The sequence below is a fragment of the Silene latifolia genome, chromosome Y (genome assembly GCF_048544455.1).
Source record: "Silene latifolia isolate original U9 population chromosome Y, ASM4854445v1, whole genome shotgun sequence".
Classification (NCBI taxonomy): domain Eukaryota; kingdom Viridiplantae; phylum Streptophyta; class Magnoliopsida; order Caryophyllales; family Caryophyllaceae; genus Silene; species Silene latifolia.
The window spans coordinates 4,286,760-4,358,848 of NC_133538.1; the positions used below are offsets into that span (position 1 = coordinate 4,286,760).

Consider the following 72,089-nt stretch of genomic DNA (forward strand, 5'->3'; position numbering starts at 1 on the left):
ACGACCCAAACCTCTACAAAGAATGTAGTGATGGGCTCTACCGGAGATGCATCCCTCAATGGGAAGTCCAAGGAATTTTGGAAGGATGTCACTCATCACCTTACGGTGGGCACCATGGAGCAAGGAGGACCGTTGCAAAAATTCTTCAATCGGGCTTCTATTGGCCTACAATGTTTCAAGATACAATAGAATTCATCATTCATTGCGATGCTTGTCAAAGAACGGGGAATATCTCTTGGAGGAACGAAATGCCGCAAAGGGGCATTCTAGAGGTGGAGATCTTCGATGTTTGGGGAATCGACTACCAAGGTCCATTTGTGACATCCAATGGGAATAAGTACATCCTTGTGGCCGTAGACTACGTCTCAAAGTGGGTGGAGGCAATTGCCACTCCAAATGATGATGCAAAAACGGTCACCAAGCTCTTCAAGAAGATAATCTTCCCAAGATTTAGAGTTCCTAGAGCAATCATAAGTGATGGAGGAACGCATTTCCATGAGAAGAAACTTGCATCTCTTTTGACCAAATATGGTGTTCAACATAGAACCGGCTTGGGATATCATCCTCAAACAAGCGGTCAAGTTCAAATTTCAAATAGAGAGATCAAACAAATCCTTGAGAAAGTTGTGAACAAGACCCTAAAAGATTGGAGCACAAAGCTTGATGATGCTCTTTGGGCTTATAGGACGGCATATAAGACTCCCATAGGAGCCTCTCCTTACAAACTTGTTTATGGAAAAGCATGTCATTTGCCAATCGAATTGGAGTACAAAGCTTTTTGGGCAATCCGAGCACTTAATCTTGATCTCAAATTGAGTGGTCAAAAGAGGATGATTCAAATTCAAGAGTTGGAGGAATTCCGACTACAATCCTATGAGAATGTAAAGATTTACAAGGAAAGAACAAAATTACTCCATGACAAGAGAATTAGGCAAAAGGCCTTGCACAAAGGAGACAAAGTCCTTCTATTCAATTCCCGCTACCGACTTTTTTCGGGAAAGTTGAACTCTAGATGGATGGGTCCCTATGTGATAATTGAAGTTGGAAAATATGGAGATTTTAAACTCAAGGCGGAAGATGGAAGCAAGTTCAAGGTCAATGGTCAAAGATTGAAGCCATATTATGAAGGAGCGTTCATTGGAGAGGTCGAGGTCACCTACCTCGGGCCTTCTCATCCTTGAAAGAACCGTCAAAGGGAGAGTTTGGTGGAGTCCTCCCTAAACCACCACTTGTAAATATACTAACCCTCTAACTTGTATTTATTGTTTTATTGCATTTCTTTTAATAATTAGCATAAACTCTTTTCATGAGCGTAAGTGAGGGAGGGTTACTAATGAATTTTGAATGAAGGAAGGAACCAATTTTCAAGTGTGGGGAAGCATCTAGGAGAGGAAAGAAAGTCAAAGGACGAATTCACAGCTTGAACACGTGCGTGTTCCCTAGAATCCGGCCGTCTTGCTGGAATCTGGGCGTTCTGAGGAGAATCCGTCCGTCCTGCTACGCTGAGAAATTGAAGATTTTGGGACTGGAGGAGAATCCGAGCGTCTCAGAAAAGAAGCCGCCCGTCCTGAAGAATCCGGCCGTCTTTGTAGAAAGACGCCCGTCTTTCTACCTGTGCATTTCAAGAAAAATTCCTGGAGAGGAATCCGCCCGTTTTCAGAGGAATACGCCCGTCCCGATAGAAAAGAATCCGAGCGTCTCATGCTCGGGACGCGTGGCATTATATTTTTGGAAATTTAGCTGTGAAAGAATCCTGGCGTCTTACCCAGAATCCGCCCGTCCCGAGGAGCCTGAACCCGAGCGTTTTCTGCTCGAACCCGCCCGTCTTCTCACGGTGATTTGACCCGTCTTTTCTTAATTAAAATTACACCCCACCACACATTTAGTGACACATCACTCCTCCTTCCACTTGCATTATAAAACCCACCTCTTTATGATTCCCAATCACATCCAAATCACTCTTAAACCCACAAAAATCAAAAAGCCCCAATTTTCTAGGGTTTCCAAAGGCAACACTCAATCAACAAGGAGCATCTCTATTCCTTCACAAATCAAAGAATCCAGCTCTATAATCAAAGAATGGCACCAAGGAGATCCTCTTTTAGGGATAAGAGGAGACCAAGGATGAGGGGAAGTTCTTCTACCTCCCATGTCAACACATTAAGAAGGGAGCATGAAGAGATTGTAGATCTCACAAGGCTTGATGACTTCTCAAATGTGGAATTTGTCAATGATGTACAAAGATTAGTCTTCCACCGGCTTCTAAGTAAGAATATTCTTCCCACTAAGTTTTTATGTCATGATACCTTGAGGAAACTTGGGATTTATCACCAAGTGGAAGCTCTCTTTGAAGTATTTGGTCTCTCAACCCTTTTTCGCATGTATGAACAAACTTATCGATCTCTTGTGCTTGAATTTTTGAGCTTTTTTAAGATTACAACCTTGAACAAAACAATTTGCATAGAGTTTAGGTTGGAGAATGTTTCTCGGATGATGACCCTTGTAGAATTCGGAAATGTACTGGGTCTCGATGTTTCGCCTACCCGAACATCGAAGCCAAAGAAGTATAGTGTTGAAACTTTGTGGAGGGCCATGACCGGCCGGGATTTCATACACATCAAGGAATGCCTCGCTTTTCATATCCAAAATCCGATCATAAGGCTTACTTATCGATTTCTTTCGGGCACTCTACTTGCCCGCCGAGATCCGGCCATAGTGAACCAATTAGACCTTGTGTTTATGGAATCCTACCTCAATATTCAAGGAAGAAATGTGTACCACTTCAATGCACCTCTAGTATTACTAGAGAAATGGGCAAAGCTTAGGAATGGTGACGATGATGGAATGAAACACATTGTGAATGGAGGACTCATTACTAGGCTTGCGAAGCATTTCAACCCGAGATTCAATGAGAATAATGAGTATGCTCCTCTTTTGGGAAACACGAGGATAAATGAAGATCTTCTTCTCATTCATCACCATTGGATAACCCTTGAGGGGGTCGATAAGCGGATCAAGTGGTTAACAAAAGGAAGCGATCCGATATATCTACCAATGAACGACCTACCACGTATCTCCCCGAGAAGAGGACATTTGTCTCCAATTCCATGGTAGCTCATCCCTCCAAATCCAACCCAACCAAGACAAGCACCACCACCTCAAAATCCACCACCACAACAACAAGAGCAACAATCCCGAGATGACAAGATCAAAGTGCCTCCCTACCCATTTCCTTACCAACCGTACAACCATCCGAATCCCTTCATCCTTCCACGTGACGACTTTGTCACGGGAATATTACAAGATTTGCACTTCCGCCAATACGAAACCAACGTGGACATCTACTATGCACTCTATCCTTAATACCACGATGTGGTTCAAAAGGGAAAGATTAGTGAGGAAGGAGCATTTCCCTCATGGGCTCAAATGGACCTACTCTTCCCCAATTCGGAGAGAGCAAATGAAGGAGCAAACGGGAGACAAGAGGAGGGAAGCAACAATTCTTGTGGAGGAGACACGGTGGAGCTTGAAAGTGAAGAGGACGAGTTCATGGACCCAAGTTTGAGTGATGCATCAAAGGAGATATGGGATAGCGATCTAGAAGGAGATGATGCCGACCTCTAGAGGATTACTTCATAGCTAGGTGGAGCGGGCGAGAGGCACCCACCTAAGTTTAAGTGAAGTTCCCTCATCTCCTCTCTTTAATTTTAAAGTTTCATGAAAAGAAGTTTTGTGTTTTGTTAACTTGTATTTTATTAATCTTTATCATTGTTGGAGTAGTCCTAGCACCATTGAGGACTAACACCTCGGTACTTTTGAGGTGTTCTCATTTTATTGTTCCCACCTTTCAAAATCCAAAATGACAAAATTTGTTTCATGCATTGCATAGTGTGTGCATGAACTACACCCATCCTTGGACATTAGCAATAATGTCTAGTTCGGTTTGGGGAAGTTAATGCATACACAACGGGAGGTAATCTAAATTATCCTCTCCGTCATAAACAAAAAACCATGCATCATGTAGTATAGATTAGTGTAGCTTGCATTTAGTGTAGAAATCATGCATCATGTTTGCATAATTTCCCATCATTTTGGCCATTGAGGACAATGCCCATATTAGTGTGGGGATGGGGAATTCTAACTTAACTTTTATTCAAAAATTCAAAAAAATTGAAAAATTTCGAAAAATCCATAAAAATTTGAAAATTGGAAAAACCCAAAAACATGTTTATTCCTTTTGTAGTGTAGTTATATATATTGTTGTATATATTGTGTTTGTTCTATCCTTATTCACATTGAATGACTACGCCACATCCGAGACATGAGGATCATGAAGACCGCATGGTATGATCTTTCCAATCTCCTTTTTCCTCTTTATGTTAATGACTATGTGGCTTTGTTTTGATTGATGCGGTATAACAATGTGAATTTAGGACTTGCATTTAGTTTATATGTCATTTTAGTTGATAGAATCACTTGCATTAGGATGTATATATTAGTTGCATCATGGTATGTAGTTGCATTTAGATAAAACATTTTGAAAAGTGCCTAATTGAGAACTTTGACAAGAGCAACTAAGCCATTACAAATACTTTTTCAACTTAAGACTTTGTCTACTAGAATGGTTGTAAAACACCCTAGATAGTGGCATACTAGTGTCTTTTGACCCATGACCCAAAGCCTAGTCAAGGGTTTGCATGTGAGTCACCTATCCAACCCCGTGATGCGATGTGGACTTGGTTAACTTGTCTAGGTGACCTTGATTGACCTTGTGGTAAGGCAACCCAAAAATACTTTCTATCAATAAGTTTGAAGTGCTCATTTCAAAGAATTTTGTCATGTGGAAGTAATTTAATGCCAAGAAAACCTCAAATGTTATGAAATGTTGAAATGTTGAGAAATTTAGATGTTTTGATGGAGGTGTACCACTTCGATGTTCTTTGGAGAGGGATCCATTGAATTGGGCCCCCACACGATTGTGAATTCGACCGCCCAGAGACAGAGTGACTATCACCCCGAAAAGCTATTGTCTAGAGGTTAACCGGTTGCCTAATAAGCGATTGGCGAAAGCAAAGGACACTAGCCCGGAAGGGACAAACCCCATCTTAAATTTTTGAAATGTGAAAGTGAAATGAGGACAATTTTGAATACTAGTCATATCCACTCTTTGTTTATAAAGATTTGAGCATTTCATTCCCAAAAAGCCTTTTGTCAAGCCACTTTGTCGAGCTCGGGACGATCCATGACCTTTACTTTTGTAGAGAATTCGAGACTTGTCATGTCATATGCTACTAGAATCATAGGGATCATCATTCCACCACCATCCGATCGCTCTTGACGAAAGCATTTGGAAATTGAGGACGAAAGTAGTCTAGTTTAACACCATTTGGAGGTGATTTAGTGCCATCCTCTTAACCTTAGTAATTTGTTGAACTAGTATTTGTGAAGGATTATATGCTCTTAAATTTGTTCTCTCTTGGTTGCCTCCGCCACTTGATGAGGAAGTGGCTATTCCTTTTGTAGATGCATCCATTATTTGATTTTGTGTGCTTAATGTTTGGATGTGTCGCCATTTTGGCAAGACCCACCTTGCCTTGCAAGAAGGTATCCTACCTCATGGTTGTCTTGTTGTGAGTTGAAAGGGCTGAGTGAGACCCGCTAATTGTCTCATATCGGCTATGTTATTAGGTTAGTTTAAATAATGGTCCTAGTTTTTGTCACCTCTTTACTCGGGACGAGCAAAGGTTCGGTTTGGGGATATTTGATGTGACCATAATTAGCGCATATTTAGCCCCCGAATTAGCCTTGTTCCCATGCTTTTTAGTGCATATTTGGGTCATTTATTGTCTTTAGTTCTTTGTTTTGCATATTCTTTGAGATTTTGATCCCTTGGTAGGAAAGGACTGCAAATCTTGCATTTTCATGGCAAAACGAGACTAAATTGATTGAATGCAATGACCAAGCATCAAGGAGAGACAAGATTAGAAGGCCTTTGTACATATGATAGTAGATGAGCAACGTTGAGAAAGGATCCTTGCATCCCCGAGGAAATCCCCAAGGATTTTATGAAGAAAAGGGAAGAAAAGAAGAAGAAACCGTGCTGAGCTACAATCCGAGCGGATTGTCCTGAATCCGCCCGTCCTCCTCAAGCACAATCCGTGCGTCTTCCTTCAAAGACGCCCGGGTTAGCAGCCCCCCAGAATCTGCCCGGATTCCCCTGAAGACGCCCGTCTTCCCCTGCCTGAATCCGCCCGTCCCGACTCCAATACGCACGGATTCCAGTACAGCGAAATTTCGTCTTCTCCAAGCTACAAAGAAAGAAGCCCTTCCTTCGAAAAATACCGGCTTCTCCATGCTCAATCTAAAAAGTGTAATTACTAGTTTAGCCCTTAGTTAACCCTAATGCATCCACCTAATTCCCACTATAAATACCCCATTAGTCTAATTAGAAGAGCATGTTCTTCTTATCAATAATTAGAGTAGTTAATATCAATCAAATCTCTCTTTAGTATTGTAATCAACAATTAATCAAGTTCTAATACAAGTTTTATTTCCTTAATCTCTCTTTTGTTCATCCTTTATTTTGGGTAATTGAAGATTATTTGGGTTATTATTGGGAGATTGACAACTTTTCAATCAAGCATCAAGTACTTCTTTTATTCTTTGCTTTATTATTGGAATCATTAGTAGGTATAATTCTCTTAATCCCTTTTTAATTATTGTTAATTACTTTCATTTATTCATCATGTTTCCTTTTGTTGGTATGATTGACAACCTTGTTAGCATGATCAACATGATAATGAGTGAGTAGTGACCTAGTTAAGGTTAATGGGTAATTAGGGGAAACCAACATGGGGAATGATTCATGCTTAAATTAATATGCTTTCATGGTTTATTTGCTTGCTTGTTTTGATCTCAACTCATGCACATGTTATGTTTGATGAAATGTGAGCCTATGAATCCTTACATTTTTTTACCCATCACCTATCTTTTCAATGAGACTTGTAAGACATAAACCAACTCGAGTCTCATTAGACCATGCATGTTGTTGAGTAGGGAAGACTAAGTCGACTTGTAGGTGTTGTACAATCTAATCGATTCGGCTTTGGGACCCAAACTTTCCTAGGATTGTAAGATATAACCCAACTCAATCCATCACAATAATAATTACTTGCTTATAATTTGAGAACATGTTTGTATGATCAATTCCCATGATTCCCCTATGACCCCATGACACCCTAGTGCTTTTTATCAATTGTTTACAACCCTTTTAATTCATCTTGCTTATTTACTTTCATTGTTATTTAGTTAGTGACCTTCTACATCAACCCAAATTGTGACACCCCTAAGACACCACTAGTTTCAATAGAAATCTCATCTCAATTCCCGTCCCTTGGGATCCGACCTTTACTTGCCTCTTTACTAATTGTAGAGTTGTTTGTGAAGCTATAAATTGTGTTTTGATTCGGACGTGACCCAACGACAACATCTATTAATTTGTGAACACAAAACGGACCGATCAGGGATATGGCAGCAAGATTAGGACGAGGGGGAATAACAAGACAATGAATCAAAAGGATAAAGGCTAAGGAAACGAGTACGAGAATGGCATGGAGGAGGGAGAAGCATAGGGGAAGGGATACAAAAGCTAGAGGAGGACAAGAAGAAATAGTTAGACGCTTAGGTAGAGGGATAGGGAAAAGAAGAAGGAGGAGAAAAGGGGTGGATTAGGTATAAACAATGTGCAAGTGTCAGATGCATAAAAGCATCAAGCCCACATCATGGCTGTTGCAGAGGCAAATGGCGCATATCCTAATGTTGTCACTGCATTTATTGCAACGTATCTTTGTCTCGAGAAATAAACCACTCTAAGTTTCCTGAAGCAAGGTTGGATCATTAAGCTTAGTTTCGAAAAGCGTTTCATCTGCATGTTTACTTCTCAATCTGTATAGATTGAGACATGGAGAAATAAATTGTTGCCATACTTAGTTAATAGCTTATTGCGAGGCGTCAGTGTAATTGTTTCTTGTAATATAGTTGCCTGTTTGTGAGTAATTCGAACAAAAAAAGAATAATATATATGGTGGCACTACGCTTATCGAATTATCCCAGTTTTATAGAATACTAGAAAATTCTGTTCAACTCAGAAGAACCAGAGTCCTATTGAATATAGCTTAAAAAATTTGCTATATAGACACCAATTGAAAATAAGATAGCTACCTAGAAATGCAAGCGTAAAACAAAATGCACCATATAGCTTCAGAAAAACCATTATTTGGGCGGTGTATTTTGACATATACCTATATTTTGAGTGAAAATATTTAGAACTTTCTAATAAAACAGTGTTTAAGAATATATATATATATATATATATATATATATATATATATATATATATATATATATATATATATATATATATATATATGTAGTTGGACAAAGCCTTGTATATGTGTTTATGTTACTTCGCAAGGCATAACATAATACTAATGTCTTATGTATTCATATAATTGTGTTCTTTAACAATTAACCATCTAAACAAAAGGCATAGTTATATTCGGCTATTCATGCTCTCAACAAAGTTAAATACGAATTATTTATGAATAATTGTAATTTTGTTTGCAATCTGTTAATCAACTATCAAAACAATATAACAACAAGAGTTTCATTGTGATCGACACTCAACATGTAGAGACAACCAAGCCAAATAAAGATACGCTTACATGCACATGAAACGCCAACGATTAAAATATCTTGGGGGACTGTGCGCGCGATGCAACCAACTAGTATATATGAAATATATCTAAAGCCAATTAGCTTAAATGGAAGAGTATGTGCAACAATGCATATGGTGTGGGTTCGAGTCCCACATTGGCTATGAAAACACTTGTATATTGACCTTTAAGAACCAAGTATGACTCAAAATCGCAAAATGCTTGAGCCGGCTTGCCAATGACGACGATCCAAATATCCAATATATTTTTTTTCATGTTATTCCGATTATTTTAATTTGCAAACTTAAACTTTACATACCTTTCGAACTCTGAATTTTAAGTATAAGACTCAGTATTTTATCTAAACAACTCTTTGTTTTTAGTGAAAGTACAATTTAATATGAAATTTCGGGTTTAAACTTGAAAACTTATACATATATGTTGAAAACTTGAAAACATCACTAATCAAGTTAAAAACCTAAATTTTTAACTCAAGTTAAAGTTCCAAAATTTCAATATTGACGGCCTAAATTATCATCCAAGTTAAACACCAAGGTGTTTAGGTTAACAACCTATCACTTATAACATAAAAACTAATTCTTGTAAGTTCAAAACCAAATCTTATAGAGCCACTTATATAAAGGTGTTAATTCTAAGTTGAAACTAGACATTTTAACTTAAAAAATGTTAATTTTAAAATGTCATTTAATTCAATTTTAGAGTGGAAAAAAAAAATGAAAACATGCTGCCAAAAAAACTTTGCGAAGAATCCTATTCGTTAAAAGAACAACCACAGAGCCTACGTGTCGCTCTGTGGTTAAAAGTCAATAATTCAACCTTCCATTTGCTTTTCCTGAATATAACACGTTCTTTATGCAATTTAATTAGAAGATTTGCTAACATGCTTTCATGATGCTTACTCTAAATAACTCAATTATAAAACTATAGTTGCTTTACTAATAAAATTAAATTATACAAATGGACAAAATAACATATAATATAAAAATTTAATTATAAATACTAAAATTTAAATTATTTACATATACGCTATATAACATATTACAAATAAAATTATATACAACAATAAAATATCACTATTGAACAATTATCCTTTTTCAGGCTGTAAATATCACTCTTAATCTCTTATTGATAATGAGAAATAGGAAAAAAAAATGATTTAGAAATAGAGAAAATAATTAAAAACGGAAAAAATATTGCTTGAAAAAAATAAAGATAGCAGCATTTCAATTTTCAGATACCCGATTCAATTTTTCAAAATTTTAATATCCGATGTCTTCAAATATTTGAATTTAATATCCGTAATTATCGGATCGGAAATCCAAACATCCACCAAAATATCCAAAAAATAATTTTCAGAATTCAAAATTAAATGTCCCAAGATTTAAAATATTAAAAAAAAAAAGACGAAATCTCAATAACGATTTATTAATACTATGAACTATGAACTATCCTTAGCTAAACTCAAAATTTGAGATACTACATCAAAATACTCTTATTCATACTACTAGATGTAAGTTTGCCAAACAAATCTGATTCTCAATTACAAATCTCTAGCGTGTTACAAAAGGAACAAACAATACATGCTCACAACTTCAAATCCAAAATATGCCCTTCATCTTCTTATAATATAGCAAAACTCAAATCATCATCATCATCATCATCATCATCATCATCATCATCATCATCATCATCATCATCATCATCATCATCATCATCATCATCATCATCATCATCATCATCATCATTATTAAAGAAAAAGCCACTCCAATATAAAAAGCTGATGTGTTGAATTGTGGTTGATTCATCGTATTTTATACGTATATATACGCTATTAGCAAACTCCAACATACGATCGGCAGTTAAATACGTAGTACGGAGTAATAAACTACCCACTACCTCCCACTCAGCCACTCTTGCTTATCAATTGACTATTATCATCCATTCATTTCTTCCTTGAACTCAATTAATAACCCTTTGAAAGGCTGCCGCATCAATAACCACCGCAGCGATGCTTATCTGCGATGAAAATGATCAATTTCATTCTCTCGATTACAATTGTCGTCGGTAATTTCTTTTCTTTGTTTCCTTTAGAATTGTTTTAGTTGATAAGGATTGTTTTTGTAAATGTGATTTAATTTGGGGATTACTTAATAGTTTTCCTTATTGCTTTTGATGATGGCAAATTCGATTAGTGTACTACTCTTTCTTCTGGATTTGCGAAATTGATTGGCTGTGCAAATGCATCAACTTAACTAATCGAGAATTAACCTGATTAATGATGACAGGTTGGATTAGTGTCACCACCGCAACAAAACTTTTCTCTGGCGAAAATGAAGATGGCGGCATTATTTGGTATTGTTCCGATTGTTTTAAGTTTCAGATTCTAGCGTTTTGATTGATTGTGATTTAAGGTGAATGTTGGACCATTAATTTAGTTTATTTTGATATGATTGACCATCGAATAGGGATTTTGATCGAGTTTTAATCCTGAATTAAAGTATGATTGAACCTATGTTAACTGTTGTGGTCGGGTATAAATTCCACGGTTTATATGCAGAGCTTCAATTAGTATACTACCATTTCTTTTCGATTTATGAACATTTCGTGTAATTTCTCTCGATGTTATTATAAGGTTTCACTACAATTTGGGCCAATGTCAACTTTTCATGTTACGGAGTATAATTTTCTAAATTATTCTGTCAGGTAAATTCGACATAAGGGAGCAGCAACAGAGAAGCCAGTGTTTTGGGGTCGAGTCCTTTATATACGTTGCTTCTTCTTATCCATTCTATTAACTGGTATACAATCTAATTATCCATCAAGTTTCGTATATCTATTTGAAATGTTGTTAAAAATTTGTGGAACATGTTATTTCATATTCGTTTTATGACTTTTATCAAAGTAATCAACACGTCTATATATTTGATGATTATTGGTAAATGTTGAAATCTTTGATCAGAAGAAATTAGGAACTCGACATCATTCAAATGCGCCAAAATGTTTTATTAAAGCTTTTTCTCTACTGCGAATGTTTACTAATTTTTCAAATTCTAATTCAGTTATTCCAACCTTTCAATTTAAGTTCTCATGAACTCAAAATTCCTCTCTTAAATAAGGGGACTTGGATTTGAGGGGAGAGGATATAATTTCGATAAGTAAAACTGTAGTTTCTATTATTTTATTTACACTGTATATGTGATATGTTTAGTTTTAAATGAGTGTGAAAAACTAATTTCAGGTTCCTATGTTTTTTATTTTACATGTGAGTTGTTGTAAATCTAAACGCATTGGAATGTCTAACTTGTTTATTTGTTCACAACAAAGGACCTTATCCAATTTGCTTCAAAGAATGAAGCTTCTTGAAATTTATCATAATGTTAGGTAACTCAAAGGGTCAAACATGTGCATTAGGTGATGGGCATGTTTAATGAGCTCTGCTCATATTTTGAGTTCTTAAATACGGGTATCTAAATGAATTGCTTTAATATTTTGTTATCATCAATTCCATGGTCTTGGTATCATTTTTATTTTGGGCATCTAATGAAGTTATGTAATACTCCCTCCATACCGGTAACATTGACCGTTTTGCCACTATTCATGGTCGTAGGGGATTTCCGATATTATTCTTAATCTATAAGATAAGATATAGTCATGTGAGATCTTGTTTGATTTATCGTCATAAATGCTATAAAAATATCAAATTTTTATAATTTTTAATAATGTGTAACAAAATATATTTACGTTGCAAAAACGTGTCTCGATGTCAAACAAGTCGAAAAAGTCGATATTCATCGCAATGGTGTGGTATGGAGGGAGTATCGTTTAATTCTCTATTGGACCTCAATTGTGAATACAAAATGTTAAGCCAAGTACTATATCAGTTTGATGAAATAGGGTGATTAATCTTCGTCTCGATAGGTGATTGTTTTGTCAACTTAAATGCATTATTTTGTTGAAGTCTACATACGTATCTAACCCAGTTTCTTTTACACGAGATCGAGTATGTTATGGTAAGACTAAGGCATAATATGGGTTAGTGATGTTGGTTTGTACAGTGATAGGTAGTGGTGATCAGATGATTCACTATTGAATATGTTTTGCTGTAGAATTTTAATGAGATGATGATTATGTAACGATTCCGATATTTCAGAAATAACAGTAATTGGTTCAGTAAGTCTTTTTCAATGAATATGAGACCCATTTTGTTATGCTGTTGATCTCAACGAATTATGTATCCATCTCTCTTTTCTTACTAGATATTATGGTTCAATATGTCATTTTCAATTGCTAATCTTAGTCTACTCTTTAATAGGTATATTTTTGCTTGGATAGTTAGCTGTTAGCGTGTTCGCCAACTATTCAACTACTTCCTCCCACTTTTGCTGCTTTCATTCGACTTTGACGGGATGAGTCTCTGTTCTGGCCGATAATTTCTCCAGATTTAGGCGTTATAATGATGAAAACTTTGTTATCTGTGATTTTTGAAATAAAAAATCTTCATGATACCGTCGTCAGGTACCAAAAAAAAACCTAGATACACTAACAGAAGCTAGTAGCAAGTAGGGTCGATCTCCACAGGGAGATGGGAAAATGTCAGCCTTAATTAAATCCGTCTAGGTAACCAGTTCTGGGGGTTTGAATAATTTGTTCTAATCTAATGAGATCAAGAAAGAGAAAGAAAGCAAGGGAGTAGAAATTAAACAAGTAGAGAGAAAATAGCTAAGACAGTCGGTTCACCATGATTCTCTAGTCATGCAATTTAGGTCTCAGGTCAATACGGGTATGATCTATGGGGCAGTGAATATCTCCTTCCGGTCTCAATTCGCCCTAAAATACAAATAGCTTAGCTTCCGCCCTCACTAAAGTGCCCTAATGTTCGCCACGAGTCTCACCCTTTCCAATCTTCCGATCTAGGTCAAGGTTTACTGTTATTTATTAACTAATTGCGTCGACTCAATTAGACAAGAACAATTATAAGTAGCGATTAACAACATACATTAAACTAGCATCAGACCTAATGATTTGATTTACACTTCCCTTAAAATCACGGCTCCCCTATGTCTTAGCAAGAGAATTTAGCTATGCATTATCATTGAAACAGCAATACTCATACACAAGTAAGAGAGATTAAAAATGATAACAAGGCAATGAAAGATTGATAATAGCAATTGTAAGTAAAGAGAGAAAGAAATAAAAAGCAATAAATGATTATGATTAAGAGTAAAGAAAGAGTAAAGATACCGATTACAAGTTCAACATCCAAACCAAAATTCTAGAGTAAGAGAATGAGAGAGTAGTAGAGAAGAAAAATCAATCGAGGTCTAAGAGATGATGAAGAAGAGAGTATCAACGTCGTTCTTAACCTAACATATATCCTAATTACCAAGCCCATCTCGAAATAAGGTAAAAACACGCATAAATAGCAAAGTCTCTCGATCGAGTGAATTGAAACCACTCGATCGAGGACAAATCCTGAAATTCCTATCGATCGAGTAGAAAAGATGTTCGATCGAGTACTCCTTGTATCAGCCTCATCGATCGAGCATCAGAACAGCTCGATCGAGTGAATCTTCGACGGATAAAGCATTAGATCGACCAAATAATTGGCCGATCGAGCTATATTAGCACATAGGACTCTTTGGCACCTTTCGAGGTCAGCTCACGCGTCTTTAGGTGATGGATTCCAAGCTCTGATCCCTTATTCTCCAAAATGCATGCAAATGAGACAAGTTTAGGCTCGGTTTTGCTCTTTTCTGGTCCGTACCTGCAATATACACAAGACAAACCAAAGAAGACTATTCAGGGGTATTTGTAGCTAGATGCCACGTAAATAGTACAGAAATGCGTTTAAAAATGAGGTAAAATCCTTATATAAAATACTTGAGCTTCATTCAGAGTTCGGCTCGCATAGTAGATTGCATTCAAAGCTTTGTCTTTCCTTTGGCCTAGCACCGCTCCTAGTGCATAGTCACTAGCATCACACATGATCTCAAACGGCAAATCCCGATCGGGAGGGTCAGTATAATCGGCGCCGAAATCAAGGCTTGCTTTAACCTCAAAAAGCGTAAAGACACTCATCGGTGAATACAAAGGGGGCATCCTTAAGAAGCAGCTGTGTAAGTGGTTTAACAATTTTTGAAAAGTCCCTGATAAATCGGCGATAAAAGCCAGCATGACCAAGGAAACTCCTCACTCCCTTAACATTAACGGGAGGAGGTAATTGCTGAATCACTTGCACTTTTGCTTTGTCAACTTCAATACCCTTGTCAGAAACTAAGTGCCCTAAGACAACTCCCTCTTGACCATAAAGTGGCACTTCTCCCAATTAAGCACAAGGTTAACCTCGATGCAGCGCTGCAACACTTTATCAAGGTTAGACGGACAGTTAGCAAAATCACTTCCATAGAGACTGAAATCGTCCATAAAGACTTTCCATAATAGACTCAATATACTCTGAAAATATCCCCATCATGCACCTTTGAAAGGTGGCAGGGGCATTACATAAACCGAAAGGCATCCTCCGATAAGCAAAAACACACCCTGAGGACAAGTAAAAGTAGTATTTTCCTGATCATCCGGATGAATAGGGATCTGAAAGAACCCTGAGTACTCGTCCAGATAACAGAAAAACTTATGAGAAACTAACCTTTCTACCATTTGATCAATGAAAGGAAGGGGAAAGTGATCTTTCTTTGTGGCGGCGTTCAGCTGTCTGTAATCTATACACATCCGCCAGCCAGTCACTACTCTTGTAGGTATTAACTCGTTTTTGTCATTCTTGACCACAGTAGTCCCTAAGAAACTCCTTTCTTAGGAACTACCTGAACTGGATTCACCCATTTAGAATGACCGACAGAATAAATAATACTTGCATCAAGCAGCTTCATTACCTTAGCCATCACAACATCCCAACATCCTGCATCTTTTGGTTTAGCTACCCTGTCTGCAGGGCTTGTGATCTTCCTCCAGCTCAATCCTTTGCATACAAATATCGGGACTAATCCCCTTGATGTCATCCAAAGAATAATCTAATCCATAGCTTTCCTGTTTTTCTTAAGCACAGCTAACAAAGCAGTCAGCTATCATCATCAAGTTTAGCACTAATAATGACTGGATATTGCTCTGTATCATCTAAGAAAGCATATTTAATATGAGAAGGAAGAGGCTTACACTCGGGTACCTTTACCTCTATGGCGCAGAGAGTACTAATCATTTGTTCCACCCTCTCTCCTTCAGCGTAGGTGAGTTCACGCTCATCTAAAGCAACTTCAAGCAAATCCAACACAGCATCATCATTAGCATCATCATTGTTATCTGGGTTAGCTGTACACTCATCCAAAAGCATCAAAGCTTCCAACGGGTCCTTTATAAAAGAACCCGACCAGAAGGCATAGACAGACTCATCAACAATATCAACAGAATAACATGTATCATTGGCCGAGCAAGAGTACTAGGCAGACTAAAAGTGATCGCGTCATCCCCCATTTTAAGAGTCAAACGCCCTTGTTTGACATCAATAATGGCCCCAGCTGTACATAAGAACGGTCTTCCTAATATAATTGGGGTCCGGGTATCCTCAGCTATGTCTAAAACAATAAAGTCCACTGGTATAAAGAACTTGCCTACTTTCATAGGCACGTCCTCTAAGATACCCAAGGGTCGTCTTACGGATCTATTAGCCATCTGTAATGTAATGTTAGTCATTTTAAGATGACCCATATTAAGCTTTTTGCAGATAGAAAAGGGCATGACACTGACATTGGCTCCTAAATCACAAAGAGCCTTGTCGATTACTTCGTTGCCTATAGTATAGGCAATAGAGCAACTACCCGGGTCCTTCATTTTAGGCGGAGCTTTATTTAAAAGTAAGTTACTAGACTCTTCCATAAAGGCAACAGTCTCAAATTCACTAAGCTCTCTCTTACGCGTCACAATGTCTTTCATAAATTTAGCGTAAGTAGGTACCTGGGTAATAAGTTCGGTAAGAGGGACAGTTACCTGGAGGTTCTTGACCACGTCCACAAACTTACCGTACTATCGCTCAACTTTAGCGTCCTTCAGACGTCCCAGATAAGGAACTCTGGTATCAATGAGTGGGGTCGCAGGGGGAGAAGACACGGTAGCGGAATTAGATGTTGAATTTGATGTTTCGCTAGTTCTGGTGCTCGATCGAACACATTTGTCACTCGATCGAATGGTTTTTACTCGATCGAGGAGTCGATCGAGTCCCAGAATCACTCGATCGAACAACTTTGTCTGCCAAATCACTCGATCGAGAGGAATTAACTCCTCGATCGAAGTCTTCAAATTGGGCACTTCTCAATCGAGCAGGTATTGTACTCGATCGAGTAATGGGAGAAGCTAAATCACTCGATCAAGCTATATTTTCACTCGATCGAGCTGCGGGATGATATTCAGCAGGGATATCGTCTATTAGCTCCTCCAACTCGTTATCCGGGGTATCATCAGCTGTCACAACCCCGTCTTCTGGCATTTTCGGTCCATCATAAGTAAGATCGCTTCGGAGATTAATGGCGTTGATTGGGTCATATGGAGGTGGTTGATTCGCTTGGTTTTGCGCAAGTGTTAGACGCGCAACTTGCTCTCTTAGCTCTGTTATGGCGGTATTATCCTTGTCACATTTCTTCCCGAGCTGTTGCGTTAAGTTCAACACCAAGGATTTCAGCTCGGCGAACTCCCTATTTGTAGAGAGCGAATCTGGTTGCGGCATTGGAATAGAAGGGCTAGAGACACTTTTTGTTGTCAAATCCTCATAAAGTTTGGAGAATGGTACCCCTTGCTTGTATTTTAGATAGGCAATGACGCACTCTACATCCGCCATACAACCAACAGGGTCATGCCCCTCCATACCGCATCTACCACACACTATCACATGCTCAGTAATAGCACAAACTTGTTCGTGCTCACCCATAGTCTGTATAATCTCCGGACTACCTAGCCTTCCGCTAGGACTCTCCACCTCAACCACTACCAACTCGTTCACATACCTACCTCCTCGGGGATTTCCATATTCAGCAACATGAATGGCCATTTTTTCGATAAGATGCCACCCTTGATCATCCTCCACATTCTTCTGAAACCTCCCCTTGGCCGCATTATCAAGAATAGCTCTCTGGTTCGGATAGAACCCATTATAGAATTGGGTACACAAGAAAGAACCAGCGCTTGAAGCCATGATGAGGTACAGATCGGACGAGCTTCTTGAACCTGATCTAAACCCCGTTCAAGTCTTCAGTAGGTAGTTGCTCAAATGCAGTAATTTGAGCTCTCAACGCATTAGTGCGCTATGGTGGAAAGTATCGTCTGTAAAAGGCTAAGGCAAGGGAATTCCAGTCAGTTACACCGGCAGCTTCCCTGTCTAAATCTCTCAACCATTCCCGAGCATCATCAGTCAAGGAGAAAGGGAAAAGGACTCCCTTAACTCTGTCTTGTGTCACCCCAGCAGCTAGAGGAATGGTGGAGCAATACTCTGTAAATAGCTCTATATGCTTGCACGGATCTTCTCCAGATACCCCCTGAAGAGATTTCTCTCAACCAGCTCAGCTGTATATATGAGGGGTGGATTCCAAAGGTCCCCGAATTAGTAGTGGGTAACAGGAAACCTTTTGGAAGTGAATCCACCGTAGACTCTGAATGACTAGCTATATTCGGCATCCTAGCAGATAGAATTTACAACAAGGCAGGTACGACAATGTTCTCTTCTAGAACAGATATCCTGCAAAACTAATTAAGAACTAGCAAAAATATGAGATTAATCTCAAGGAATAAACTCAATAAAAGCAACAAAATTACGCCATCTCCCCGGCAACGACGCCAAAATTTGATAACGTCGTCACATACCAAAAATAAAACCTAGATACATTAACAGAAACTAGTAGCAAGTAGGGTCGATCTCCACAGGGAGATGGGAAAATGTCAGCCTTAATTAAATCCGTCTAGGTAACCAGTTATGGGGGTTTGAATAATTTGTTCTAATCTAATGAGATCAAGAAAGAGAAAGAAAGCAAGGGAGTAGAAATTAAACAAGTAGAGAGAAAATAACTAAGAGAGTCGGTTCACCATGATTCTCTAGTCATGCAATTTAGGTCCCAGGTCAATACGGGTATAATCTATGGGGCAGTGAATATCTCCTTCCGGTCTTAATTCGCCCTAAAACACAAATAGCTTCGCTTCCGCCCTCACTAAAGTGCCCTAATGTTCGCCACGAGTCTCACCCTTTCCAATCTTCCGATCTAGGTCAAGGTTTACTGTGATTTATTAACTAATTGCGTCGACTCAATTAGACAAGAACTATTATAAGTAGCGATTAACAACATAGATTAAACTAGCATCAGACCTAATGATTCGATTTACACTTCCCTTAAAATCACGGCTCCCCTATGTCTTAGCAAGAGAATTTAGCTATGCATTATCATTGAAACAGCAATACTCATACACAAGTAAGAGAGATTAAACATGATAACAAGGCAATGAAAGATTGATAATAGCAATTGTAAGTAAAGAGAGAAAGAAATAAAAAGCAATAAATGATTATGATTAAGAATAAAGAAAGAGTAAAGATACCGATTACAAGTTCAAGATCCAAACCAAAATTCTAAAGTAAGAGAATGAGAGAGTAGTAGAGAAGAAAAATCAGTCGAGGTCTAAGAGATGCTGAAGAAGAGAGTATCAACGTCGTTCTTAACCTAACATATATCCTAATTACCAAGCCCATCTCGAAATAAGGTAAAAACACGCATAAATAGCAAAGTCTCTCGATCGAGTGAATTGAAACCACTCGATCGAGGACAGCTCGATCGAGTGAATCTTCGACGGATAAAGCATTCGATCGACCAAATAATTGGCCGATGGAGCTATATTAGCACATAGGACTCTTTGGCACCTTCCGAGGTCAGCTCACGCGTCTTTAGGTGATGGATTCCAAGCTCTGATCCCTTATTCTCCAAAATGCATGCAAATGAGACAAGTTTAGGCTCGGTTTTGCTCCTTTCTGGTCCGTACCTGCAATATACACAAGACAAACCAAAGTAGACTATTCGGGGGTATTTGTAGCTAGATGCCACGTAAATAGACAGAAATGCGTGTAAAAATGAGGTAAAATCCTTATATAAAATACACGCATCACTTCATATTATCTTTTTAAAATTTAAACATTGTATATTGTTATAAAATACGGCTCACAGTCGACAACAATTGACTAAAAAGTCAAATATTGATAATATAAGTGTGTTCGAGGACATATATTTCTTAGATAATTTCGAGCTTATTATTAGGCCTGAGTTAGTCTCACATTATATCTTAATAATTTCGAAAAAGGGATGTTGCTCTTATTGATTGTGCGATAGTGGGGAAATTTCTGCCATTATAAGCTTTAGATTGGCGATTAGAGGATTGCTCATATATTGTTTTAAGTTTCGTATGTAATTGTATTTATAATCATCTTTCTTTCGTATTTAATTGTAGTTTTAAGCATCTTTAATCTATTGCAACAGGTGAATCAGGGGGAAGATGGAGGAAGCACATATCATCTTAGGATTCTTAGGTAAGTTTATCGGGCCATAGATTATCTTGCTACACCCTTCAGTGTGTGATCATTATCTGCATTTAATAGTGTTTTTCACTTGATCGTTTGTCTTATTAGTATCCGGAGTTCGATTCTCATTGTCTCAAGCATATGGACGTGCTACTTAGGAGTGTGTGTCATGCGACTTAGTGTCTCTGAGTTCTTCTGGGAGAGGTAACTCTTTTGATATTTTTGCTTTTTCTTGATTTTCTTATTAAAATGAATTATATTAGATGCATGCATATTGATCTGATCAGCTAAATACCTTGAAGATACTGATCTTTTTGCCTTTAAAATTTAAATCCTTATTTTTAAGTGACTATTAGCCTTTTAAGTGAAGGTCTTATAAGATTGAAAATCAATGGTGTAAGACAATAGGACAATAACAGTGAACTTTGTTTGATTTTGCAGAGTATAATAGTTGTCCCTGTGCACTGTACCTGGAATTACAACTCAAAGATCGTTGCGAGTATCGATAATATCAGATTAAGGCCAACGAAGAATCTCATATCAAATTATATGCCGTTTCCCATTATATGGCGATAGTGGAGGGTATTGACCGTCTTCTACATAACTATACTGAGGTAATTTAGGATGATGCTAATGTGGCCACGCCCGAGGAAAAGGAGCAGTACAGGCTGGCTTCAAATGTCCCTCTCTGATGTGTGGAAAGTAAATGTTGTTGCAGCGATATCTGGTGAGGTGGGATGCGGGCTGGGTATGGTTATCCGAGGCCATATGGGTGTGGTTGGGCATGTTGGCGTAAAGCAATTGAGACAAATATGGAATGTTGATGTTGTCGAAGCAAAGGCTGCTCACTTAGAAATGATCATGCCCAGGCTAATTGGGATACAAAAGATGATTGTAGAAAGTTAGTCAAGTATCTTGAGGCCACTAAAACAGAAGGTAGCTACTTTGGAAATATTGTTGGAGAGATTTTTTTTGTTGTTAATGACTTTGAGCATGTAGAATTAAACTTAAACTTAAACTTTGTTAGGCGGAAGGGTTTAAAGGCCACCCATTGTATGTCTCATTAATACACATTATTTTTCAACTAGAATTCGGGTGGACATATGCCCGGATTTGATTGTTGAAATTGTATCATCTGACTTTGTGACGGTTTTTCATAATTAATGAATAGATCGATCTTTTCCCTAAAAGAAAAATAGAATAAGGCTAAGGAAACTAATTGATTATGATGGAGACTGTATTATGTACTTATAATTTAGTTAATGACTTTCTTAAAATGATTACTTTTGTCAGTATTCTTTCGCGGGTGCTTAGGTAGAGATAGATCGTAGTGTGATTGCTGAGCGAGTGGTTGATAAACAGAAGCAGATTTCGATTGTTTTAGTTCACAATGAGTGGCGGTGAAGTGTTGAGGTGACTCAAATGATCAGATTTTATGTTCATGTTTCTTGAGAAACTCATTACAAAATATATTGAACTAATACTAATGATCAACTACAAAAACAGGTCCATAAGTTTAACATAATTAGTCCATCTCTCACACGTTTGACTCATAGTTGACGGGTTATCGTCAGATCACCACGGGTTATAACAACTATTAATGCCACCTTCCTGATCAGATCATCACCACTATCATTATCAACGACCACCATCACCAATGTACTCTCATCACCTCAATTTGAGCCTTACACCACCCTTCGTAATCACTTCATAAAAGATTTATATTACGACTTATAGTAAAAGTCCATTGTAAACCTATGTTGATAAACAAGTTTTTATAGTATCGCCTTATAAGCGAGGGTGTTCCAATATCTTATCCTCGGTGAGTATATGCATAAAAATTATTATAGATATTACTCCTTCATTCTAATTATTTGTTTATCTTTTTTATTCTTTGTAAGAAGTATTTTAGTCAAAGAAAAGACAAATAATTGAGAAGGAAAAACGTATATTTCCCTTTAATTGATATCAAATGTATATTATACCCGTGCATAATGCACGGGTTACACACTAGTATAGTTTAGAGTCAGCGAGTGCAGAATTTTTTTTTTTTTTTTAAATGATAGATTGGGGAGATACATATGAAATAGTTAGAAAATGAACAATTTTTTTTTTATATTAGTACTCAGTATATGTTTGATGAGGAAAAAGTGATGAAAGAGATAAAATGAGAGGGTTTGGAAATGTGATTGAATAGAGACGGCAAGCAAGAGAAATTGAGAAACTTTGAGATTTCTATTTTTATATGAAAGAAGCCCTAAAAGAGTTTCAGTCGGATAGGAGTTGGATATCCGAATATTTTATAACCCATATTCAAACAAATCCAAAATTCGAAAGCTTATCCGATCCAAACGTTTTTCGGATCATTCGATTCTCGAAGAAGATATACTGATTTTGAATCAGATTGGATAATCGAATGTTTTGCTCTGCTTTAAATGACATTACTATTAAATCATTCGACTAAATTATTTTAAATGTGCACGAGTCATAATTTCATTTTAACATGTTTCACTAACTAACAATCGGTACTAAATGAAAAACGCGTCAACATTTTCATTTTAAAATTGCACGGATAAAAATTTCATTTTAATCGTACATGAGTGACAATTCTCATTTTGTCTTGTTTCACTAATTATCAATTACTACTCAAATAAAAAACGCAACAAAATTTTCATTTTTAACGTGCACGAGTGACAGTTTTCATTTGTCCTGTTTCACTAATTAACAATCAATATTTAATGCGTCAAAATTTTCATTTAAAAAGTACACAGGTAGAAATTTCATTTTAAACGTGCACGAGTGACAATTTTCGTTTTGCCCTGTTTCACTAATTACCAATCAGTACTCAATAACAAACGCATCAAAATTATCATTTTTTAAAATACACGGTTCAAAATTTTCATTTTAAACGTGCACGGGTAACAATTTTCGTTTTGTCCTGTTTCACTAATTACCGATCAGTACTCAATAAAAAAAACGCGTCAAAATTTTTATTTTTTAAAATACACGGGTCAAAATTTTCATTTTAAACGTGCACGAGTGACAATTTTCGTTTTGTCATACTTCGCAAATTAACAGTCGGTATTAAATGAAAAACGCGTCAAAACTTTCATTTTAAATATTCACGAGTCAAAATTCTTAGCTTAAACTTGCACGACTTCTACAAATATGCATAAGTTTGACTAAACAAAAAATGAGTTTAACAACTTGCACGGGTCTGCGACTATACGAACCGATTCGTTTTTACTAAATTTGTTTAATTTTCATCCGAATAAATTGGCTTGATGTGTAAGTCGGGTTTTTTTTTATGTTAGTAACTCAAATTTAATTAACAAGAAAATACATACTACAATAACTACCTGTCCAATTAACCCTTATGCTTATTTACGTTAATTGCAAATAAGATTTATAATAAACACTAAAATATGACTTTATAACTCATCAACTATTAGATTTGTAATTTCAAGTTGTTTAACAAAAAACAGAGATTTTATTATTTTATTGTAAAATTTTATTTTTAAAGATAATAACTTTGAAAGGAGTTAATTAACTACTATAAAAATGTATCCTATATATATTAGTTTTATAATAAATAGTTTAAAAGAGCATACCCGTGCAATTTGCACGGGTTTAAAACTAGTGAGGATGAATAGCAATGGCCAATAGCCTTTTAGCATGTTTTGGGGGTGCAGTTGTCGTCTCTTCTCTCTCCATTTTCTTGTCGGTTACAATTGTTAACTGTGTGTTCTTAACTTCATATTTTAACCATTTTTTTTTAAATTATTGACCTTTTTATTAGGCTTCTCTCCTATTTGGGCCGTATAGGACGGTCTTATAAGAGAGTTGCTGAAAAAAAAAAAACCATTGTACAGTTGAAAAAGTTTTGTTTTTTTTTAAGCCCTTACAGGCGACAAGGTCACAGGAAGACAGATTTGGGCAAATTATATCCTACTCCTAGGAGTAGGGAGTAGTATACACCCATTAAAAAAAAGATAAAAAGACAAAATTAACTACCCACTAGTCGACTACATCACTGTATGTTTCTTCTTCTTCTTCTTCTTCTTCTTCTTTTCTAAATTACTCAATTTATCAAATTTTAAATTCTCTAATTCTATCAAATTCAACAATTTTTCTTCTATTTGTACTCGAATTTATCAAGTTTATACGGAGTAATTCGTAATCATTAAATTACATTACCATATTCACTAAATTTAAAGTGAATGTAATATTATCATAAGGTGAATATCAAACTACTTGTACTGTTGTACATATTCATCAAATTACATTATCATCACTGAATTAAAAGTGAATATAATAGTAGCATTTGGTCGTATCCTTTTTCGTATTGTTCCTAGCAACTTCTTCATCTCCTGCGACATCAACGGTACTATTGGATTTCGTATTCAGAGTCGGATTTTCCCTTGTTTTGCGCCGGAAATTTTTACCTCGACATTCTTCATCACTGCCATCGTTTCTAGCACCAACACTGCACTGCACCATAAATCATGAAACAAAAAGACATTTTTGCACCATTGAGTTGTTGTATTCACACGCAAATTCATCTCATATTCACACCACATAATAAGTTGACATATTAATAAACTTCAATTAACTCATGCAAAAACAACTCGATAAAGAACTATTCCGTATTACTTATTCAAACTCGCAAATGCTCTATATTCACACCATATGTGTGTCATATTCATACTAATAACTATGAGCGTCAAACAGATTGAGTACCTTGTTCACAATAGGTTTATCAACTATTCACACCGTCTAGTACTCGTATTCATGGTTATTCAATATTCACGGCATATGTATGTCAAATTCACGATAATGAATTATCATAGTCACAAAACTTGATCACCTAATTCACTATACGTCGATGACATATTCACCCATTATATCATTCATTTTCACAGTTGTGCATATTCGCAATATTATTAATCATATTCATAATAAAGAACTACCATATTCACGAAATCTGCTCTCCCAATTCACAATAGGTTGATGACATATTTACATCATCAAGATTACCGTATTCAAACTAGTTTGAGCATATATTCACATCGTTTTTCGTTCATATCTACCAGCGTTTTTATATTCACAACATATGTGTCACATAGTCACAATATTTTTAAAAAATCATTCAATTGATTGATTACCTATTAAAGCCATTTCTATAAATTGTATATTGATTACATATACACAAGTGATTGCTTATATATCCAATATTCACAATCTACAGACTGATATTCACAATTTGAAGGTATATAGGATAAATAATATAAAAAAAAACTCACCGTTTTAATCCTCCACGACTTTTCATTGAAGTGTATCCCAAAATCATCGAGTACAAATAGAAGAAAAATTGTTGAATTTGATAGAATTATAGAATTTTAAATTTGATAAATTGAGTAATTTGGAAAAGAAGAAGAAGAAGAAGAAGAAGAAGAAGAAAAAGAAGAAGAAACATACAGTGATGTAGTGGACTAGTGGGTAGTTAATTTTGTCTTTTTGTCTTTTTTTTAATGGGTGTATACTACTCCCTACTCCTAGGAGTAGGATATAATTTGCCCAAATCTGTCTTCCTGTGACCTTGTCGCATGTAAGGGCTTAAAAAAAAACAAAACTTTTTCAACTGTACAATGGGTTTTTTTTTTCAGCAACTCTCTTATAAGACCGTTCTATACGGCCCAAATAGGAGAGAAGCCTAATAAAAAGGTCAATAATTTTTAAAAAAAATGGTTAAAATATGAAGTTAAGAACGCACAGTTAACAATTGTAACCGACAAGAAAATGGAGAGAGAAGAGACGACAACTGCACCCCCAAAACATGCTAAAAGGCTATTGGCCATTGCTATTCATCCTCACTAGTTTTAAACCCGTGCAAATTGCACGGGTATGCTCTTTTAAACTATTTATTATAAAACTAATATATATAGGATACATTTTTATAGTAGTTAATTAACTCCTTTCAAAGTTATTATCTTTAAAAATAAAATTTTACAATAAAATAATAAAATCTCTGTTTTTTGTTAAACAAATTGAAATTACAAATATAATAGTTGATGAGTTATAAAGTCATATTTTAGTGTTTATTATAAATCTTATTTGCAATTAACGTAAATAAGCATAAGGGTTAATTGGACAGGTAGTTATTGTAGTATGTATTTTCTTGTTAATTAAATTTGAGTTACTAACATAAAAAAAAAAATCCGACTTACACATCAAGCCAATTTATTCGGATGAAAATTAAACAAATTTAGTAAAAACGAATCGGTTCGTATAGTCGCAGACCCGTGCAAGTTGTTAAACTCATTTTTTGTTTAGTCAAACTTGTGAATATTTGTAGAAGTCGTGCAAGTTTAAGCTAAGAATTTTGACTCGTGAATATTTAAATTGAAAATTTTGACGCGTTTTTCATTTAATACCGACTGTTAATTTGCGAAGTATGACAAAACGAAAATTGTCACTCGTGCACGTTTAAAATGAAAATTTTGACCCGTGTATTTTAAAAAATAAAAATTTTGATGCGTTTTTTTGATTGAGTACTGATCGGTAATTAGTGAAACAGGACAAAACGAAAATTGTTACCCGTGCACGTTTAAAATGAAAATTTTGACCCGTGTATTTTAAAAAATGAAAATTTTGATGCGTTTGTTATTGAGTACTGATTGGTAATTAGTGAAACAGAGCAAAACGAAAATTGTCACTCGTGCACGTTTAAAATGAAATTTCTACCTGTGTACTTTTAAAATGAAAATTTTGACGCATTAAATATTGATTGTTAATTAGTGAAACAGGACAAATGAAAACTGTCACTCGTGCACGTTAAAAATGAAAATTTTGTTGCGTTTTTTATTTGAGTAGTAATTGATAATTAGTGAAACAAGACAAAATGAGAATTGTCACTCATGTACGATTAAAATGAAATTTTTATCCGTGCAATTTTAAAATGAAAATGTTGACGCGTTTTTCATTTAGTACCGATTGTTAGTTAGTGAAACATGTTAAAATGAAATTATGACTCGTGCACATTTAAAATAATTTAGTCGAATGATTTAATAGTAATGTCATCTAATGCAGAGCAAAACATTCGATTGTCCAATCTGATTCAAAATCAGTATATCTTCTTCGAGAATCGAATGATCCGAAAACCGTTTGGATCGGATAAGCTTTCGAATTTTGGATTTGTTTGAATATGGGTTATAAAATATTCGGATATCCAACTCCTATCCAACTGAAACTCTTTTAGGGCTTCTTTCATATAAAAATAGAAATCTCAAAGTTTCTCAATTTCTCTTGCTTGCCGTCTCTATTCAATCACATTTCCAAACCCTCATTTTATCTCTTTCATCACTTTTTCCTCATCAAACATATACTGAGTACTAATATAAAAAAAAATTGTTCATTTTCTAACTATTTCATATGTATCTCCCCAATTTATCATTTAAAAAAAAAAAAAAATTTCTGCACTCGCTGACTCTAAACTATACTAGTGTGTAACCCGTGCATTATGCACGGGTATAATATACATTTGATATCAATTAAAGGGAAATATACGTTTTTCCTTCTCAATTATTTGTCTTTTCATTGACTAAAATACTTCTTACAAAGAATAAAAAAGATAAACAAATAATAAGAATGAAGGAGTAATATCTATAATAATTTTTATGCATATACTCACCGAGGATAAGATATTGGAACACCCTCGCTTATAAGGCGATACTATAAAAACTTGTTTATCAACATAGGTTTACAATGGACTTTTACTATAGGTCGTAATATAAATCTTTTATGAAGTGATTACGAAGGGTGGTGTAAGCCTCAAATTGAGGTGATGAGAGTACATTGGTGATGGTGGTCGACTGGTCGTTGATAATGATAGTGGTGATGATCTGATCAGGAAGGTGGCATTAATAGTTGTTATAACCCGTGTGGTGATCTGACGATAACCCGTCAACTATGAGTCAAACGTGTGAGAGATGGACTAATTATGTTAAACTTATGGACCTGTTTTTGTAGTTGATCATTAGTATTAGTTCAATATATTTTGTAATGAGTTTCTCAAGAAACATGAACATAAAATCTAATCATTTGAGTCACCTCAACACTTTACCGCCACTCATTGTGAACTAAAACAATCGAAATCTGCTTCTGTTTATCAACCACTCGCTCAGCAATCACACTACGATCTATCTCTACCTAAGTCTAGAAATATTCACCCGCGAAAGAATACTGACAAAAGTAATCATTTTAAGAAAGTCATTAACTAAATTATAAGTACATAATACAATCTCCATCATAATCAATTAGTTTCCTTAGCCTTATTCTATTTTTCTTTTAGGGAAAAGATTGATCTACTCATTAATTATGAAAAGCCGTCACAAAGTCAGACGATACAATTTCAACAATCAAATCCGGGCACATGTCCACCCGAATTCTAGTTGAAAAATAATGTGTATTAATGAGACATACAATGGGTGGCCTTTAAACCCTTCCGCCTAACAAAGTTTAAGTTTAAGTTTAATTCTACATGCTCAAAGTCATTAACAACAAAAAAAATCTCTCCGACAATATTTTCAAAGTAGCTACCTTCCGTTTTAGTGGCCTCAAGATACTTGACTAACTTTCTACAATCATCTTTTGTTTCCCAATTAGCCTGGGCATGATCATTCCTAAGTGAGCAGCCTTGGCTTCGACAACATCAACATTCCATATTTGTCTCAATTGCTTTACGCCAACATGCCCAACCACACCCATATGGCCTCGGATAACCATACCCAGCCCGCATCCCACCTCACCAGATATCGCTGCAACAACATTTACTTTCCACACATCAGAGAGGGACATTTGAAGCCAGCCTGTACTGCTCCTTTTCCTCGGGCGTGGCCACATTAGCATCATCCTAAATTACCTTAGTATAGTTATGTAGAAGACGGTCAGTACCCTCCACTATCGCCATATAATGGGAAACGACATATAATTTGATATGAGATTCTTCGTTGGCGTTAATCTGATATTATCGATACTCGCAACGATCTCAGAGTTGTAATTCCAGGTACACTGCACAGGGACAACTATTATACTCTGCAAAATCAAACAAAGTTCACTGTTATTGTCCTATTGTCTTACACCATTGATTTTCAATCTTATAAGACCTTCACTTAAAAGGCTAATAGTCACTTAAAAATAAGGATTTAAATTTTAAAGGCAAAAAGATCAGTATCTTCAAGGTATTTTGCTGATCAGATCAATATGCATGCATCTAATATAATTTTCATTTTAATAAGAAAATCAAGAAAATGCAAAAATATCAAAAGAGTTACCTCTCCCAGAAGAACTCAGAGACACTAAGTCGCATGACACACACTCCTAAGTAGCACGTCCATATGCTTGAGACAATGAGAATCGAACTCGTATTGACCTGAAGGAGATATTCACTGCCCCATAGATCATACCCGTATTGACCTGAGACCTAAATTGCATCACTAGAGAATCATGGTGAACCGACTCTCTTAGTTATTTTCTCTCTACTTGTTTAATTTCTACTCCCTTGCTTTCTTTCTCTTTCTTGATCTCATTAGATTAGAACAAATTATTCAAACCCCCAGAACTGGTTACCTAGACGGATTTAATTAAGGCTGACATTTTCCCATCTCCCTGCGGAGATCGACCCTACTTGCTACTAGCTTCTGTTAGTGTATCTAGGTTTTATTTTTGGTACCTGATGACGTTATCAAATTTTGGCAACGTTGCCGGGGAGATGGCGTAATTTTGTTGCTTTTATTGAGTTTATTCCTTGAGATTAATCTCATATTTTTGCTAGTTCTTAATTAGTTTTGCAGGATATCTGTTCTCGAAGAGAACATTGTCGTACCTGCCTTGCTGTAAATTCTATCTGCTAGGATGCCGAATATAGCTAGTCATTCAGAGCCTACGGTGGATTCACTTCCAAAAGGTTTCATGTTACCCACTACTAATTCGGGGACCTTAGGAATCCACCCCTCATATATACAGCTGGTTGAGAGAAATCTCTTCAGGGGGTATCTGGAGAAGATCCGTGCAAGCATATAGAGCTATTTACAGAGTATTGCTCCACCATTTCTCTAGCTGCTGGGGGTGACACAAGACAGAGTTAAGGGAGTCCTTTTCCCTTTCTCCTTGACTGATGATGCCCAGGAATGGTTGAGTTATTTAGACAGGGAAGCTGCCGGTGTAACTGACTGAAATTCCCTTGCCTTAGCCTTTTACAGACGATACTTCCCACTAATGCGTTGAGAGCTCAAATTACTGCATTTGAGCAACTACCTACTGAAGACTTGAACGGGGTTTAGATCAGGTTCAAGAAGCTCGTCCGATCTGTACCTCATCATGGCTTCAAGCGCTGGTTCTTGTGTACCCAATTCTATAATGGGTTGTATCCGGACCAGAGAGCTATTCTTGATAATGCGGCCAAGGGGAGGTTTCAGAAGAATGTGGAGGATGATCAAGGGTGGCATCTTATCGAAAAAATGGCCATTCATGTTGCTGAATATAGAAATCCCCGAGGAGGTAGGTATGTGAACGAGTTGGTAGTGGTTGAGGTGGAGAGTCCTAGCGGAAGGCTAGGTAGTCCGGAGATTATACAGACTATGGGTGAGCACGAACAAGTTTGTGCTATTACTGAGCATGTGATAGTGTGTGGTAGATGCGGTATGGAGGGGCATGACCCTGTTGGTTGTATGGCGGATGTAGAGCGCGTCATTGCCTATCTAAAATACAAGCAAGGGGTACCATTCTCCAAACTTTATGAGGATTTGACAACAAAAAGTGTCTCTAGCCCTTCTATTCCAATGCCGCAACCAGATTCGCTCTCTACAAATAGGGAGTTCGCCGAGCTGAAATCCTTGGTGTTGAACTTTACGCAACAGCTCGGGAAGAAATGTGACATGGATAATACCGCCATAACGAGTTGGATAACGAGTTGGAGGAGCTAATAGACGATATCCCTGCTGAATATTATCCCGAAGCTCGATCGAGTGAAAATATAGCTCGATCGAGTGATTTAGCTTCTCCCATTACTCGATCGAGTACAATACCTGCTCGATCGAGACGTGCCCAATTTGAAGACTTCGATCGAGGAGTTAATTCCTCTCGATCGAGTGATTTGGCAGACAAAGTTGTTCGATCGAGTGATTCTGGGACTCGATCGACTCCTCGATCGAGTAATTTTTCTGAAAAAACCATTCGATCGAGTGACAAATGTGTTCGATCGAGCACCAGAACTAGCGAAACATCAAATTCAACATCTAATTCCGCTACCGTGTCTTCTCCCTCTACTGTTTGGGTGTCACGTGCTGATAAAGGTAAAGACAAGGTCGCGGGCCCACTTATTGATACTAGAGTTCCTTATCCGGGACGTCTGAAAGACGCTAAAGTTGAGCGATAGTACGGTAAGTTTGCGGACGTGGTCAAGAACCTCCAGGTAACTGTCCCTCTTACCGAACTTATTACCCAGGTACCTACTTACGCTAAATTTATGAAAGACATTGTGACGCGTAAGAGAGAGCTTAGTGAATTTGAGACTGTTGCCTTTATGGAAGAGTCTAGTAACTTACTTTTAAATAAAGCTCCGCCTAAAATGAAGGACCCGGGTAGTTGCTCTATTACCTATACTATAGGCAACGAAGTAATCGACAAGGCTCTTTGTGATTTAGGGGCCAATGTCAGTGTCATGCCCTTTTCTATCTGCAAAAAGCTTAATATGGGTCATCTTAAAATGACTAACATTACATTACAGATGGTTGATAGATCCGTAAGACGACCCTTGGGTATCTTAGAGGACGTGCCTATTAAAGTAGGCAAGTTCTTTATACCAGTGGACTTTATTGTTTTAGACATAGTTGAGGATACCCGGACCCCAATTATATTAGGAAGACCGTTCTTATGTACAGCTGGGGCCATTATTGATGTCAAACAAGGGCGTTTGACTCTTGAAGTGGGGGATGACGCGATCACTTTTAGTCTACCTAGTACTCTTGCTCGACCAATGATAGAGGATACATGTTATTCTGTTGATATTGTTGATGAGTCTGTCTATGACTTCTGGTCGGGTTCTTTTATAAAGGACCCGCAAGAAGCTTTGATGCTTTTGGATGAGTGTGCAGCTGACCAGATAACAATGATGATGCTGTGTTGGATTTGCTTGAAGTTGCTTTAGATGAGCGTGAACTCACCTACGCTGAAGGAGAGAGGGTGGAACAAATGATTAGTACTCTCCACGCCATAGAGGTAAAGGTACCCGAGTGTATGCCTCTTCCTTCTCATCTTAAATATGCTTTCTTAGATGATACAGAGCAATATCCAATCATTGTTAGTGCTAAACTTGATGATGATAGCTGACTGCTTTGTTAGCTGTGCTTAAGAAAAACAGGAAAGCTAAGGATTAGATTATTCTTTGGATGACATCAAGGGGATTAGTCCCGATATTTGTATGCAAAGGATTGAGCTGGAGGAAGATCATAAGCCCTGCAGACAGGGTCAGCGCCGGCTGAACCAGAAGATGCAGGATGTTGGGATGTTGTGATGGCTGAGGTAATGAAGCTGTTTGATGCAAGTATTATTTATTCTGTCGGTCATTCTAAATGGGTGAGTCCGGTTCAGGTAGTTCCTAAGAAAGGAGTTTCTTAGGGACTACTGTGGTCAAGAATGACAAAAATGAGTTAATACCTACAAGAGTAGTGACTGGCTGGCGGATGTGTATAGATTACAGACAGCTAAACGCCGCCACAAAGAAAGATCACTTTCCCCTTCCTTTCATTGATCAAATGGTAGAAAGGTTAGTTTCTCATAAGTTTTTCTGTTATCTGGACGAGTACTCAGGGTTCTTTCAGATCCCTATTCATCCGGATGATCAGGAAAATACTACTTTTACTTGTCCTCAGGGTGTGTTTTTGCTTATCGGAGGATGCCTTTCGGTTTATGTAATGCCCCTGCCACCTTTCAAAGGTGCATGATGGGGATATTTTCAGAGTATATTGAGTCTATTATGGAAAGTCTTTATGGACGATTTCAGTCTCTATGGAAGTGATTTTGCTAACTGTCCGTCTAACTTTGATAAAGTGTTGCAGCGCTGTATCGAGGTTAACCTTGTGCTTAATTGGGAGAAGTGCCACTTTATGGTCAAGAGGGAGTTGTCTTAGGGCATTTAGTTTCTGACAGGGGTATTGAAGTTGACAAAGCAAAAGTGCAAGTGATTCAGCAATTACCTCCTCCCGTTAATGTTAAGGGAGTGAGGAGTTTCCTTGGTCATGCTGGCTTTTATCGTCGGTTTATCAAGGACTTTTCAAAAATTGTTAAACCACTTACACAGCTGCTTTTTAAGGATGCCCCCTTTGTATTCACTGATGAGTGTCTTTCTGCTTTTGACAGGTTAAAGCAGGCCTTGATTTCGGCGCCGATTATACAGCCTCCCGACTGGGATTTGCCGTTTGAGATCATGTGTGATGCTAGTGACTATGCACTAGGAGCGGTGCTAGGCCAAAGGAAAGACAAAGCTTTGAATGCAATCTACTATGCGAGCCGAACTCTGAATGAGGCTCAAGTATTTTATATAAGGATTTTACCTCATTTTTAAACGCATTTCTATACTATTTACGTCGCATCTAGCTACAAATACCCCTGAATAGTCTTCTTTGGTTTGTCTTGTGTATATTGCAGGTACGGAACAGAAAGGAGCAAAACCGAGCCTAAACTTGTCTCATTTGCATGCATTTTGGAGAATAAGGGATCAGAGCTTGGAATCCATCACCTAAAGACGCGTGAGCTGACCTCGGAAGGTGCCAAAGAGTCCTATGTGCTAATATAGCTCGATCGGCCAATTATTTGGTCGAGCTAATGCTTTATCCGTCGAAGATTCACTCGATCGAGCTGTTCTGATGCTCGATCGATGAGGCTGATACAAGGAGTACTCGATCGAACATCTTTTCTACTCGATCGAGAGGAATTTCAGGATTTGTCCTCGATCGAGTGGTTTCAATTCACTCGATCGAGAGACTTTGCTATTTATCCGTGTTTTTACCTTATTTCGAGATGGGCTTGGTAATTAGGATATATGTTAGGTTAAGAACGACGTTGATACTCTCTTCTTCATCATCTCTTAGACCTCGACTAATTTTTCTTCTCTACTACTCTCTCATTCTCTTACTCTAGAATTTTGGTTTGGATCTTGAACTTGTAATCGGTATCTTTACTCTTTCTTTACTCTTAATCATAATCATTTATTGCTTTTTATTTCTTTCTCTCTTTACTTACAATTGCTATTATCAATCTTTCATTGCCTTGTTATCATGTTTAATCTCTCTTACTTGTGTATGAGTATTGTTGTTTCAATGATAATGCATAGCTAAATTCCCTTGCTAAGACATAGGGGAGCCGTTATTTTAAGGGAAGTGTAAATCAAATCATTAGGTCTGATTCTAGTTTAATCTATGTTGTTAATCGCTACTTATAATTGTTCTAGTCTAATTGAGTCGACGCAATTAGTTAATAAATCACAGTAAACCTTGACCTAGATCGGAAGATTGGAAAGGGTGAGACTCGTGGCGAACATTAGGGCACTTTAGTGAGGGCGGAAGCTAAGCTATTTGTGTTTTAGGGCGAATTGAGACCGGAAGGAGATATTCACTGTGTTGGGGCTGGTGTCCTTAACAGTTAGTGCAAGGACTTATAAATCTCTAAAAGGATCAAAGGGCATACTTTTGGTATTATTATCAGTTGATCCACATTTATCAATAACGGTTGGCTTGCTAGATAAGTTTGACGTTATTGTCATACAGATGGCGGTGATCAACTGGTCCCTAAAAGTCACACCTATAGGATACGTTTGAGAGATGTGACGATATGAAAATACAGTCATGTAGATGCCAAATTTGACTAACCAGTTAGTCTGAGTTATTTGACTAATAATTAGTCAAAATGTGATGTTGAGATATTTTATTTAATACGGATTAAATAATAATGGCTAAGGCGGATTAAGCAGTTAATTCGTAAAATTAAATATAAGCGACTTATATTTGATTAATGTATATTGGATAAATTAATTATACGATATTGTCTTTGTCGGACACGTATTAATAATTCAACTAACCCGTATTATTAGTTGATGCCTTAATTTCCGATAACCGATGACAGTTTATAATGAAACCGCGTCATATACACTTAGCGAATTATGAACCGGACCACGAGTTAAAGTTAAGAGGAAGTGGAAGCCCACTTCCCCTTGATCCACTCGGTTTGGCCGAGATTAGGAGAACAAAAGAGAGCCTCTTCTCTTGCTTAACCTAATCATTTCATTTGGAGAAAATAATTAGGGTTTTGAGAAAAGTGCCTCTCAAAATTCGGATCTCTCATCCAACGAAAACTCACAAATCAATCCTCTCAATATTGCAAGGCAATTAGAGGATTCCTTCTAGCACAAGGGCATTTCTCGGACTATCTTGGGTGCATCGTTTAGGAGGAGATCTACTTTGATCTCTCATTGCCGAATTGCACTAGGACCGGAGGTTATTCCTTAATCTTTATCGTTTCATTGTTAATTTCGTTTATGACTATAAATTGCATATAAAATTTGCGTTATAATCCTATAAAGAAAGGGTTTTATACGGATATTACCCTACAAGTGGTATCAGAGCGAGGCCACGTAAATTTTTCTATGTGATTTTCATCAAACGGATTTTGAATCGGTAATTTTTTTTTGTTTAAAACCCTCACGGCACAAATTTTTTTTTTTCGGCAATTTTTTTTTTTTTTTTGCTGCGTTTTTTTTGTGTTTTGTGCCTTGGGATCCGTGTCTTGTATACACGGTGATGGTTGTCTATTGTTTTGTTTTCATTTTGATCTTTGCATATTGTTTTGTAATCGATATTCATCGCAATATGTTAAAGATCTATCAAAATGATTGCATAAAATTTCGTGTGGCACAAATTTTTGTCTCGAAAAATTCTTGAAAACCGTGTGGCCTCAAGTCACGGCCTGTTTTCTGTTTTTGCATTGATTTGCGTGCCACACATTTTGTTAGATCGTTCAATCTCTTGTTTTCAATCGTTCTTCACATGTTGTAATTTTAACCGATAATTATTGCAATATGTTGAAGATGTAACAATTGTAGTTTGATTTCTATACGGATTAGATTAAAATTGCAATTGTGTTTTATCAAACCGTTTTGTTTTGATCTCTTGTTGCTCTCGTTTTTAAGCCGATTGTTTTTTTTTTTGGCCTTTTGAGGCTCTCGGCATTTTGCCTTATAAAAAAAAAAAAAAAAAAAATTCCTTTTCTGGTACTGTTCACGTACAGCAGTACAGAAGAAAAAAAAAATTGTTTGTTTTTTTTTCTTTCGGCCAATTATGCATAAAACGGATTTATGCTCTCGCTTGATAGTGAAACGGTTCACCCACGTAAAATTAAGTTACTTTAAAACAATTTATAGTAACGGATTATCTCGGATTAAAATTAACTTGACTAAAGCGGTTTTGTCATATAATTTTAATTATCTTTGGTGGTTTGGATAAATTTAACATAATTACGGAATTATGTCACGAATAAATTTAATTTAGTTGATGTATTTTATTTATCGTTCTTGTTTAATTTGAATGCTTTTAATTACGTATTTATTTATTTTTGCAAACGGTTGTAACTTAGTGTGGCCTTAGTAGAACGTGTTACCGTAATGATGGAACACGGTCTTGGTTGTATTTTGAGATCTCGTATCTCCATTTTTATTTCTTTTAATTACAGTTTTTATTTAGAATGTAAATAGGTTTATATTTGTAAATTTTAAATTTTAATTTTTGAGAAGACCAAAGATGGAGACCGGATGCTCACTCCCGCTACATGGATCAAGATGGAACACCAAGACAAGCTTCTCGGGTCCAACGGTGGATTCCAAAGTTGTTTTATGTCCTTTTTATTAGGATAGGCCACACTAGGAATTTTTATTTACGTATTGCATTCTTTTATTTATTTTTCATAACGATAATATGCATCATATTCCGCTTAAAAACCAAACCACCTAATTATTGCATGAAAACTGACACATATAGAGGTCACGAGTTAGTTTTCTTTGACATTATCATGTCACATGTTTTTAAGCCATCACCCAAATTAATTCATTCACGCAGACGCTAGTTATTCGTTCACTTAATATGAATTATAATTTAGTTGATGGGATCTTCCTCGTATAAACAAAAATTGAGAATGGTCTTTATAGGTCAAACTCCAATGAGTCCCTTCTTCGTCGGTAGGCATAATATGACCCCTTCTACGTCGGGTAAGTTGGAACCGATTGACCTATTTTATCTCAACACTATGGTCACTCGTACGATCCTGTGATCATGGTGGACTATAGATAGGATTTACGGAAATCTATCGACCAAGAGTTCTTACGGAAGAATTAGCTAAACAGTTGGCTTATCAATTTACAGAAATTGAGTCTTGGGATCACTTGTATCATTCTTGAGGGAGATCAATTATGCAAGTGCGAGAGTCTACACGTTAAAATGAATTTTAAATAGACTTAAATCACCTCGATGAGTTGCTTATTTCGTTTTTGTTTTTCTTTCTTTTTCAAAGGAGATCACGAACTTTTAAACTGCTAATAACAAATGGTGGTTCTACGATAACCCAATGCCAAGTGCCACATTGGACCGTGAGTCCTGGCTTCGGATCTTTATGAATCGGATGAATCGGTCTACTCGATCAAGAATGATGGATCAAACTTCGCGACCGGGAGGCGGCATTACGGAATGCTGCGCCTGGCGACGGAAGCTCAAATATCTATTAGAGCCCATCCCGGCAAACCCAGGTCCCACGGCTGAGTCACGAAATCACCAAGTTTAATGATTTCTGTATGGAAGCGGGTGCGATTAAAAACGTACTCATTTTTGCAATGGAACCCAATTTGCTGAAACGCTTCATAGCCCATGGTGCGAACAAGATTTTCACCACGCTCACCAAGGAATTCTCGAAAGCACCGAGAATCGTGACCTATGAGCATACCACTCGCTTCTTTGATGCGAGACTCCGAAGGGCCAACCAGTTAGCCCACACATTCTCGAAGATGATTGAGAATGTCGAGAAGTCGAGACCTTTGATTGTAAGATCGGCGAGAACATTGTGATCGACCGCATGCTTCACTCACTCCACGATGGTTTTTCGCAATTTAGAGCGAATTACTATATGAATGATTTGAAGAAAAGTCCCCATGAACTGCACTCCCTTCTCGTATGCACCAGAAGGACATGAAGTTCAGTGGGAGCTTGAAACAGGATGTTCTCGTTGTGACAAACAAGGGGAAAGGTAAGGGCAAAGCTCAGGCAAACCTAGCGGTAGGTAAACCGAAGTTCAAGAAGTCGGGTTCAGGTAAGAGTGGGCCTGGTGAGTCGAGCACCTCATCGGGCGCGACAAAGAGCAAGAATGAAAACATGGAATGCCATCATTGCCACAAGACCGGGCATTGGAGGCGTACATGTCCTGTTTATCATGAGGACTTAAAGGCAGGTCGTGTTAAACCCGTTGGTATGTCTTCTCTCTCTTCTACTTTTATTCATATGATTGAGATTAACCACGCAAGTTACTGAACTTGGGTACTTGATCTTGGTTGTGGTTCTCATCTCGTAATCATGTGCGGGGGCTCCGAAACATCGAACCCCTCGTAAAGGGTGAGGTGGACTGCGTGTCGGGAATGGAGCAAGAGTGGCCGCCATCTCAAAGGGGACATATGTGATCCAGCTTCCTAGCGGATTTGAGTTGTCATTATATGACTTTGCTATTATGTACCCATCTTTCCAAAAACATTATTTCGGTTTACGCACTTGACAAACTTGGATTTTCATTTGTAATAGAGAATAATACTTGCATTTTCTCATTACACGATATGATTTATGGCAAGGCGGTCTCCATGAACGGAATTTATGTTTTAGATCAGACAACCGAAATATTACACGTAATGAATAAAAAGTTAAAGGGTGGTGACAAAGATCAAACGTATCTATGGCTAATAGTATGGGACACATTAATGAGAAACGCGTAAAACAGCTCATCAAAAATGAAGCTATCTCGGCCTTTGATTTTCAATCATTTGGCACGTGTGAATCATGTCTCATCGGTAAGATGACTCGGATTTCCTTCAAAGGTGTTGGAATGCGCGCTGCTGACCTATTAGGGCTCATACACACGGATGTATGTGGTCCTATGTCAATCACCGCACGAGAAGGCTATAGGTATTTCATCACTTTCACGGACGACTTAAGTAGATATGGCTATGTCTACTTAATGAAGCACAAAAGTGAATCCTTTGAGAAATTCAAGGAATACCAAAATAGGGTACAGAACCTATTGGGTAGAAAGATTAAAACACTGCGTTCGGATCGTGGTGGCGAGTATCTTTCTCACGAGTTTGATCAACACCTAAAGGACTGTGGGATTGCCCTACAGTTAACTCCACCTGGAACACCTCAATTGAATGGTGTGTCCGAACGGAGAAATCGAACACTACTTGATATGGTTCGATCCATGATGAGTCACACCGTGTTGCCTGACTCATTGTGGGGTTATGCTCTTCCTCGTCACCGCTCTAATACTTAACCAAAGTCCGTCTAAAGCTGTTGACAAGACTCCATATGAACTATGGAAGGGAACGGTCCCTAACTTGTCCTTTATACGGGTTTGGGGCTGCGAGGCTTATGTCAAGTGGAGACACGAGGATAAGCTCGGCCCGCGATCGGTCAAGACGTACTTTATAGGTTATCCTAAAGGAACGCTTGGTCATTACTTTTATTCGCCAACCGAACAACGTGTTTTTGTTGCGGCTAGTGCGACATTCTTAGAGAAGGAATTTCTCGAGAATGCAAAGAGTGATAGAACCTTCGACCTGTCGGAGATTCCAGAGCCAAATACCGAGCAACCATTGGAGGAACAAATTCCTTCAATCCCGGCTGCGGTGAACATTCCTGAGGAACCTAGGAGGTCGGGAAGAGTCTCTATTCCTCCAGACAGATACATTGGTATGGTCGAGGAACATGACATAGATGACGTTCTACTCTTAACGAGTAGTGAACCCGCAACCTATAAAGGTGCCATGACTAGTTCCGACTCAAAGGTATGGCTTGAGGCCATGCAATCCGAGATGGACTCTATGTATGAGAACAACGTATGGGATCTTGTTAGCTTACCTGCTAAGGTTCGTCCCCTTCAATGCAAATGGCTTTACAAGATAAAGCATTCTGTGGAAGGTCAACAAGATATCTATAAAGCACGACTAGTTGCTAAAGGTTTCACCCAAGTGCCAGGTTTGCACTACGATGAAATCTTCGCACTCGTAGTCATGCTGCGTTCCATTCGGATTATCTTAGCGATTGCCGCTTTTCATGACTATGAAATTTGGCAAATGGATGTGAAAACCGCCTTCTTAAACGGCTTTTTGGAGGAAGAGTTGTACATGGTACAACCCGAAGGTTTCATCGATCCAGAACATCCTAAGAAAGTGTGCAAGCTTAAGCGTTCCATTTATGGACTTAAGCAAGCATCAAGGAGTTGGAATCATCGCTTCGACCAAGTGATTAAAGAAAATGGATTTACTCGATCGGTCGAGGAACCATGTCTTTATATCAAGTCGAGTGGGAGCAAGATTGTCTTCCTAATATTGTATGTCGATGACATACTCCTGATTGGGAATGACATACCTCTCTTAACTTCGGTGAAAGTATGGTTGAAAAACCATTTCCAGATGAAAGATCTGGGAGAGGCACAAAGAATTCTAGGCATCCGTATCTATCGAGATAGATCACGACGGATGTTATCTCTCGATCGAGTCTTACATAGACAAAATCCTAAAGAGATTCAAATGACTAACTCCAAGAAGGGGTTTCTTCCTATGGCTCCGGGGTGCATTTGAGCAAGTCTCGGTCACCGAGAGACACCGGAAGAGAAAGAGCGCATGACACGGATTCCTTATGCTTCGGCTATAGGATCAATCATGTATGCCATGATATGCACACGTCCGGACGTGGCATATGCATTGAGTATGACAAGTCGATTCCAACAAAGATCCAGGTGAATCACATTGGTTGGCTGTCAAGAACATTCTTAAGTACCTCCTGAGGACTAAAGATTGGGCATTGACTTATGGAGGCCCTCAAAAGCTATGCGCAACCTGATTCTGTGACGCTAGCTTCCAAACGGATCGAGATGACTCGAAATCTCGGTCTGGATTCGTTTTTACTCTTAATGGCGCTGCGGTCACCGGAAGAGTTCGAAACAAACTGTTACAGCAGATTCTACGACTGAGTCCGAGTACTATGCCGCGTCTGAAGCTACAAAGGAAGCGATATGGATGCGTCAATTATTACATGGACTATCTGTAGTGCCTAGTTCGAATGACCCGATCACCATCTATTGTGACAATAGTGGTGCCATCTTCCAAGCTAAGGAGCCAAAGTCTAGCAACAAGTCTAGACATGTACAACGGAAAGCTCATCTAATCCGGGATTACGTGGAGCAAAAGGAAGTAGTGATAGAAAAGATTGCTGAGATGACAACATAGCGGATCCTCTCACTAAACCATTACGACAAGATAAGCATGAAGGGCACGTTAATTCCATGGGAATTAAACGTGTTCTTAAGTTGTAGTACTCTTTTATGGATTAGATTCATTCCCTTTTGTACTCTATACGACATCATCGTTTTGATATTTATATATTTTGTTTTTTCATGTGGAATTGTACGACAATTTTTGAACACCACAAAGTGAACTGAACGAACATTATATTTTTCAGTCCTTAATTGCCCACATGAGCTGATAACTCTGGCAATTATTTTGTGACGTTGGTTGATGGTGGGTTCAACGAGCCATAAGTCAACCGGTTGGTGACCAATCACGGAGGCGATTTATACGGATATTTCGTAGGACACAATTGTGACATCGACGTGGAGTCCTAAATGTTTTATAACATTCGGTGCCCGGTCGTGGATAGGACTTCCATGGTGATCCTAAGAGTCGATTCTTTTGACTATCGACTGTCTCTTGAGACTAAGGCAGATTTTGGGTGACTTTGGTTTCTTTCTCACGGTCATCCGTAACAGGGGCCAAGTAGATTTTTTCTGGGTCATTTCATGTTGTGCTTAGATCGGAAGGAGTCGAGTTGAAGGAAATATTCAGCCTTTATCGGGTACTCGATATTTCTCGGGGCCACTCGAGGAGTCAGAATCGAAATGCATGGCCATGCTCGGATACGGATTCGTTTTATCGGTTAAGTTACTCTCCGGTCGGGGAAACCACTCTTGATCCGGATCGATTGTAAATACGACCTTTGCGGATCCGGATCTGCAAATTGTTTTACATTGAATGGGAGAGATTTTAAATGAATATGAGAATCGGTTATCGCACATACACTTGTACGGACAAGTGGGAGTTTGTTGGAGCTTGTGTCCTCCGGTTAGTGCGGATAACGTCATTGCACATACACTTGCGGACAAGTGGGAGCTTGTTAGGGGTGTCCTTAACAGTTAGTGCAAGGACTTATAAACCTCTAAAAGGATCAAAGGGCATACTTTTGGTATTATTATCAGTTGATCCACGTTTATCAATAACGGTTGGCTTGCTAGATAAGTTTGACGTTATTGTCATACAGATGGCGGTGATCAACTGGTCCCTAAAAGTCACACCTATAGGATACGTTTGAGAGATGTGACGGTATGAAAATACAGTCATGTAGATGCCAAATTTGACTAACCAGTTAGTCTGAGTTATTTGACTAATAATTAGTCAAAATGTGATGTTGAGATATTTTATTTAATACGGATTAAATATTAATGGCTAAGGCGGATTAAGCGATTAATTCGTAAAATTAAATATAAGCGACTTATATTTGATTAATGTATATTGGATAAATTAATTATACGATATTGTCTTTGTCGGACACGTATTAATAATTCAACTAACCCGTATTATTAGTTGATGCCTTAATTTCCGATAACCGATGACAGTTTATAATGAAACCGCGTCATATACACTTAGCGAATTATGAACCGGACCACGAGTTAAAGTTAAGAGGAAGTGGAAGCCCACTTCCCCTTGATCCACTCGGTTTGGCCGAGATTAGGAGAACAAAAGAGAGCCTCTTCTCTTGCTTAACCTAATCATTTCATTTGGAGAAAATAATTAGGGTTTTGAGAAAAGTGCCTCTCAAAATTCGGATCTCTCATCCAACGAAAACTCACAAATCAATCCTCTCAATATTGCAAGGCAATTAGAGGATTCCTTCTAGCACAAGGGCATTTCTCGGACTATCTTGGGTGCATCGTTTAGGAGGAGATCTACTTTGATCTCTCATTGCCGAATTGCACTAGGACCGGAGGTTATTCCTTAATCTTTATCGTTTCATTGTTAATTTCGTTTATGACTATAAATTGCATATAAAATTTGCGTTATAATCCTATAAAGAAAGGGTTTTATACGGATATTACCCTAGTCAAATTTGGCATCTACATGACTGTATTTTCATACCGTCACATCTCTCAAACGTATCCTATAGGTGTGACTTTTAGGGACCAGTTGATCACCGCCATCTGTATGACAATAACGTCAAACTTATCTAGCAAGCCAACCGTTATTGATAAACGTGGATCAACTGATAATAATACCAAAAGTATGCCCTTTGATCCTTTTAGAGATTTATAAGTCCTTGCACTAACTGTTAAGGACACCAGCCCCAACAAGCTCCCACTTGTCCGTACAAGTGTATGTGCAATGACGTTATCCGCACTAACTGGAGGACACAAGCTCCAACACACTGCCCCATAGATCATACCCATATTGACCTGAGACCTAAATTGCATGACTAGAGAATCATGGTGAACCGACTGTCTTAGCTACTAGATTTGATGCCCGTGCGCTGCACGGGTACTAAATAGTGTTTAATTTTTGAGTGAGCTTGTGAAAAATGTAAGCTCTTGAGTGTGAACAATATTATTATTTAATCGATATCAAACTTCAATAATACTTTTGAATCACTTAAATAAGTGAAAATTAGAATACTTATACGACTTATTCTAGGACATCAGGTTACTTAAACTAATTTTACTTAAGCTAATTTTACATGCTTGGCAATCAATAAAACAAAGATCAAGCTACAAAACCAAGGACGATTTGTAATCCAAATCCAAAACTCCTAGACTTATAGTTGGCGACGTCTTGGGAGAGCTATTATGGCAAAAATAGTGATCATATATACTTGTTGTATAGGTTTTATGTAGTTAGAGCCTTATGTAATTGATACTTCCTTCGTCCGGTCATTTAATTATTTATTCCATATTTCAACTGCAAGCATGTAACAACTAAACAGCGAAGTATAAAAGAAAAGAACACAACGTGAATGGATGTATAGGATAGATGTTAGGATGGAGTATATATACAATAATGTTCTAGGGTTTGGTTTTGTTTGGTATTTATCAATTATTATTATTATAATTATTATTATTATTTTTATTTATTTTGAGGTTTCTTTTCACTAAAACTCATATAGTCATATATCTCTAGAATATTAAATTGCATGATCATCTTTTTTCAGAAGTTTTTTTATTTGCTAATTAACAAATATTTTCTTTATGATTTTTTCCTATTTCCTATTTTGCTCTTTTGATTAGCTTGGGGTTATACATGAAAACCAATCTATATCGCCTTATTATGCTTGCTATTATTAAAAGCTAACTTCTTAGCCTGTTGAAGACTTATTTTAGTTATTAGGATGCTGTCCGTTTTAATTTCGTAGAAATTCCTGGCATTGCAGTAGCCTTAGTTGCATGTGTCTTTAATATTATTGATAAAAGTTAATGACATTCTTATTCTTATATTTATATATTTGACTATAAACTTGACATAACCTTATTTAATCATACATATTTATCCCATATAGGAGAGACAGTTCGTATCACAATAAAACCTAAGATTCAATAGATCAGTATAAGAAAATATAGAGTACTGCCACTATAAAAATCATGCTGCATATCATCTAAGATGATCAAAAGCGAGTATATACTCCCTCGGCCCCAACCATTTGTTACCTCCTAAATCAACAATACATATTTCTGACAATGAATTAAATTCCACGAAGGGTGTATGTACTTCCCGTAAAATAAAACTTTATAAACAATAATCCGTAGTTACATATAATTTCACCGCCACAAAAGCTTCGTACGTAGCACTGGAAATTTGATAGTGCACAACTGCAAATCCATCGTGACCTCGAATAACTGTGCGCAATCACTTTTTATTGAATGTTGCAGACTACTCGATAGTGCAGACATTCAAAGAAAAAAAACCTATGCTCAATTCAAGATCAGATTACCTATTATTGTAGTTGTGTAAAGCGATTGATGAAAACTGCCCTTTAAGAGTAGCTGTATGAATGTCTTGTTATTTAAACAAGTTTCATATTGGTTTAGTTATGGGGCATACATCAATTTGGGGTCAAATGTATTGTTTGATCCTTTGTTTCTCAGGCCTTTTTTAGGGGACTATTCTTTCGTGATATGAATTGTCCTCCAAGCAGCCTTGGACATGTTTTAATCATCGTCAATTAATCGATCGTTTCTACTTGTAAGAGCTGTCAAATGTTATCTGTGATGAGGCTTTAACACGTAAGAAAATTCGACTTTGTGACGGATTTTCGATGCAATACCTTTGTTAACGCTTGGCTTCTGAGATGACCCATTATGCTCTAATCCAGTAATCGCTGCATTGTTGTTTATCAACTTTCTTACGATCTTAACCGTGTTACTTAAATTAGGGATTGGATCTGAGATGTGTTTGATTAACTCAACGTTATCAATGGCACGAAAATTGTACTCTATGGATGCAAAATTGTTACGTGGTAACACTTCTAACTTTCCAATGAGCTTTCATCTTCAAATGCTCTACTAACTGTATTGTCCTATAATTACCCAACAAAGTACAATACATGGCGTTCACGTTGAGTTCCCACCTGATCAGTCCTCAACAAATCAGAAATCTCAGATGATTTGATCATTTACAAGTATATTGCCTTGGTGAAATAACAAATAACACACCATAAGAATTAGGATAAGCCTATCAGAAGTTTGGTGAAAGAAGCATCATCCGTGTAGAATGATGAGCAATAATGTCTGAAAAAGAAGCAGATTTGGAGAGCACTACTTCATATCCATCACACATGTGGTCTACGCCTTCAGGAAACAGTTGCCACATGAGGCTTCCAGCTGCGCTTCCTCCTCTTTTTGCAGATTCCTCCAGAGTTTCGTATACCAGTTTGAAGGTTGCGTCTCTGTAGCATGAGTTGCACTCGGGATTTTTTCTCGATACACCAAACTCAGAAAACACCACAGGCATCTTGAGTTTCTGGTCTGCATCTTCTATGGCACGAAAATTTGTTACCACTTCTAACTTTCCAATGAGCTTTCATCTCCATTATATATATTGATTTATCGGCTCCATTGTCAATTAAGATAGTTCAACATAAAACGGAAATCTTTTGAGCTTTTCCATCAACAAATACGGTAAAAATCTCAACCGATTGGATATAACTATATATAGCTGCTTGACCGCTCTGCAATTGGTTTTTTAGTTGTAAACAAATTCCAATAGCAAAGAGATAATAGATAGGTGTTGTCAGTTATTATTGATAAAATATGGAGTACATAGTTGTTTGAAATTGATTTAATATTTCTTTTGTATTATCTTTTTGGTCCAATTTATATCTTTTCATTCTTATTTTTATTTAGAAAATAACTAATGCAAATTTATTAATAATAGGTGTTTTAGAAAAGTTGGAGTCTTTCAGAGTGCCTGAAAAAAAGCCTCTTTTATATATATACTAGATTTAATGCCCGTGCGATGCACGGGCCTTTTTGTAATGTTTTATCATAGAAACGGGAAATTGTTAAAAGAGTATAATTAAAATTCTTATAAAAAATATTGTTTTTAATTTTTTCTTAAATTTATTCACACTCTTTCATATTCATTGAAATTTTTATATTTTCTAATATTTTAAATCTTAAGCACTTAATAAAAACTGAGTTATCGAATAGAGCTCTAATTCAACTCCTAATAGAAGTGATTGTACATGTATACCATGTTAAAGTGAAATACACTTGTTCTACTTATACTCTCTTTAAATTTCGCACGCAAAACTGTTTCATGTCCCTAGGCTTTCAAATTAATACGGAGTACACAGTACTTAGGGGCGGACCGGGGGTGCGTACAACACCGAACTCTTTTCTTAGAAAAAAGTATAAGCAAAGTATGTATATGATTTGTGTGGAGCATAAGACATTGCCACTTCTTGGATTCAGCGATTAAAGCTATTTCTATTTGGAAGGCAGGAGCTCGATACTCCATAAACACCCTTTTTGTTTAGGTTTTTTTTTTTTTTTTTTAAAAAAACCAAACTCCCTTTAAGCAATAATTTTTAACTTCTACTTATACGGAGTAATAAGCTTCTTATGGGAGTAATGGTTGAGGCATGAGAGTATATTAAGTGATCTCATAAAAAAAGGAACAAATTTAATCATAAGTCATTTGTCTTGGCATCGTTCATTATGATAATAACGTGTCTAAGTTTCTATGTATCTTCAGCTTACGATTAAGCCCTACGGATAAATCAAAATTGAATTGGAGTGCCGTATTTTGATTTGCATAGGAATTAATAGTATGACTCTTTGACTTGACAAATAAGATAATTATTATGCAAGTACTTAGCACCAATATCATTTCCTAATTAAGTTAAGACTCACTCCATATTAATCTATTAATTTTTACAATTTAGGACTCTCTCGAAAGCGTCAAGTTAGACTCTCTGTGATTGCTAAAAAAATATCTGTGATTGCTCAAAAAATATAGTGTTAACTCTTTCGATTACAATAGAAGGGAGGGGAAATCAAACTTAAGACCCAATTAATATATAATGAAACAAATAAAAAAATTGATTGTTTAATTGCTCAACGAAATTAGAACACGTAGACGTAGTAGTGAATTGTTAGGCAAGAATTTATAGGAACTGATCAGCTGTGAACCTTTAATAACATCGTGTAAGATACTAAGATCACAATTACTGTCAGTTCATGGCAAATATGAAATTATTGAGTTTTAACCTTGCTATAATGATATCCAATTATCAAACTTGTGTTCTTTTTGTTAAAAGAACAATACTTTAACTTGACTTATTCAGGTCATGAATAAGAAATCGAATAATGAATATTATATTACTACACATAAGATTGTAAGATCGTTAGTGTTGTGTAAGACGGTTTATACTAATGTAATGTAAAACGGATCTAAACACAACCTTGTGAGTAAAAGTAGTTATTATGAAAACTCGTTTTACAATAAACTTTATGTAAGACCATAATCCTCGAATACAAATAACGACATTGTATAACCCAAAAAATAGTCATGACAATATTAAAGTGCAAAATATGTTGGTGAAAAACCCATTGTAAGGTACAATCCATGCACAGATAACTGAATGGAAAACTAAAATATATTCAATCGCTCAGTATATCACCCACAAATAAGGTAAGATAAAAATTTTTGACAACGAATAACGTAAAAATAGGACTTTTGATTTCTTATTTAGTCTTGCATTATACAACACAATATAGTTATCAATTAGTAGATTATACAACTGGTTGTATGTAGTTTATGTACAACCTTTTCAATGTTGTCGAGTTTTGTTATAAAGTTGTCGAGCTTTACTAACAAAATTGTCGAGTTACAATACAAAGTTATTGAGCTTAAGAGGAATAATTATTAAACTCAATAACTTTTTAAATTAGCTCAATAACTTATAAAATAGCTCGACAACTTTGTGTAAAGAACTCAACAACATTGAGGCGGTTGTAATGCTAATATACAACTCGTTGTAAGATAGTATTTACAGATAGTTATAAGAGTTTTTTTTTTTTTTTTTTTTTTTTTTTTTTTTTTTTTGGACAATATAGTCATAAGAATATCTTTTAAGAAAAAAAACACTAACAAAAATTAGGATGAAAAGAATATAACTTGGATAAAACCGACCTTTATTAAATTAGTAAAAAAATGTTGTGGACATAAATTCAACTAATTACCTGCAAAATTGAACTAAATATGAGACAGTCAAACCAAATAAATTCATATGTGTTTAACTCTAAATTTATATGTACCTTTGTATACAAACAATGAAACAATTAATAAGAACCTTTGTATATGAATTCATAGGCACCTGAAATTGCAACACAACATCGATTAGAACATGAAGATCTCAAAAATTAGGAGACAAATTTTATCTAAGCATGTAATAAAAAAAAAAACTTGCATCCATAAGAATAAGCAAAATAGTAAACCTCCGATCAAAGTAGGCAACAAACCAATGTTCTGAATTAAACGCATGAATATTTCTTTTTATAGGATAGAAATACAAACTTTGAGGTATAGTCAAATTCTCAATAATTTATCTCAATATTATATCAATTTAACTAAAGTTCTATTCATAAAATAATTAAAGTCATTCGCTAAATTTGGACTCTCTGTAATCACTCGAAAAAAGCTTCCTTTATTAATATAGATAGATAGATATTGATTTTCTCTCTACTTGTTTAATTTCTACTCCCTTGCTTTCTTTCTCTTTCTTGATCTCATTAGATTAGAACAAATTATTCAAACCCCCAGAACTGGTTACCTAGACGGATTTAATTAAGGCTGACATTTTCCCATCTCCCTGTGGAGATCGACCCTACCTGCTACTAGCTTCTGTTAGTGTATCTAGGTTTTTTTTTGGTACCTGACGACGGTATCATGAAGATTTTTTATTTCAAAAATCACAGATAACAAAGTTTTCATCATTATAACGCCTAAATCTGGAGAAATTATCGGCCAGAACAGAGACTCATCCCGTCAAAGTCGAATGAAAGCAGCAAAAGTGGGAGGAAGTAGTTGAATAGTTGGCGAACACGCTAACAGCTAACTATCCAAGCAAAAATATACCTATTAAAGAGTAGACTAAGATTAGCAATTGAAAATGACATATTGAACCATATCTAAGATATAAAGATACATCTATGTACTAGACATGCAACTTTAATGACTCATATCTTCATACATGTACACGGGGATAGTGATGAGTTCTTAGATACAAAATTTATTTCGTGTTTAAGCGGAGACAATATCCATTGATGTAAAACTTCGCCATGACGATAAATAGAGGCAAAGGAGCAGTTACTTAAACATGTTGAAATTTATATGTTGGAACTCGGATTTTAGTCATGGTGAGCTTTAAGTAACAACGTCAAAAACAACATCACCAAGGGATGAATGCTCTACATTGATGATAGAAAACAAATATACCTGTGCCACGCGAAAGATATTGTTTACAAAGAAATTTTCACACATCTACCAATTAGGTGTCATATTATATATTTTGCATGAAGTTTATAGGGAATTACCAGTCTTAATTATAAATTATGAAAACAAATTTTATTGGTTAAAGATATAACAAATTCTCCAAACATGCTACATATATGATTGGGATACATGTTGTTTTGTGTACCACCATTCAGCTTTTACACCGTCTTATGCTTACAGAGTCGAATATATGGGTAGATGTTGTAGGTTAATCTAATTTGCGAATCACATAAAGGTTAGCTTTAGTTATCACATGTTTATTTTGGAGGAATTAAACCACATTTTTGGCAATACCGTTTTATGTTAACTAAAAACAGATGGTGTCTACAACAATAAAAATAGGTAACTACATAATTGAATAATACAACTGTCTCTTTGGATGTTATACAACTGATATAACTAATACCAAAGAGAGTACCTTTTACGTTATAGGGACTGAAGATCCACCAGTCTAAACCAACCCAAAGTTTTGTGCGTTCGAATTTTTTACATAGTTCGACTTTTTTTTATTAACCAGTTTAGTTGACTTTTGCTACCAAACCATGACAAGGTAAACCAACGTTTACAATATGTTGTTCAACAAATTCTTGGAACATTCAACATGCATATTGTTAAAGATAATCCTATTGGGAGCCCCGTGCATCGCACGGGCTTTCCAACTAGTATCTAGTAAGAAAAGAGAGATGGATACATAATTCGTTGAGATCAACAGCATAACAAAATGGGTCTCATATTCATTGAAAAAGACTTACTGAACCAATTACTGTTATTTCTGAAATATCGGAATCGTTACATAATCATCATCTCATTAAAATTCTACAGCAAAACATATTCAATAGTGAATCATCTGATCACCACTACCTATCACTGTACAAACCAACATCACTAACCCATATTATGCCTTAGTCTTACCATAACATACTCGATCTCGTGTAAAAGAAACTGGGTTAGATACGTATGTAGACTTCAACAAAATAATGCATTTAAGTTGACAAAACAATCACCTATCGAGACGAAGATTAATCACCCTATTTCATCAAACTGATATAGTACTTGGCTTAACATTTTGTATTCACAATTGAGGTCCAATAGAGAATTAAACGATACTCCCTCCATACCACACCAATGGTAACATTGACTTTTTCGCACTTGTCGAGACACGTTTTGCAACGTAAATATATTTTGTTACACATTATTAAAAATTATAAAAATTTGATATTTTTATAGCATTTATGACGATAAATCAAACAAGATCTCACATGACTATATCTTATCTTATAGATTAAGAATAATATCGGAAATCCCCTACGACCATGAATAGTGGCAAAACGGTCAATGTTACCGGTATGGAGGGAGTATTACATAACTTCATTAGATGCCCAAAATAAAAATGATACCAAGACCATGGAATTGATGATAACAAAATATTAAAGCAATTCATTTAGATACCCGTATTTAAGAACTCAAAATATGAGCAGAGCTCATTAAACATGCCCATCACCTAATGCACATGTTTGACCCTTTGAGTTACCTAACATTATGATAAATTTCAAGAAGCTTCATTCTTTGAAGCAAATTGGATAAGGTCCTTTGTTGTGAACAAATAAACAAGTTAGACATTCCAATGCGTTTAGATTTACAACAACTCACATGTAAAATAAAAAACATAGGAACCTGAAATTAGTTTTTCACACTCATTTAAAACTAAACATATCACATATACAGTGTAAATAAAATAATAGAAACTACAGTTTTACTTATCGAAATTATATCCTCTCCCCTCAAATCCAAGTCCCCTTATTTAAGAGAGGAATTTTGAGTTCATGAGAACTTAAATTGAAAGGTTGGAATAACTGAATTAGAATTTGAAAAATTAGTAAACATTCGCAGTAGAGAAAAAGCTTTAATAAAACATTTTGGCGCATTTGAATGATGTCGAGTTCCTAATTTCTTCTGATCAAAGATTTCAACATTTACCAATAATCATCAAATATATAGACGTGTTGATTACTTTGATAAAAGTCATAAAACGAATATGAAATAACATGTTCCACAAATTTTTAACAACATTTCAAATAGATATACGAAACTTGATGGATAATTAGATTGTATACCAGTTAATAGAATGGATAAGAAGAAGCAACGTATATAAAGGACTCGACCCCAAAACACTGGCTTCTCTGTTGCTGCTCCCTTATGTCGAATTTACCTGACAGAATAATTTAGAAAATTATACTCCGTAACATGAAAAGTTGACATTGGCCCAAATTGTAGTGAAACCTTATAATAACATCGAGAGAAATTACACGAAATGTTCATAAATCGAAAAGAAATGGTAGTATACTAATTGAAGCTCTGCATATAAACCGTGGAATTTATACCCGACCACAACAGTTAACATAGGTTCAATCATACTTTAATTCAGGATTAAAACTCGATCAAAATCCCTATTCGATGGTCAATCATATCAAAATAAACTAAATTAATGGTCCAACATTCACCTTAAATCACAATCAATCAAAACGCTAGAATCTGAAACTTAAAACAATCGGAACAATACCAAATAATGCCGCCATCTTCATTTTCGCCAGAGAAAAGTTTTGTTGCGGTGGTGACACTAATCCAACCTGTCATCATTAATCAGGTTAATTCTCGATTAGTTAAGTTGATGCATTTGCACAGCCAATCAATTTCGCAAATCCAGAAGAAAGAGTAGTACACTAATCGAATTTGCCATCATCAAAAGCAATAAGGAAAACTATTAAGTAATCCCCAAATTAAATCACATTTACAAAAACAATCCTTATCAACTAAAACAATTCTAAAGGAAACAAAGAAAAGAAATTACCGACGACAATTGTAATCGAGAGAATGAAATTGATCATTTTCATCGCAGATAAGCATCGCTGCGGTGGTTATTGATGCGGCAGCCTTTCAAAGGGTTATTAATTGAGTTCAAGGAAGAAATGAATGGATGATAATAGTCAATTGATAAGCAAGAGTGGCTGAGTGGGAGGTAGTGGGTAGTTTATTACTCCGTACTACGTATTTAACTGCCGATCGTATGTTGGAGTTTGCTAATAGCGTATATATACGTATAAAATACGATGAATCAACCACAATTCAACACATCAGCTTTTTATATTGGAGTGGCTTTTTCTTTAATAATGATGATGATGATGATGATGATGATGATGATGATGATGATGATGATGATGATGATGATGATGATGATGATGATGATGATTTGAGTTTTGCTATATTATAAGAAGATGAAGGGCATATTTTGGATTTGAAGTTGTGAGCATGTATTGTTTGTTCCTTTTGTAACACGCTAGAGATTTGTAATTGAGAATCAGATTTGTTTGGCAAACTTACATCTAGTAGTATGAATAAGAGTATTTTGATGTAGTATCTCAAATTTTGAGTTTAGCTAAGGATAGTTCATAGTTCATAGTATTAATATATCGTTATTGAGATTTCGTCTTTTTTTTTTTAATATTTTAAATCTTGGGACATTTAATTTTGAATTCTGAAAATTATTTTTTGGATATTTTGGTGGATGTTTGGATTTCCGATCCGATAATTACGGATATTAAATTCAAATATTTGAAGACATCGGATATTAAAATTTTGAAAAATTGAATCGGGTATCTGAAAATTGAAATGCTGCTATCTTTATTTTTTTCAAGCAATATTTTTTCCTTTTTAATTATTTTCTCTATTTCTAAATCATTTTTTTTCCTATTTCTCATTATCAATAAGAGATTAAGAGTGATATTTACAGCCTGAAAAAGGATAATTGTTCAATAGTGATATTTTATTGTTGTACATAATTTTATTTGTAATATGTTATATAGCGTATATGTAAATAATTTAAATTTTATTATTTATAATTAAATTTTTATATTATATGTTATTTTGTCCATTTGTATAATTTAATTTTATTAGTAAAGCAACTATAGTTTTATAATTGAGTTATTTAGAGTAAGCATCATGAAAGCATGTTAGCAAATCTTCTAATTAAATTGCATAAAGAACGTGTTATATTCAGGAAAAGCAAATGGAAGGTTGAATTATTGACTTTTAACCACAGAGCGACACGTAGGCTCTGTGGTTGTTCTTTTAATGAATAGGATTCTTCGCAAAGTTTTTTTGGCAGCATGTTTTCATTTTTTTTCCACTCTAAAATTGAATTAAATGACATTTTAAAATTAACATTTTTTAAGTTAAAATGTCTAGTTTCAACTTAGAATTAACACCTTTATATAAGTGGCTCTATAAGATTTGGTTTTGAACTTACAAGAATTAGTTTTTATGTTATAAGTGATAGGTTGTTAACCTAAACACCTTGGTGTTTAACTTGGATGATAATTTAGGCCGTCAATATTGAAATTTTGGATCTTTAACTTGAGTTAAAAATTTAGGTTTTTAACTTGATTAGTGATGTTTTCAAGTTTTCAACATATAGGTATAAGTTTTCAAGTTTAAACCCGAAATTTCATATTAAATTGTACTTTCACTAAAAACAAAGAGTTGTTTAGATAAAATACTGAGTCTTATACTTAAAATTCAGAGTTCGAAATTAAAGGTATGTAAAGTTTAAGTTTGCAAATTAAAATAATCGGAATAACATGAAAAAAAATATATTGGATATTTGGATCGTCGTCATTGGCAAGCCGGCTCAAGCATTTTGCGATTTTGAGTCATACTTGGTTCTTAAAGGTCAATATACAAGTGTTTTCAGAGCTAATGTGGGACTCGAACCCACACCATATGCATTGCTGCACATACTCTTCCATTTAAGCTAATTGGCTTTAGATATATTTCATATATACTAGTTGGTTGCACCGCGCGCACAGTCCCCCAAGATATTTTAATCGTTGGCGTTTCATGTGCATGTAAGCGTATCTTTATTTGGCTTGGTTGTCTCTACATGTTGAGTGTCGATCACAATGAAACTCTTGTTGTTATATTGTTTTGATAGTTGAATAACAGATTGCAAACAAAATTACAATCATTCATAAATAATTCGTATTTAACTTTGTTGAGAGCATGAATAGCCGAATATAACTATGCCTTTTGTTTAGATGGTTAATTGTTAAAGAACACAATTACATGAATACATAAGACATTAGTATTATGTTATGCCTTGCGAAGTAACATAAACACATATACAAGGCTCATCAACTATATATATATATATATATATATATATATATATATATATATATATATATATATATATATATATATATATATATAAATATAAATATATATATATATATATATATATATATAGGCGGGTTCTGTGTACGAACTAAGTTACGGTGCGAAACTGCATTTAACTACTCAAATACACATATAATACTTCTCAGATACAGTATAATACTTCACAAATACACAATACTTCTTAAATACATAGTATAAATACTTCTGGATACACAAGTTTATACTTCCAGATACACATTATATTACTAACCGGATACGCATGGTATTAGTACCGGATACACATGTATCTCGTAGTAATATCAAGTGTATCTAGGGTGGTATTTTGTGTATCCACCGCCGTCGCCATCACCACTGCCCCCACCATCGTCAACACCATTACCATGCGTATCCGGTAGTTATACCGTACGTATCCGGTAGTAATACAGTATGTATCCGGCTTGGTATTTTGTATATCCACCAAACCCATGGCCACACCAGTGACACCACAACCTGCCCTGCCGCCACAACCACCACCAGCCACACCCAACACTACCACGACCACGCCTACTGCCAGCACGGCCACCACCATTCCAGAACTAACCCTACAACCAACACCGTCCCCGCCATCAACAAACCCGACACCCACTTGAACCACCACCACAACCAACAGTCGCCACACACCACAACAACCAACGACCTCACATTCTCGTTTGCAATCGTCGCTCCCCTCTTGCCGCATCCACGAACCAACCAGACATTACCGCCTGCTCTCCACACACCAGTAACGGCACCACCAAACCACCCCAAAAATTGCCGGCGATATCACCGACAACCCACGCCCTCACCAACGACATTGCTCTGAAAATTCCGACGCCATTACAACTTGCCCTTTCTTTTTCTTCCATCATAGTCGTACTTCACAACGATCCTAGGGACGACCATGACCAACTCAGATGACACGTCACTGGCCATTCCATAAATTTCCGGCGACATCACTTGTTGACTAGTTAATTTCAAAATCTTCAGATCTAATATAAAAACAACACAAAATAGATAAATCTAGCCAACATAATCGCCGACGGTTTACGAGATAGGTCGTGCGCGTGTTATCGGGAAATTTGAGATGTGTGGCTCGTCTGACGGTGGTTAACGGCGTTGAAAATGAATGGAGTTCGCGAATTTAAGAGTAGCGATGAGTGAAAAGTTGGTTTGGTGGTCGTTGTGGGCTGTAAAAAGATGGTCGTGCGGTGTGTGGTGGGGTCGAGTCTTGACGCCGGCGCCGCCGTGTGAGGGATGTAATGACGTGTTGGTTGTCGTAGGTGGAGGAATGGTACTGGAATAAAGGTTAGTTTGTTTTGGATATTAACAGAATACGAGAGGTGGTGTGTTATTTTTGGTTAGATATTAAAATTGGCCCATATACACTAGTTCGTGCAGTTCGCACCCCCTAATATAGTTATACGAGATCCGATTCTATATATATATATATATATATATATATATATATATATATATATATATATATATATATATATATATATATATATATATATATATACACATATATATTCTTAAACACGGTTTTATTAGAAAGTTCTAAATATTTTCACTCAAAATATAGGTATATGTCAACATACACCGCCCAAATAATGGTTTTTCTGAAGCTATATGGTGCATTTTGTTTTACACTTGCATTTCTAGGTAGCTATCTTATTTTCGATTGGTGTCTATATAGCAAATTTTTGAAGCTATATTCAATAGGACTCTGGTTCTTCTGAGTTGAACAAAATTTTCTAGTATTCTATAAAACTGGGATAATTCGATAAGCGTAGTGCCACCATAGATATTATTCTTTTTTTTTTTTTCGAATTACTCACAAACAGGCAACTATATTACAAGAAACAATTACACTGACGCCTCGCAATAAGCTATTAACTAAGTATGGCAACAATTTATTTCTCCATGTCTCAATCTGTACAGATTGAGAAGTAAACATGCAGTTGAAACGCTTTTCGAAACTAAGCTTAATGATCCAACCTTGCTTCAGGAAACTTAGAGTGGTTTATTTCTCGAGACAAAGATACGTTGCAATAAATACAGTGACAACATTAGGATATGCGCCATTTGCCTCTGCAACAGCCACGATGTGGGCTTGATGCTTTTATGCATCTGACACTTGCACATAGTTTATACCTAATCCACCCCTTTTCTCCTCCTTCTTCTTTTCCCTATCCCTCTACCTAAGCGTCTAACTATTTCTTCTCGTCCTCCTCTAGCTTTTGTATCCCTTCCCCTATGCTTCTCCCTCCTCCATGCCATTCTCGTACTCGTTTCTTTAGCCTTTATCCTTTTGATTCCTTGTCTTGTTATTCCCCCTCGTCCTAATCTTGCTGCCATATCCCCTTCCCTTATGTTACTCCCTTATCCTCCTCGCTTCTTCTACAAATGCTTGTTTTGTTCCCTTGCCGTTATTCTTCCGCTTCCGCATCCTTATTTTCCTTGTTGTTATTCTTCTCACTCTTCCTCCTCCCATTTCTCCTCAACTTACTCCTCTCTTTCCCCTCCTCTTCTCCCCTTTTCTCGCTGGCTTACTCCTCCTTCCTCCTTATCCCTCATATTTTTCTTCTTATTAACAACCATCTGTAAGTTGATTATTACAATTCAATTCCCCTCTCCTTTGGCTTCTTAATTCATTATCACTTTCCTCCTTCCCTTTCCCCTTCATCTCCACCTCCTTGGCCTCATCCTCGATCTTTCCCTTTCATTTTCGTCTCGCATCTCCCTTCTTCTTCTCATCCTTCTTTCCTTCCACCTTCCTCTCTGCAAACCCCTCCTCCTTTCCCTCTCCACATCTCCTCTTATTTTCCTCTTGCACTCCCTTTTCTCCTCCTATTTTCTTCTGAAAGGTGCATTTTATATAGACCTTTTGTACCGTATTTGCACGCATTTCTATGCATATTTCGTAGTATTAAGCTACAAATGTCCCCCGAATTGTCTACTTTGGTTTCTCTTGTCCTATTTGCAGGAATGAAGCAAAGAGAAGCGGAATCAAGCTTAGAACATGTCCCTAAGCATGCATTTAGTAGATGAGTTGAGTCAGAGCTTGAAAACTACTATTTGGTGATGCACGTAGAAGTAAGGTAGCTAGGCGAGCAAAGGAAGAGCTTCAAATTACTATCGCCTACTTTGAAGAGACATATCTAGAGTTCTAAAACTTATATTCAAGTGATTCTAACTGGAGGTGAAATCTTATCCTCTTAGCTTTCCAACGCCATAAAAATCGCTTGTTTCCGACAAGTAACGAAGAAATGGCGGCCGTTTGAAGTTCAGTGCGCGAAGCAGGAATTACGCGCTGAAAACCACTCGATCGAGTACTATAGTGCTCGATCGAGTACATTTTGTCTTCAATCGAGTACTTTTTTGTCTTCGATCGAGTACTTTGATTCTCTCGATCGACTACCTTGATTATTACTGTACTCGATCGAGTGCTTTTGTGCTCGATCGAGAGCTTTTGAGGAAAAAATATTCGATCGACCAACTTTATGTTGCTCGATCGAGTAAAACCAAGTCTGAGGCGCAGGATTTATGTTGAGACTGATTATATTTAGCTATATTATATTATAAGATAATAAAATCTCTTACTATATAAGAGAAAAACATTCATTAGGTTAAGGGTTCGGAACTTTTCACTGCTTGAACCTCTATTACGTTGCTTTGTTCTTCTTATTCCGGATCTATACTTGTAATTCTTTTTTCCTTTCTCTCCTTTCTCTTTAGTTAATTTAAACTTTGGAATTTCCTTAATTGTTTTCCTCTTTATTTCTCTTGTTGATTATCCCTTCTTACTCTCTTATCTTAATTAGTTTAATTGTTATTTCAATTTAATCATTATGTTTAGTTTAGTTATCGTTTCAATTATTGTTATTAGCATGATAATTAGTATGAGTAGCTAATTCCCTTACTAGGATTTAGGGAAATCAATGAATTGTTGATAGTTGATAATTAGGTTTCCAGATCTGTTGTTGTTATAATGTCTTTGTTGTTATAAGTAGCATTTAATGACGATTAGACGGTTGATGCACATAATTGTTCTAGTTGTTTTTGGCAAACTCTGACCTAGATCGGAAGATTGGAAGGAGTGAGACCTGCCATAATTCTTTAGGATACTCTAATGAGGGGGGAAGCTAAGTTAGTAGTATTTTAGGGTGAATAGCGGACCAGAAGGACCTTTTCATTACCCCTTAGATTGATACATGTGATTGATCTGTGACCTTAACTGCAATTATCTGGCATTCATTGATGAACCGACATCCTAGTCCCTTTCTCTTATCTGTTAGACTCTTTTAGTTTTCGCTGTTTAGTTTAGTTATCATATCTAAACCCCCATTTGTGACACCGACAGACTTAGATTAGCAAGTAGACATCAACATAGCCTCCCTGTGGATTCGACCCCGACTTCCCTAGATGCATTAGTTAGAGACCCCTCGGGTTTATCTTTGATAGGGTTGCGACAGCCCGTGTCAAATTTGGCGCCGTTGCCGGGGAGGCGACACTTTTTACCTGTTCGATTTGAGTTTGTCTTTAGCCTCAAGGAATTTATTCCTTGAGGCAGTTCTTATTTTCTTTTCTAGTGCTGTTTTGATAGGTCCTATAGGTCTAGCTAAACAGGATTATTGAGAGAAGATCATCAAAGGGAAGGCTTGAGTACCTTTGATCTTCCACCTATGTTCCATCCCATGGCGCAGCAGGTGGCATTTTGTGAGAGATGTGGTGCTGCAGGGCACAATGTTGTTACTTGTTATGCGAAGAATGACCAAGTCTATGCCTATCGGCAGTATAGACAAGGTCATTATGGTTCTCAAAGTGGGGGTTACCCAATTATTCTCCACTTCCGCCGCAGAATTACTATGGGCCGCCACATCCGATTCATCAGCAAGGCTTTCAAAAGCCTTCATTTTATTTTCCGCCGCAACACGTTCCTCCCTCTATTATCAACAAGGAAGAGATTGCTGAATTGAAGTCTTAGTGAAGACACTTAGACTTCTAGTGCAAGAATCTGATAAATCTAGAGAAGCTTATTTCAAGAGATTTGAGTCTCAAATAGCTCAATTAGCTGCCGAGTTGGATTTTAGACACTCAGAGACGGTATATGCTATATGTACCGAAAGTGGTCTTTCCTATGAAGGACCTGAGTTGCCTATTGACGATGATGATATGTATGACTCGGAATTCGAAGATTTAGTTGAAAATGAAGCATCCTACGAAGACTTCTGCACTGTACAACAACAAAAATTCGATCGAACTAGCTACAGTGTTCGATCGAATGAATTACATAAGGGAGAGCTCGATCGAACAGAATTCAACATTCGATCGAACAGTTTGTACGAGGAAGACCTCGATCGAACTAATGCAAGTGTTTGATCGAGCAGTTTTGGCGAGGAAACATCTCGATCGTGTACTGTTCTCTCTTGATCGAATTATTTGGCTATGGACAGTGTTGATTTGTCACTTACGCCCATTCCGAGTGACGATAAGAAGGTAATTGAAGAACAATCCTATCCAATTGGAGGTAATGCTATTCCTTTTATTGATCCCGATGGGGTTCCTTCTAATCCTTGTTATATCATATATTGCTGTTGATTAGACGCCTCCGCCCCAGTTTGGGAGCAAGGTTGAGGAATATTATTTTGTTTCTTCTTACACAGGTCTTGACAGGTTAGATGACCCGGGAGGAGGATTTGAAAATTTCATCCCACGTAGGAAGAAGGCGCGAGAGAAGGGCAAAAATAGCGTAGTCCATGATGTTGTAAAGAGCCGCTGTTCTTCTGATGCTTTGCTGTGGAGGCCAAAAGTGAAAATCATGGATGCTGAAGGGACTACGTTCATTTAGAAGCCTTGTTGTGGGCCATTAATTTTTGTTGGTGGATGACGAAAGAAGGTCGAGCTAGGACCTATCTGAAACTAGCGCTGACCGGGAGGCAACCCGAATTTTTATGCTTAGTTAGATTTTTCAAACACTTTAGTTTTTATTGCGTGTTTAATAATTAGTTTTCTCGATTATAGATTGCGGAACATTTTATATTTGGTTTTGGTAGTATTTTTGGGGCGCTATTTGCGTAATTGCAGGTACACCTGCATTCTTTTCACGAATTGAGTTGATCCGGTGCTGCTAGCTATGACCACCTATGTTGCTGGCTACTTTGGAGAGGTCCGTCTATGTCACGCTATTTTGTGAGTTTCTTAGCTCCTCCTCTTAGTTCATTTCATTTAGTTTGCATTTTCCTTTCCCCTTTATGCTACTGTTGTTAGCTGTTGAGTACAATGAGGGCATTGTACAACTTGGTTTGGGGAGGGTATATGCATCCATATATGTGTCTGTATATTGTCTTTATTGCATTTCAGTTAGCACGTTTAATTTTTGCATGCATTGTTTATTTTTATTTCAAAAATTCAAAAATCTCATCAAAATAAAAAAATTCGAAACTTCAAAAAAATCATGTTTCTTTTAGCATATAGGTTGAGTCGGAGCGGTAGTTTCCGATGATGAAATTGCACTACACTTAGTCATTTTGCTTAAGCCTTGCATAAACTAACATCTTTTAGTACGTCTTTTGCATAATCTACGAGTTTATGTTTAAATTTAGCTGAACGAATAGACTTGACCTGAGATTTTGGTAACCTACTTATAATTTCTAAGGAATTAGTGTGACACCCCTCGATAAGGCATCAAAAGAACTATTAAATCTAAGCGGAAAATACGAGATTTTTAAAACCTTTAAAAGTTTAAAGTGCGAAATCCACCATAAGTGATCAAACGAAAATGAAAAGAAAGATAATTAAATTTTACAATTAAAAACGAAGTGCGTTGGGGAAAAGATATCCCATGAATAAGCACAAGTCTAAAGATAGGTGAGTCTAAGAAAACGATAACTAAGGTCCAAGGGTCGATGTTCTCGCTAGCTCACACGTCTTCCCCATAATCTGCATCACAAACCTGTCATTCATGTAAACATGAACTCCACAGTCAGTGGGGAGTAACTCAGGGTTCTCCCAACCACAATATGTCAAAATACACATAAGCAAGGACTTAAATAAACATATTGATCATACATCATACTTGAATAATAATGAGCAAGGGAATATAACGATAATCATAACGAGATAGGCATACTGCATTCTTAATGAGATAGGCATGGTACATTATATTAAACATGCATTAAAGGAAACAAAACATGGATATGAGATTAGGCATCGAATCATATGAAGAAGGTAAACAACGGATCAATTAAATAGAAAATACATGGATGGACACCATAGCCATTACTTTGAAAACTTCTTAACAACCATAGCATGGGGCGTGGCTACTAATATCGCATTCATACTTATGGCTTGTATCTCACCATAAGAACGGATGAGAACATCGATCCCGACGATCATATCGCAACTAGTGGCTTGCATCTCACCACTAGTGTCCGATAGGACCAAGACTCTCACAAACAATCACATAAGACGTGAACTCTCGTATATAAGGACACGCCAATGACCATAGTCAAGCAAGATATTTACGTAGTATGGACTCAAACAAGACAAACACCTAGACTCCAACCTCTTGGTAGGACGACGATAATAATATGGTCCTAGTCTAAATCTGGATCCAGACTCTCGGGATGGGCGACACCCGATTCGACAAACGATACCCAATCGTATCCAAGACTCGAAACATGGCACGCACTCGTATCCAAAGGTCGAGTAACCTCTAATCGGAGACATGGCACGCTCCCATAACCCAAGGTCTGAAGAAAGGTGGAAGGATATCCTAGTTCGGAAACATGGGTCACACTCGTGACCAAAGGTCCGAAAGGGGAAAGATAACCCAATCCGGAAACATGGCTCACACTCGTGACCAAAGGTCCGAAAGAGGTAAAAAGGAATTTCAAGTAGTCACACCATGTAAATCGTCAAAGGTCCGAAAGAGGTAAAAAGGAATGTCAAGTAGTCACACCATGTAAATCGTCACACTTGGGTCACAAATACGAGTAAAAATGATTATATAAACATAACGTAAACAATTCATTTGGAGCATGTATAAGTACGAGAGTATAACAAATATTAGGTGCTCCTATGATAAAAGAGTGTCAATACACCATACACAAGCATTAGAAACAAGTTTAAGATGCATACCCAATAAGAAACATAAAACCCAATCTATAACAACAAGTTTAGTACTCGACTACAATAAAGGTCAACTTTAAACGGTCATAACTTGAGTTCTATACATGATAATAAGGTGAAACCAGTTGGAAGTGATAGCTTATCTTCTTACGGTTCTAACGCTAGGTCATAAGCCTCAAACAAACAAGTAACGAAGAAGTTATGGCCATTTTACGAAAACTGGTTCAGGCTGTGGCGCAGCCTGCGCCGAGGTGCGCAGCCTGCGCAAATCACTGATTTGCACGACACAACAAATTCATCTTCATCCCCAAATCATTTTTTCATCATTTCATTACCATCCCAATTGCACCATATATTACCCAAGTAACTTTATACAAGTATTAACGGTGAAATCAAAGTATAAAAGAGGGATTAAAACACAAGGTTCGATTCAAATTCAAATAATTCCAAACTAAGAACTTCATGACTTAATTAAGCACAATTATTAAGCATGAATAAAATGGATTCTTTACTAATTCATCCATGTATACAAAAGACTAGAAACTTCTTCAAACTACCAAGAGAGATTCCACACAAAACTCATTCAACAACAAACAAGTAAAAACATGTAAAGAATCTAACTTTAACACACATGTGAACAAACTATAACATATATAAACACCCAAATTGACATAATGTCGAGTAACCCATCACCGTTACCTTTTTGCACTTAAATCCACAATAGACTCGTCTACCTTTCAAGAATCCACTTCCGGGTTAACTAATCTTTCTCCTAAACATAAGAAAACACAAATTAAGACTAAGAATCGAAATTAAAAAAAGGGCACCATGTATAAAATGGCTCGACAGCCCTATATAAGGAGGAAAGTCGGATCCTTCTTACCTAGAAAGATGGAGGGCGATGAGAGGAAGAGATAGACGCTAAAATCACTTGATTCAGATAAGAATTGAGCAAGTTATGGAGTTTTTGAAGTTTGTAAGAGAAATGTGTAACAATAGTGGTGGTTGTTGAAGATGAGTGCTGAGAAATTGAGGAGGGAGGTGTAGTTAGGGTTCCCTTCATGATTTTTATGAGGAGGAAAGAGTAGTATGTGAGCCCAATAGTCATACTAGACCCAACGTGCAAAATTGAGTCGATATACACTAAAAATTTACGTCTCAAGCCCATATACACTAGACCCAACATGCATGCTTATGTAGGTCGTGGTTTAGGTGAGCGACTATATTTCTTTCTCTCTTACATTTATATGTTTACCCTTTGTTTCATTGAGAGAGAGTGACCCGTGAGAGTCCAATATTGAAGGTCTTGCAAGGTCGACGGTCCAACTACTTCTATAAACGTCTCTATAACTCGTTTGCATTTGACAATTTAGCTACTAGTGTTAATTCATTTGCATTAGATTGGTTTAGGTGGACGATTTGTAGCTAGCTCTGAGCTTTACTCCGTTCCATTAGTTAGTTGCATATAGTTTGCTTGGGGACAAGCAAAGGTTTGGTTTGGGGAGGTTTGATGCGTGCATTTTATATAGACTTTTTGTACCGTATTTGCACGCATTTCTATGCATATTTCGTAGTATTAAGCTACAATGTCCCCCGAATTGTCTACAGGAATGAACCAAAGAGAAGCGAAATCAAGCTTAGAACATGTCCCTAAGCATGCATTTAGGAGATGAGTTGAGTCAGAGCTTGGAAACTACTATTTGGTGATGCGCGTAGAAGTAAGGTAGCTAGGCGAGCAAAGGAAGAGCTTCAAATTACTAGTGCCTACTTTGAAGAGCCATATCTAGAGTTCTACAACTTATATTCAAATGATTTTGACTTTAGGTGAAAGCTTATCCTCTTAGCTTTCCAACGCCATAAAAATCCCTTGTTTCCGACAAGCAACGAAGAAATGGCGGCCGTTTGAAGTTCAGTGCGCGAAGCAGGAATTACGCGCTGAAATCCACTCGATCGAGTACTATAGTGCTCGATCGAGTACTTTTTGTGTTCGATCGAATACTTTTTGTCTTCGATCGAGTACTTTGATTCTCTCGATCGACTACCTTGATTCTTACTGTACTCGATCTAGTGCTTTTGTGCTCGATCGAGAGCTTTTGAGGATTAGACGGTTGATGTGCATAATTGTTATCATGTCTTTGTTGTTATAAGTAGCATTTAATGACGATTAGTGTAATACTCCGTATTTTAATAATAATTTATAGGAATAATTTATGTAATCTAATAATGGATTAAATGATATTTCTAATAAATACAAGTAAGACGTTAATTAAATAATAAATTAATAATTCAAGTCGGGAATTGGGTTTGGCTAATATTTGTGCTTTGGGCCGTGTGCTATTATTATATGGGCCGAAACTTATTAAATTGGTATGAGTGTAATCGGGATTTATATTGGGAAATTTATAATAATATAATAAGGAAATAATAATATATAAAGGTAATTATAATTATAATAATAATAATAATAAAGTTATGGAAATAATAAATTAATAAATATTATATGAGGAAATCCTAGTTATGGTAAGATTAATAATAATATATGATAATAATAATATAATAGTAATAACAATTCCTATACTAAATAGAAGAAGGTAAGTCACAATAGTTTCCTAATTAACCTCGTATTCTCAAAATCTTACACTATAAATACCACCTTAAATATGAGAAATAAATCACAAATTAAGAGGAGGAGCTTTTGGAGACGGAATTAGCAAGCGGTAATTAATAGGTAACAACTTATAATCTCGTTTTATTTTCTTATACAGCTGAATGTGAGACGATCTTAAGACGCTTAGAAACTGACCCAAACCTTGATGGAATCTGACCAAACTTTGGGAGGTGGTACGTGGGATTGCAAGGGTTGGAATGAGTGTAGTTGTGGTGTCAGGGAAGGCCTAGGGTGGTGGTGGTAGGCGGCTAAAAGTGGCTGGTCAGGGGTGTTGCGGGTTCGGCCGTGGGTGGTTTTAGGGAGTAATTGAACCCTCTAATGGTCGAGTCTTGACCTGGGCATGGTAGGGTTGTGATGGGGGGAGGTAGTCGACCACTTTGGTGGTGTCTTGGGGGCCGGAGATGGTGGTTTGCGCCGGTGGTGGCTGGAAAACGCGAAAACAGGGGAGATGAGGGTGTTTGTGTGTGACTGTCTTAAATTGTCTGTCGTGGCCTGTATAATATGGTTGAGGGGACGAGGGGACCACCTATGGAACCACCGCGAGTCAGTGGTGACAAAGGTGGTGGCCATAGGCGGTGGGGTGTCGTGTGTGGTGGTGTGCGAGGGGTTGAGTTGGGGGTTGCGTGAAGGTGGTTATTGTGGATGTTGCGAGGTGGGTAGTTAGGGCGTAAGTTTGGGGGCTACTGGTGGTGGTTTGGCTGGTGGTTTTGGCCGTTGGTGTTCGTCGTGGTATGGGCTAGGAGGTGGCAGGGTTGGTCGAGGCTGATGGTGGTTAGGGAGGTCGTGATGGACGGGTTTTGGTGGGGGTGTTGTACACGGTTTTGACGGGTTGTGTGTGGTTTGTGTTGTGAGTTTTGACGGGTTTTGACGGGCTGTGTGTGGTTTGTGTTGTGAGTTTTCACTGGAATACGTGGGGTTTGGGTTTTGTTTATGGGTTGACTTATTTTGTTTTAAGACGGGTTTTTATTTGGGTGACTCAGGTTTGTAATTAGGTCGGGTTTTAATATCGTGACCTTTAATATATAATAAATAATTATTTTGAATAAGTAAATAAAAGGAATAAATAAATAAATAAATAAATTAATTAAATTGAATTATGATATTTTGATTAGGTTGATTCGTAAAGAAATTATAATCGGGTCGGATTGCTTTAATTATTCGGATTGCTTAAGCTGCATAATTGAAATCGCTTGCCAGGTAGGGATAATCCTACTCAACTCGACTTTTAATTATCTATGTTTGGTATGATGAATTACTTACGTTAAAGTGGAATTGTTCATATGTTGAAAAGGGAGAATTATATTGTCTTGTGTTGGTTGATATTATCGTAATTGTTGGAAGGGAGAATTATGTTGAATATATTGATTGATCATATCGTAATTGTTCGGAGGGTGAATTATATTGATTGTGTTGGCTAATATTAATAGTGTTGATGAGGTGATTTGAATTGCTATCGTTGGTTGGAATGTGATTATTATGAAAAGCTGTGCGACAGTCAGTTGTACGTTGTTGAGGGAGTTTGTACACTGGGGTGATGGTAATATGTACGTTGTGAGGGAGGGGTACTATTACATATTTGCGGTACGTTGTTAAAGGAGGGGTACCTAAGTAATGTGAGCACGTTGTTAAGGGAGTTGTGCTAAGTAAAGGAAAGGAGCACGTTTCAGGGGGTTGTGCAATGAAAGTGAATTGAATTGGACTGATAATTGTATGTTCTTGTTGTTTAGTTTTATTCCTACTCAACCTCGCGGTTGACTGTGTATTCGTGAACACCTGCGGTGAACCGTTTTATGGGGAGCAGATTTGACAGGTACCAAAGATTAGTTGACTTGGGAGCATTGGGATGAGAGCCAAACTTGGAACCTTAGATGAAGTCTAGATCACATATATAGTTACATCACTTATTATTTTCCGCTGCGAGTTGTATTTATTTTTATATTAAGTTTTAGTTGGTTAATTTGTAATAAACATGTAATCGCTAAATTTTAATCTAAAGTACTTTGGTTTGTTGTACTTTGTTATTCACTACCTCGGGTCACCGAGATGGTAACGCTCTCATTTACTTGGGATGTCTAGCTAAAGGCTCCTGAGTAAGTTTTGCTTTTGATCTCTTGTACATTATATATGATGTTGTCAATTATGTGAAGTAGAATGACATGTCTAGTGATATGCGGAATGTGTTGCCCTAAGCCATATATATATATATGTTCACGATAATTGCATCCATATTTAAGTTAAATGTCGTTGGCAAGAAATAAACACGTAAGTTATGGTAAGGTTAATAATAATATATGATAATAATAATATAATAGTAATAGCAATTCCTATACTAAATAGAATAAGGTAAGTCACAATTATTTCCTAATTAACCTCGTATTCTCTAAATCTTACACTATAAATACCACCTTAAATCTGAGAAATAAATTACAAATTAAGAGGAGGAGCTTTTGGAGACGGAATTAGCAAGCGGTAATTAATAGGTAACCACTTATAATCTCGTTTTATTTTCTTATACAGCTGAATGTGAGACGAACTTAAGACGCTTAGAAACTAACCCAAACCTTGACGGAATCTGACCAAACTTTGGAAGGTGGTACATGGGATTGCAAGGGTTGGAATGGGTGTAGTGGTGGTGTCAGGGAAGGCCTAGGGTGGCGGTGGCAGGCGGCTAAAATTGGCTGGTCAGGGGGTGTTGCGGGTTAGGTCGTGGGTGGTTTTAGGGAGTAATTGAACCCTCTAATGGTCGAGTCTTGACCTGGGCATGGTAGGGTTGTAATGAGGGGAGGTAGTCGACCACTTTGGTGGTGTCTTGGTGGCCGGAGATGGTGGTTTGCGGCGGTGGTGGATGGAAAACGCGAAAACAGGGGAAATGAGGGTGTTTGTGTGTGACCGTCTTAAACTGTCTGTCGTGGCCTGTATAATACGGTTGAGGGGACCACCTATGGAACCACTGTGAGTCAGTGGTGACAAAGGTGGTGGCTATAGGCGGTGGGGTGTCGTGTGTGCTGGTGTGCGAGGGGTTGAGTTGGGGGTTGCGTGAAGGTGGTTATTGTGGATGTTGCGAGGTGGGTAGTTAGGGCGTATGTTTGGGGGCTACTGGTGGCGGTTTGGCTGGTGGTTTTGGCCGTTGGTGTTCGTCGTGGTGTGGGCTAGAAGGTGGCAGGTTTGGTCGAGGCTGATGGTGGTTAGGGAGGTCGTGATGGACGGGTTTTGGTGGGGGTGTTGTACACGGTTTTGACAGGTTGTGTGTGGTTTGTGTTGTGAGTTTTCACGGGAATACGTGGGTTTGGGTTTTGTTTATGGGTTGACTTATTTAGTTTTAAGACGGGTTTTTATTTGGGTGACTCGGGTTTGTAATTGGGCCGGGTTTTAATATCGTGACCTTTAATAAATATAATAAATAATTATTTTGAATAAGTAAATAAAAGGAATAAATAAATAAATAAATAAATAAATAAATTAAATTGAATTATGATATTTTGATTAGGTTGTTTCGTGAAGAAATTATAATCGGGTCGGATTGCTTTAACTATTTGGATTGCTTAAGCTGCATAATTGGAATCGCTTGCCAGGTAGAGATAATCCTACTCAACTCGACTTTTAATTATCTATGTTTGATATGGTGAATTACTTACGTTAAAGTGTAATTGTTCATATGTTGAAAAGGGAGAATTATATTGTCTTGTGTTGGTTGATATTATCGTAATTGTTGGAAGGGAGAATTATGTTGCATATATTAATTGATCATATCGTAATTGTTCGGAGGGTGAATTATATTGATTGTGTTGGCTAATATAAATAGTGTTGATGAGGTGATTTGAATTGCTATCCTTGGTTGTAATGTGATTATTATGAAAAGCTGTGCGATAGTCAGTTGTACGTTGTTGAGGGAGTTTGTACACTGGGGTGATGGTAATATGTACGTTGTGAGGGAGGGGTACTATTACATATTTGCGGTACGTTGTTAAGGGAGGGGTACCAAAGTAATGTGAGCACGTTGTTAAGGAGGGTGACTGTGTATTCGTGAACATCTGCGGTGAACCGTTTTATGGGGAGCAGATTTGACAGGTACTAAAGATTAGTTGACTTGGAGCATTGGGATGAGAGCCAAACTTGGAACCTTAGATGAAGTCTAGATCACATATATAGTTACATCACTTATTATTTTCCACTGCGAGTTGTATTTATTTTTATATTAAGTTTTGGTTGGTTAATTTGTAATAAACATGTAATCGCTAAATTTTAATCTAAAGTACTTGGTTTGTTGTACTTTGTTATTCACTACCTCGGGTAACCGAGATGGTAACGCTCTCATTTACTGGGGATGTCTAGCTAAAGGCTCCTGAGTAAATTGGGGTGTTACAATTAGACGGTTGATGCGCATAATTGTTCTAGTTGTTTTTGGCAAACTCTGACCTAGATCGGAATATTGGAAGGAGTGAGACCTGCTATAATTCTTTAGGATATTCTAATGAGGGCGGAAGCTAAGTTATTAGTATTTTAGGGTGAATAACGGACCGGAAGGACTTTTTCATTACCCCTTATACTGATACATGTGATTGATCTGTGACCTTAACTACAATTATCTGGCATTCATTGATGAACCGACATCCTAGTCCCTTTCTCTTATCTGTTAGACTCTTTTAGTTTTCGCTGTTTAGTTTAGTTATCATATCTAAACGCCTATTTGTAACACCGATAGACTTAGATTATCAAGTAGACAGCAACATTGCCTCCCTGTGGATTCGACCCCGACTTTCCTAGCTGCATTAGTTAGAGACCCCTCGGGTTTATCTTTGATAGGGTTGCGACAGCCCATGTCATCTTCTCCAATACTACCTCTATTTCATTCCACATTAGCATCATCATCATCATCATCATCATCATCATCCTCATTTTCTACTGACGCTAACGGGAGACATTTTTCCACACCAAAAATTCGTCAAATTATGCCATTAAAGAAAAAAGTTATAAAGTAGAAGTTAATAAGTGATCATGAAATTTTTCATGAGGTTAGATGGATCATTATTTGCCATTTTGGAGTTCTCAAGTCTTGACTATTTAGGATAAGTTGCTTAATAAATAAGATTGGTCTCTATATATAGACATGGAGAAATATAGTAAATCGCTTTTACTAATTTTACGTTAGAATGCTTACGTTCACAACTATTAACTTCGACATAAGATATTGACTTTCCAATCTGTCATTCTACTCTCGATTTTATGTTATGAAGGTGCCACATCGTTTTAATAAATTGAACGTTGGGTTAGAAAATGACTTATTTCTCTTACTCGTCC

The 72,089-nt window shown here is 36.8% G+C and overlaps 3 long non-coding RNA genes and 2 other non-coding genes across 6 annotated transcripts; 3 read left to right on the top strand and 2 right to left on the bottom strand.

Moving 5' to 3' along the window:
* Positions 1–10,203: 10,203 nt before the first annotated feature.
* LOC141626211 (uncharacterized) lies at positions 10,204–21,450 on the top strand. The gene is made up of 6 exons (XR_012535836.1): positions 10,204–10,799; positions 11,021–11,087; positions 11,439–11,533; positions 20,249–20,298; positions 20,398–20,493; positions 20,731–21,450. It is a non-coding gene; the product is annotated as an uncharacterized LOC141626211 (long non-coding RNA).
* A 3,012-nt stretch (positions 21,451–24,462) lies between these two features.
* On the bottom strand, positions 24,463–25,693 carry LOC141627412 (uncharacterized). The gene is made up of 2 exons (XR_012536985.1): positions 25,593–25,693; positions 24,463–24,780 (listed from the first exon to the last, which is right to left on the bottom strand). It is a non-coding gene; the product is annotated as an uncharacterized LOC141627412 (long non-coding RNA).
* A 20,067-nt stretch (positions 25,694–45,760) lies between these two features.
* Positions 45,761–45,890, top strand: LOC141636857 (small nucleolar RNA U19). The gene has a single exon (XR_012541437.1). It is a non-coding gene; the product is annotated as a small nucleolar RNA U19 (small nucleolar RNA).
* Positions 45,891–45,942: 52 nt separating this feature from the next.
* Positions 45,943–46,035, top strand: LOC141636841 (small nucleolar RNA R24). Its single transcript, XR_012541421.1, has one exon. It is a non-coding gene; the product is annotated as a small nucleolar RNA R24 (small nucleolar RNA).
* Positions 46,036–49,408: 3,373 nt separating this feature from the next.
* Positions 49,409–54,171, bottom strand: LOC141627851 (uncharacterized). Of its 2 annotated transcripts, none has more exons than XR_012537074.1 (4): positions 53,589–54,151; positions 53,301–53,367; positions 52,855–52,949; positions 49,409–49,562 (listed from the first exon to the last, which is right to left on the bottom strand). It is a non-coding gene; the product is annotated as an uncharacterized LOC141627851 (long non-coding RNA). The 2 variants fall into 2 exon arrangements; XR_012537073.1 differs by lacking the exon at positions 49,409–49,562 and adding an exon at positions 49,645–50,376 and having other exon boundaries at positions 51,401–52,949; positions 53,589–54,171.
* Between the last annotated feature and the right edge of the window lie 17,918 nt (positions 54,172–72,089).